Consider the following 72,089-nt stretch of genomic DNA (forward strand, 5'->3'; position numbering starts at 1 on the left):
AAAATATACATTTGAAATATTTTCTAGCCATTCAAAATAAACCTACATAAATAAGTATCAATATGTTATGAAGAATTAAAATTGAAAAATCAAAAATATGTATGCCAGGATGAAATGGTTGTTACTAAATGCTCCAATAACAAATCATTAGTTTGACTAAATAACTATGCAAAACAAATAGACCTTTCTTTCTCTTCGTCCCAGGTCAATGGATCTTCTCAATTGAAAGATATTAATATTGCATAGACTTCGTAATCTAGACATGGTTAAATCTCCGCCCCCAAACCCGTCAAATATGGCATTCGCCGAAGGGAACTCAGCTCTAGATGTCAAACAGCAGGAAACAACTAACAATAAGCTAGAAGTACAATGCTACCTGAGAAAATATAATAAAAAGTTGTAAACTAAATTATTCATGTACCGCGGAAGATATAAGGAAAGAACTTTAATTTAATTATTTAATTATCTTCCTGATTTTCTTTGTCTTTTTTTCCTATGTTATCTATGTTCGAGTGATTGGGATATACATATACTACAATGACTTAATTTCAAATCCGTGGTAGACTTGATTTTACCAAAGATGATGAGAATGTGAATTCCCGACCATTTATGTGTTAGAGAGACCATTTCTTATTTTATACTGAAACAATTTTCAAAACACCGGTTGAAACAGATGAAATCAAAAGGCATTACTTGAATGCTACTACAGGTACAAGCGAAGAAATGATCAAAAGAGCTGTGTTTGCCTGAGAATTGGGGCGTTTCTATCCTAATACATGACTACTTAACAGGGAGATTCATTGCAAATACTAGCTTGGCTCATTATTGCCGGGATAATGGTCTACTTCTTCATATCCACACAATGCATGCAGTTATCGATAGACAGAAGAATCATGGTATGCACTTACATGTACTAGCTGAAGCGTTATATTTGTCTAGTGGAGATCATATTCACACTGGTACCGTAGTAGGTAAACTTGAAGGGGAAAGAAAAATCACTTTAGGTTTTGTTGATTTACTACGTGATGATTTTGTTGAGAAAGATCGAAACCACAGTATTTATTTCACTCAACAACATCGATGGAATTCACTTCACCTCTAAAACCGCCGTGAAAAACTCATTTTAATTGCCGTTAAAAGCTTTTTTTTGTAGTAGTGATTGAAACATATTGGGAAAGTTTGACAATCCTTACAATTACTTAAAAAAAATGCTTTCACATAACTTGAGACAAAACTCCTCTTATACACCTATCTCTATTACTTTTAAAAAAAGTTAATTCAAACACCTAATAAAGGCATTACATCGAACTTTTTTTTATGCCCATATACCATGTGCCATACAGGTACCTGCTACTTTATATGCAAGTCAAGGAAACAGTTTGGCAAAGCTTTGAAGGACAAAAAAGCATATTTCTTTTCTTCTTTTTTTTTCCTCTGGATGTTTAAAGGAGAAATGACATTTAGATTCAAACCTCAAAAGAATAATTTAGTAATAATAATTAAATTTTAATAGTTTTGCACAAAGTAATTTATAAACATCCATCTAACACTCACAAATATCAAATATGAGTCTCAATTACAAATCACTGGAAGTGCTCTATGAAATTTAAATACCAAGATTTTAATGCCTAATTTACAAATAACGCTTACATTTCTAACCGTTTGAATTGATATTCAACTCATAATTTAAGTAAAATTTCTTAGAACTTAACGTTTATTATACAAATCTTGAGTCTTAATCCCATTTCCCCACGTTTATAAGCTAAATAAACAATAAAAATTAAGTTTCATGTCAACTTTTTCTTTTAAATTATGGTCAATCAAGAATTTTCAAACAACGGTATTTTGTTCCAAGCGAGTAGTACAAACGGAGAGTTAACAGTAATAGTAGTTCCTGCTGAGTAGTATCAAGCTTTGAGCATTCAAGCATGGAATAATCAACATATATAACTTGTCAAACAACAAATTTATACTTGGGCCCTACTATGCACAATAGTGACTAAAGAATTGCTTGCCATTTTCTTAAGACAATGAGTGCAGCCAACTGAATCAATTTACCATATCATATATCAAAACATTCCGAAGTTGAATCTCACTTCCAGGCTGCTTGATCATTCATATCTCGAACTGTTTCATCACATATTCATCTTTCCTCCGCGTTCACGATCAATGGAAGCTGAGAGAATTCCAAGATCCCGATTTAAGACTGTTAATGCAGATTCACATTCAGATATTATTCTTGTAACAGAAGAAGGCTCTCCGGTTGTCTCAGAAGATCCAACAGCAAGAGCAGCGTGAGAGTCTCTAAGATTCCTCAGGCTACCCAGAAACTGTGAAGAACAGAAAGTGAAAAAACATAAGACTCGACATCGTTTATGAGGAAAAGATAGCATCAGAAGTAGACGGTGAGAAAGATCGTTGGAATGGAAACCTTCAATAATTGGACCCTGCCAAAGTAGGTAGTATCTGTTCACGTGATACCAAGTATTCAAGAGGTCAATTCTTCCCTCACCTGGTAAACCTTCTTGGTTGGAAGCCAAGTCAGCAAGTGTAACCTACTGCCACTGTGTTGACTAGACCACCCAACATTGCCTATCTACGTTCATTATTTACGCCATATGGCAGCTATATCCAAAACTGCAACTTTTTCTTTTCTTTTGGGGAAAAAGAACATTTACAAATGGTTATGAGATATCTACTGGTGTTGTATAGTATACAACGCATACTCTTTCCCCACTTTGAAGTGTTGATGTTCCATACAATATTCTCAACATTTACAAGGAAGGAGGAGGAATACATATTATAATACTTAGCGCCCCCCCCCCCCCCCACCAAAGAAAAACAAAAATGTATACCCAATTCTTGACTTTGAAAATTCTTAATAAACTCTAAGGAATAAATAGCTTAATTAAAAGGTTCTCCTTTTTGTGGATATACAAGTAACTATCATTAAATAGATCATACAGGATTTTCTCAAGCATCACTTTGGATCCAATAAGAGCATTCCAGGATTTATTAGAACAAGCTTCTTAACCAAACTTTAGGAAGTTTGCTTCTTACCTTCAAAAGCATTTTATAGGCCTCCAGTAAACGATTGGCAGCTGGTCCAAACCCATGTAGTTGGGGTACCTCCATCATGTGTGTCCAGGGACGAATTTCCTTAATAAAAAAAACAAAGAAAGAATATTCTATCAGCTTAGGCAGCTCCAAATTTGATGCATTTAGAATTGCAATTATTAGACAATCATGAAGACATAAGTTTTGGGTGTTCTCATAGCAATAGATAATTAACTATTCAAGCTAACACCCAAGAACAATTTGCAATGAGCACAAGAGATGATAAGGGTTGACAATGATTCTAAAAGGACAGAAGTTGAATTTTGCCCATGATCAAAGATTTAATAGTTAAAGCTGGTATGGCAGATTCAAAGTCAGTGCAGAATCCTATGGCATCAAGGGTCTGATTAAGGAAGAATGGAGAACATTCTCTTGAAGATCCATCATTCTATCGATTGATTGTAGGGGGAGTACAATATGCTACTATCACAACCTAGTTAGCATTCCTCGCGAGTAAGTACGTCAGTTTATGCATAATCCTCAACAGGAGCATTGGGCAGCTGTTCAAAGGATTTTGAAATGCTTAAGTGGAGAACTTAAGCATGGGCTGGTAATCTGGATATTAGATATGAGAATCAGGCCATTAATGTGGATGACTGATGGGTACCTAAGTGGGATAAGGAACCCTACACCAAAAGCTAATTGTTGAGGTGAGAGAACCAACCCACTTGATTACCCCATTGAGTATCCCATTCTACTCAATGTGGGACTTGGGATCCCACATTACCAAGTCCCCATCAATGACAAAGACCATAAGTGACTATCCTGCATTTCTGGGTTATAATTTAGTCTCATGTTCCTCTCCAAAAAAAAAAAAAAATCACTGGTCTCTAATCTAGCACAGAAAGGGAATTACAAAGTTTAGCCAATTGTTTGTCAGAAGTTGTCTGGATAGATCCTCTATAGCATGAATTATGCATTAATGTGCCTTGCACGATACCTGTGGTTCATTGTGACAATCTTTGTACTGTGCCGTTATCTTCCAATCCAGTATTACACATGAGGAGCAAACATATTGAGTTAGTTTGGAACTTGTTTGGGAAAAGTCATTGACAAGGGAGTAGTGCATGAGCCAGCACAAGAATAGATTGCCGACAACAGCCAGACTAAAGCTGTTAACTATAGCAGCTTTGCTCGGTTCTGGACAAGGCTCAGTGTTTTAGAGTTACCTTAAGATCGTGTTTCAGAATGGGGCTCAAGTTGAAGGGGTGAATCAGTGAATTTAGCAGCAGTTTGTTGTGTCACCCTCAGTATATAATTGAGGGAAGATATTGGGAAATGTATTAAAGGAAGTCAGTAGTTAGCCATTATGTTATTGGTGGTCCGTTAGAGACGTTATGATTATATACTCTTGAGTTAGTTAGCCAAAGAGTCTACGAATATGAGACATATAGAGCATGATATCTTTGAGTTTCTCTCATAGTCATCACGTTCTTTCTTATTGTTATCTGACTAATATATATCTGAAATTCCAGCATCATAACTCCGGATATCTTGTCAAATAATGAACAAAAATTAATTACAGGATTTAACCAATATGACCAGATCGTGCTGCTAGGTTATCTCTTAGCCTCAATGATATATCATCCTTATGGATTCTATGATGGAGCTATTTTAGTATGGTACATAAGACACTCTGAGGGGCTAGATATAAGCATATTATCATCCCCTTGGCCAATTGGACCAAAACTTTATAATTCTTAAGTGATGACGGTTCACTACATTGCCACAACTGCTTTCTCAAATATAATGCACGATAAGATTATTTGGCTAGGTTTCAAAGAAAGCAGATAAAAAAAAAAAAATTTGTATGCATCACAAATAATAGACCGGCTGGCAAACCTTTGTGTAAATCATATTGAAAGTTCTCGCAGTTTCCAGGAAAGATTCCAAATGTGCCCGCAGTTTGGCTTCCACCTCAGTATACTCCTCGTCTGGATTGTAAGCATGCTGCACACATTGTAAACCGCAATTACATCAAAATAAGCAAACTGAGATCACAAGTTTCCTCATTTACTGTTTGACAAGTGGGAATGAAAAAAATTCGGCTTTAAAACTATTTCAAATGGAGAATTGGAGATGAATAACAAAATGCAACTAAGTAACATAGACTTCAGCAATAAAGAAACTACAGAGAACTTTGTCATTAATTCAACACAAAGTTGTTCTGTAATTTTAAATTTGTAATAGTTTTACTTTTTACCTTTAAAATCTCAGATAGAAATGTCAATTTTCATAGGACCAACAGCAGGGAAAGAAGAGGACGCAGTTCAATAGACATTTGATATTTAATAAAGTCTTGTTTCAGCCCTGGTCATTTACATTGGGAGGATAACCCTTTCCTGCTCACTTTTATCTTTCCTCTTCTTATTTTAATATATTTCTTAAACAAAGAAAATGACAAAGAAGACAGCATGGGGATTAATAACTTAGTAATAAACCTTTGATGCCAAATCATCAACTTTCTGCTGAAGATTCAACAGGATTTTCGATTGTTCAGAAAGCTTTGCCTCCAGCTCAGAAACATCTGGCCTGCAAATGAACTTCGATTAAAGAAGCAGAATTATTTACTAAATCCCATGAGACAAGATGTCGGACGACATATACAAGTTGAATTCTCTTCATCCAAGGAACATTCAATTTCAAGTGAATTTACATCAATTAATGAGTAGAAGTGTTAGAAGCACTTTTTATTTAAAAATAAATAAATATGACAAGGAGATAAAATGTTCTTTAAAAAAGGAAAAAGTGGACCAACTGAATCTCCATAAATGTTAACATCATTCTCAAGGGTTTTATCCATGTGATGCTTAAATTTATTAAGTTCACATGCGGCTTTAATAACTACAAGGATACAACGAACCTCAAAAAGGAAGAAAGTTTGATTTCCATGCAGCGGCTTCATTACAATTTTGTGCATCAAAATTTGAATTTTACAAATGAATTTTATGCCAAGTTTATTAATGAATTTCGTTCATGGTTGCATGGAATTTTAATCGTATGATCTGTTTGCTATATGTTTATACTAATGCAATTTCTGCTATTAAAAGCATCTCTTTATGGAACACAAGTCACTGAATAAATAATTCTAAACGTATGCAGAGTCATAAGAGCACTAGATGAACACCTCTAGATGGACATTTTCTTTTTTTTTTTTTTGGGGGGGGGGGGGTTTGGGGAGTATCATAGTAAAATTTAGGTGGTATGCGATACAGCATCTGTTGTTAGATTTAACCATCCTCCCAGTCCCAGAAAAACTGTGATGATGATAAAAGGAATCTACAGAAAATATAGAATTTGAAAGCTGGGGAGAAACAGAAGGGACTGAACCAAAATATAATGAAAAACTCAATGGTGATATCTATGAACTCAAGACTGCCAGTATAAAAAAGACTCTAAACCTCTATTTACACTAGTACTTATAAACCTTTCTCTAAGTGCACCACAGCCAACTATTTCCTCAACCTACAAAACTTCCCTCAGATCTGAATAGCTCCTAAGAAGAGTGACTCTTTATCCATAAGTCCCAAATTCTTAACACCTCTCGACAAAATTCGACAAAACAGAGCTTGTTTGTTTATAATTGCAACATATCAACAAATTATTTTAGCAGCACTTGTGACATTACAGGAACTTAAGATATATGCTTTAAACAAAGGAAAATATAAGAAGAACAGGTCAAGATATTTAAATATCTTATCTGATACAATCAGTGTAAAAATGATGCCACCAGTACTGTTGAAAATATGCAGAGAACATGTCAAGAATTTGTGTATATTGTGGTCTGCAACAGTATTATCTAATACTTCGTGTGGTCCTCCATATAGCAACAACTATTTATGCACCACAGCTCGTCCCAATTTAGCTTGTCAACAAGGAAGTAGGATTACTAGCACGCTAAACATTTTGGACACCACATCGAATGTTTGATAGAATCTAAAAATATGAATATAGTTGGCCTATCAGATAGAATTCCATACCCGTCATTACTATGACATAAAAGACATGTTGCTATGGGATAATCATAGAATGCAAAGGCGAGATCAATAGGAAGAAAAGGAGATAAAAATATTTACAATGGATAGATGGATTGAATCTGAACATCAGCAGGAAACAATTTGCATTCTTCAGAAAAAATCTGAGCTTGCTTTTCCGCAATGCAGTCTATCAATTGAATGTCCTTTGCCACTTGGTCATCCACACTACAAAATCAGAATGCAAAGAAATATTATATCAGTTCCATGTGGCCAAATGGCAGAAAAAGTAGGTAGCATTAACCAGTAACCGTAAGTAATAAGACAGCGCACAACCTCCATTCAGGAGTATCAGCATAAATGCTAGCCTCAACTAGATCAACAATAAGTCGAAGCATTTCAGTCCGGTCTTCATAACTTCCACGTCCCTGTTATACATATGCCAGCTTTCAGGATAGTCGCAACTCCCCAGAAATAAGTATTAGTATGATGCGTAGTTACATAGTGAATTAAACTTGACTTGAAATTGGAATTAGCCATGTTCACTATTTCATAGCATTAAAAAGAGTTGTACGAATGCATCTAAAGGCGCCATAAACCGCAAAATTTGCAGGAGGTGGCAATGCACAAAGTAAATTAACAATACAGTATAAGAAAATGACTAACTTGAATGGCTTCTGTATCTATGGTAGTCGTGATACCCAAAAACTTAGCAATCTCGGCCAAATACTGAATGCGAGCAGTCTCATCGTCACGAACCAGAACATCCCCTTGTAAGTTTTGCTGAGAGAAGGGCGACTTATCACCTAACAGCCGGAAGAAGAGCCACTCCAACAAGGCATAACGCTCCATCCCAGCAAAAAGGAGGGACTGAGCAGGGGCATTGGCTCTTGGATAATTCAGCATCGCCAATTTCTTCTGCACCTCTTCCATTTGCCTGGCGGCCATTTTCCCTCCTAATTCTTTAAATTTGTGTTTCAATTCACTCCTACCACTCCACTCCCGTTTGATGATTATCACTCGAAAGGAACAGGAATACAGAACTTACGCTCAGAATTCCCGCCACTCGCCATCGTCGCCCCTCATCTTCCCCCTTCGTGGCAGTCTAAGATAATGAGCTTCGTTTGCGATCAGATCGCGAGTCGTGAGCCTCGTCCTCCCCAACTTTCCGGCCGTTTGAGCGAGATCTTGTTGCTAATTGGTGACCGGATCTGTGTTATTGTCTGCTTTCTTTACATTTATTGAACGGGATGGAAGGGGACTGGGAGGGAAAGAAAGAGGACTGACGAGGGAGTACGATGATCCGTGGACTGCATTTCCGATGAAGATGAAACATCCAAATAAGAATGGTGAGGGCGTAAGAGGGCTTATAACATAACACCCTTCTTCTTGCGGTAATTTTGATTCTAAATATAAAACTTATTTATCATATTATCAATTTTTTTTAAATTTATCAATATAGATACTCCCTCAACTATAATCAAGTAGGAGAGAAAAGAAGAGGTATTAAGAAAAATGATTATGGCATTTTAAGAAAAACATGTCATATTTTTTATAATTAACTAACTTACCTAACTTTCTTAATCTGATCAAATTAGTTAAATGGGTTTTATATTAAGGATTGAAGGAATACCAAAGACTTACAAAATATGTCTTATATTTATACTTAGGACCTAAGTAATATTAGACTCCGATTTTAAATATAACATCATTATACTAATATGTATAAAAATAAGAGTCTTATATTTAAGATCGAAAGAGTAATATATTGCTATATTTTTTATTATAGGTTTTAAATAATTAATTCACAGATAATAAAAAATTAATTAAAATAAGTTAAAAATAATAAGTAAATCAGAAATATACTATTATTTTTAAATATGTCTTTATAATAAATGACAAAAAAAGATTAAAAAATACAAAAAAAAGTGATAAAAAAATAGTTAAATGCAACATTAAAAAATATACATTAAATATTAAGACAAGTTCAAATTAAAACTTATAAAATAAATCACATTTATTTTCAAATGTGAAGCTTATAGTAATTGGGATTGTAGGGAATATTATTTATTATTTATCCTACTAATGACATGATAGTTATTATAAATGTTGCAATTAGAAGATTATAATAATTTCTCTGTTTCTCTTTTTTAAAAATAATTCAGAGTATCTTCAAGTTATTTTAGGCTTGATCTAATCTTTACTAAGTTAAGAATGTTAAGGTTAAAACCATTCTAACAAATACACTTCTCGAAATTTGAACTTGTGTTCTTCTTCTTACAAAGTGAAACTGCTTACCATCTCAAACCAATAGCTTGTTGGTCAATTTATGTTTTTATAGGGAAAAAATAATTTCTTTGTTTCTATATTTTTCTAAGTTTTATTATTATAAGATAATTATACTAAACTATAATACTCCTCCAATTCCTAATATAAGACTTAATTATTAAATTGATTTTGGTCCTAAATATAAGACATATTTCTTATATTTATCAGTTTTTTTCTAAATTACCCCTATGAATACCCTATCAACCATAATCAAGTAGAAAAGTGAGGGAAGATATTAAGAAAGATAATTATGGTATTTTAGGAAAAACATATCATATTTTTTATAATTGACTAACCTCCTTAATCTAATCAAATTAGTTAAATAGGTTTTATATTAAGGATTAAAGGATTATTATTTTCAATTTTCAATATAAAAGTTAGTTGACTAATTTGGATAACTTAAAAAAATTAATAAAGTTGGTTATTTGTTATAAATATATATTATTTTTCTTAAAATACTTTTATTAATCATGTGTATTAGTTAAAACTATCATTTGATAAAATATTTAACATGTACAACTATTACAAATACTACCTTGAGGAAAATAGATAAAGACATGACGAAATATGTTGAGATCTTATATTCAAAACTAAATTGAATATCACACTAATTTTTATATTAAATACCAAAAATAGTATACAAGAATATGGATCAAAGTTATGACTATCTCACGGTCCCTTGTCTTTTCCTCTGTGGAGATCCTAGTGCCTCAATGTATGTGACGAACTGAAAATGACCTTTATACCTATGGTTATGACAATAAACAAAAAATAAACCGAACCAACCAATTCACAGTTCAACCGAAAAATCAGTGGTTTGGTTTAGGTATTGAATCGATATCAAACTGGTCACATTGGTAAAAACCAATGATGCATCGGTTTGAAAGATTATATTACTATCGGTTATATTTTTTTATTCAACTCCTAATATCTCATTCACTATATATTTGAATGAATTTAAGTGATAATTTTGGTATTAATGATTATAAATTTTAGTTATTGATGAATCGTAAAGATCAAAATTCCCAATATCGTTATGCTTTGTTATTGTTACAATCAAACTAATATTATATTGTCTTGTATTTTGTTATTAGTGATTGTTAATCTTATTGTATTCTGTTATTTTTAATTAAATTATATTATTTTAATATAACCGGTCTTGTTAATGGCAGTTTCACCCAAGAGGAGGATGAATTAAGTGATATATAAAAATTTAACTTAATAAAATAAATGATCAAATAGAACAGTGGAAATGAGTTAAGAAAGATTTCACCGAAGAAGAATCATACAAGAGTTTATATTGGTTCAATCTCAACCACTTGACCTACGTCCAGTCCTCAAAATGCCTATGAGATTTTCACTAAATCCTCAAGATTAAAGGGGTTCTTGGTGCCTCAGTATAATAACTGAGTCAATCTCAATCACTCTCCTTCACTACCCGCAAGGTTACAACCCCTCAAGAGTTCACATACTTGAGTGACTTGCAAAATTGAGTAAAAGGAATTACAAACTCTCTCACAGAGTATATATAATGAACATTGATGCTTAGGAACAAAAAATAGAGTATTGAATGCGAGAGTTAATTTTTATAAATGGTAACTTTGTGTATTCAATACTCCATTCAATACTCTTTGCGCCATTTATAGTTAGAGACTCGGTTTTCCATTAGACATAAGAGCTTGTAGCTGTTGGAAGATCATTTGCGTATGTTCCGCAATTATAATAGTTATTCGTAATAAATGCTTCTGACATAGTAGGTTAAACCTATAAGATAACTGTTGCGCTTCATAATCTGCAGAGGTTTCTTTACACAAGTATAAGTTTTCTTCTTCAATGGATATGAATAAATAACAGAACAAGTATTGATTCTAGGAAATAATATAGGATATGACAATCATAAGATTAAATGATCAATATTCAAAGAATCAAGAGAATCAATATGATTGATCTCTTGATCGATAAGGTCATCAATCAATAGAAAGAAATAGACTTAACAGATACAGTCATTTATTAAATTTATTATGGATCAGCCATTTATAGGATATGTGATCGATAAATGATGAAACATAACAAAGTAGTCAAGAAAATACTTCTGATTTCTATGCAAGGCTTATACTTTTAAAGTTGTATGTCTTCGTTACTTATCAAAAAAGAATAATTTGACTATTGAAGGCTAAGAAAAGTTTGAAGATAAAATGAAAAAATATATATTTTTTGAAAGAACATTGTGAAGAATTTTTGAAGAGATGAATGGGTGCATTAATCGAATAGATGATTGATAATCACTTGATCAAACAGCTCATCGACAATCTAAGTTATTGTGGAAAAGCATTTTTAAACACAATGATATGAAACTTGATCGATCAAGGTGTGATCGAACAGGTGATCCGAAAACAATTCTAAATGACTTGGACAAATATTGCAGAAGAACATGTTGATGATCAATGAAAAAATAATCGATTACGTGATCAATCATTGTCAATGAAAAGCTAGAATTAGAATAAATCAGAGAAGAGCTTGATTGAATAGATTATGGATTAATAAGATAAGTTTTGTAAAACAATGTTAGAGCAAGTCATCGATACAACATGTGAGTGAAAGAAACTTACCAATTATCTGAGTCATTATTGATTACCCCTTGATCAATAAGGTGATCGATTATCCTTATGTTATTAGTGAGGAAGTTAAATCTTTTTTTTCTGACAGCTTATTGATCATTCAATTATCCATCAGGTGATCGATAATTTCCTAAAAGACCTTATATTCAACCAGTTCTACCAATGATCGAATAGGTGATCGATTAACTTATTTATCTAGCAAGGTTTCTAGCACAGTGAATTATCTAACACGTGACGATAAAACTTAACAGTAGATGGACACATCATGCATTGACAATTATTTGATGCATGTTCAATTAACTAGTGATCGAACACTTGATCGATGAAAATATCAGTTTATGCAAACAAACTTAAATGCTCATTTTGTTATCATCAAAACCTTAAATCTAACAGGTTTGACCCCAATCTGATCAACTAATCCTTAAACTACTATCTCAACTAATTTAGTGTCTGATCCAGTTTTTGGTTTATTGGATTATGGTGTGGATTATAGCTAGTTAGCCTCATCACCATACCCAAGCCCATCATCTGAATAATGGCCGAGCAAGTTCCTCAAGCATCTATCCAAGTCAACTTTGTGATTTTAGGATTTAATCTTATTCAAAACTTGTGAATAATTTTCCCAAGCTAATCAATTTGTTTGCAATTTCAAGATTTAATATCTTTTTTTTTTTAGAAATCTGAATTGTGTTGTTGTTTGGATCAAAAATAAAAAAAGAGGTAATTCTTTTTTTACTAGAAAGAAAAAAGAGGCAAGTTGGTAGGCCAACTCGTCAACATGTCAGTTTATTTCTGATGAGTTTAGGCCGGTGAAATGTCAAATTGTTTCGAGGGAAGTTAGACTGCTCGCAACCTATGGGATGAAAGAAAATTAAAACAAGATAATAAGTACCTAAAGATTTTTGTAACATATATTATTATTTCTTTTAATAGAGTGAACTTTCATCACCAATTTTGCAAGGCCAGGCTCCACCATAGCCCCATATGAGCTACAATATAAACGCCACAGACTCCAGCAATAAACTTCCTAGCTAGCTAATAGCTATATCTCTTCTTCCTCCATCAATCAACTACACCATAGAAAATTCTTCATGGATCTATCGGTTGCAACAAATACACTTAATAACTCAGATCTTTTTTTTCCTTTTCTCTCAGCATCGAGCATTTGATAGCAAATATAGATGGATAGGGTTCGAATTAATATTATAAGCAACTTTCTGGTTGAACTGAACCCTGTGAGGTGCCTCCAGCATTCTGACATGAAGCTTGAGCGATTTGATTGTTGTAAGTGAGCTTCACATCCTCCAATCTAATTCCGCTGCATGGATTCTTGGAACTACAATCAAACTTCACAGCAACTTCTGTGGCTGATGTTCCATGAATGTCTTGGTATGTCACATCACTTATTTTCACCCCAGATGCCTGCTTTCATTTGTTTCATATGACCAAATTAATGCCATAATTAAAAGCATATTAACCATATAACTTTTAAGTACCAAGTCTTGTGTAAACAAAAATACTAAAGGGTTTGTTTCTTTTTCTGTAAGAAAAATATTAGTGTCATCTTTGTTAGATAGCTTGTGTGCGAGAAGTTCAACATGCATAATGGCACTAGATTTTAAAAAAAAAGAGGACGCAAAAAATTCTGTAATATTTTTAAAAAATACAAATGTGAGTATTTGTTATATTAAACTGAATACTCCCATTAACAATATTTTTTTTAATAATAAACGATAAAATATTTTAACTCCTGACAGTGCTTCGAATAGAATTACTTTCAATAAGAAGATACCTATGCCTACAAAAAAGATAAAATATTTTGTACTAAAATTTTCATTAAAATTTTTTAGTAATAATATTCCTCTTATTTGGAACTCTCTAGCAATTATCATAATAAAAGAAATATTCACGGTGCAGAAATAGATGGGCCTAATTTGAAAAGCATTATGATCAAAGGGCCCAAAAGCTCACCTGATGAGGGCAGCCGTGGTCATCTGGGCAGTAATGTTGGTCAATGACAATGGGGTTTTTCACGTCAACCATAACGGCATGTTGAAAAATGACGTTTCTCACAAAAGCTGAGCTTGGCTTTCCCCACGTCTTTATTCTCACGCCGTTTTGAGTACCCGCAAATTTAACCGTTTTCACCGTTACATTTTGCACGCCATCTTCATTCTCGTCCTTCCCTAAACTTCCAATGCTGCCAATTAAATAAATAAACAATTAATTAATGCCCTCAATTATTATCATCATCATTATCAAATTATTAATGCATGGGTGGAAAGTCATAATTGAAATTGAAATTTATAAAAAAAAGCAAATGATAAAATTTTATTATTTTTACTGAATTTTTTCCCAAAAAAAAAAAACTCATGGTGACCATCTCCTCCTATTTTTCTCTTGGTAAATGTGCTTGATTTTATTAGAGCTTTTCACAATAGCTTTCAGCCTTTTTTAAGATTTAATATTTATGAATTTCTTTGAAAAAAATGAATTAAAAGATCTTTTTATTAAGATTTCATATTTTTCTGGTGATGAAATTGAAAATACCTTATTCCATGGCCAGGGCCGCATGCAATGTTTTCAACCCATAAGTTAGTGGTGCCAGGGCCGATCGATATGCAATCGTCACCGGTTCGAATGTTGGAGTTGAGTATGGTGACATCATCTGACCCTCCTATGTGAATGCCATCAGTGTTAGGGCTGTCTTCAGGGGCAGTCACCTTCACACCTTGCATTTTGACGTGTTGGCATTGATGGATGACTATGTGAAACATTTGGCTATTGAGTGAGGTCAAACCGATGACCATGATATTCCTAGAGTTGGTAAATTTTAAGCTCTACATATATACAAACATAGCAAAAATTAAAACAAGCATAGTATAAAAAAAGAATTAAACATGAAAAAGCAATAAAAATGGCAAAAAAATTAATCGCTTTAGAGTTTTGTGATTTTTCAACATATTTACCATCACAGAATCTTGAGAAAATATAGATAATTATTGGTTTTAACTTTTCAGCCTTAATTAATATGTCAATCTCCTCCAATAGTGTATTGAATTAAGAGAAAGAGAGGTATTCAAGTCATAATGCTATTTTAGTATAATTTTATTAAATTTTACTATAATTTAGGTTATATAGCATTTCGAAATGACCATTTTTTTTTTTAAAGAAAGAAGCAATTGAATAAATATATTATTACTTTTATTCATGATAAATGAAGAATACTTAATTAGTGGAATGTGAAAGAACAAAAACGGATGTCCGAATTAATTAACCGACAAAGCAAGTTGTGAATTATTATTATTATTATATATACTGCATCCTACAATTAATATTATTATTAAGGTTTGACCATTGAGATTCTTACTTGTTTTAGTCTTAAAAGAAATCCCGCGATATGTGTTCTTCATAAATTAATAATTGACCATATGTCTTGGAAATGAAATAAATTCTGCCAAAGTCTACGTGGGCTCCTTGAGCCCCGGCGCAGCAGTTTCCAGTTTCCCAGAAAACCAACTTACCCGATTCAACTTTCTCGAGATTTTTTTTGTTTTGCCAACTCCTAAGAAAATTAATTGATGATTAGAGAAAATCTATAATAGTATAACCACACCACACTAATATCACTTCTAGCAGCTGCAAATTTTACTGCTATACTTCATATAGTAACATTTTTTGGGTGGCAAAAAACATATAGTAACATTTTTTTAATTTTATATATTAGAAATTATAATTTAATATTTTTGGATCCAAAATTTGATATTGTATCCCATATCATTAGTACCGATAATTAAGGGCCAAATATGTGCATGTCCTAATTCATTGTCAGTGAGTTCCCACCCAAAATTATTTTCAAAATTTTACAATTAATTTAATTAATCTGTCAAAATCTGGATTAGTTTTAAGCACATGCTATTAGCTTTTTATGTCAAATGTAGTAAAAACAAAGTCAGCTAATGGGCAATTCGTCATATATATCTGTAATTTAGAGAAATCTGGATTTCCACTTCTAAGAGAGAGTGCTGTCATTTAATTAGTTGAATTGAATTCAATATATTTAATTAATAAAATTAATAAGAATAAAAATAAACCTAAAAGATTCAAAGCTTTCTATAACCATACCGTGGCTCCGGAAGGGCAATTTCCGCCGGAGTTCTTGCAAGCCCACAAAGCAGTGCCTTGGCCATCAAGCAGGCCGCCGCGAACTGAAACTCCATCAACATTATCAAACACGATCCAGTTGTCGTCATTTCCGGTGACATGGTAGTGGGACGGAGCCACCAAGGTGCCGTCGATAGTTATAGAGATAGCCTTATTATTACATTCGCCACTGAAGGCAGTTTTTCCGAGCAAAAACCTCCCGGCTGGCACGTAAATGGTGGCCAATTCGGCCGAGTCGCAAGCTTTCTGCCATGCACTGAGGAACGCCTTGGTGCAATCGGTTTTGCCGTCGGGCTTGGCTCCGAAACTGAGCACATTGTAGTTGCCGACTTTAGAGGCGGCAGAGTTGAAGGAAGAAGACGAGAGGATGAAGAGGACTATGAGAATTGATTGAAGAAGAAGGGAATGGGAAAATGAGATCGTCATTTTCTGAAATTTCAGTTTCAGAACTGAAATTTGAGATAGAGAGAGAGAAGGAAGAAGGTGTGTGTTAGTGGAAAAGAAGGTGGTGATGGGGAAGTTAGAGCGGTTTGTGGGGTTATTTATATACTACGTCCACAGGTAATCATAGGGCAAAATTCAATTTGAAAAATATAAAATATAGAAATATCGTTCTACGAACATTAATTAGGACATAAACGAATATAAAATATACAGATTTAACAATGACTTTAGGTTTAGTGTTAACTCAGGTTGGTTAACCTGATTTGTACTCCCTTTGGTTCTATATTTATTTTTTGGCCACCTCTGGTTCTGTATATAAGTAAGTGAATTTTTAATTTGAAGGGATGTGACGTGTCGTTATTTATACGATACACTAGTAATTTGTTTAAAACATTTGGTATTATTTTTATTTTTATTAATTACTGATTATTCTTATTAATTATTCATACTCACTTACTTTATCTTTATAAATAAGATTTTCTTTAAAAAAAAAATAAGTTAGATTTTTTTACATATATATTTACTGTTTTTAACTAATTTTAATTAATTTTTTAACATATGATTAAGGTTGAATTTGTTCCTGAAGCTTTCACTTAGAAGTGCATGGCACTTATAAGTTTTTAGAAGCAAAATTGCTGTGAAAATTTAAAATCGTAACAATTTTGCTTCCTAATATTACAAAAACTAAAATTGTAATAATGACGGGTAATATTTTTAATGATAACAAGCATACTTGCAATGTATTTCAAAATTTTTGAAACAAATTTGTATATAAAAAAATTTTAGATATCTAGTATTTTTGAGTGAAAACTTTGGTAGCAAAATTGCAACTTAATCCTTATATCTTATAAAAATCAAATCTCCGTTGGAAAAGATATCCACATTTAGTGCCTGACAGTGCTTCAGAATTGCTTCTAATAATAAGAGGATAATCATAATTGTACCTAAAAAAAGATAAGAAAGTACTCCTCCGGTCCTTAATATAAGACTCATTTAACTAATTTGATTAGATTAAGGAAGTTAGGTAAATTAGTTAATCATAAAAAAAGTGACACATTTTTCCTAAAACACCATAATCATCTTTCTTAATACCTCATTCTCCCTCTTCTACTTGATTATGGTTGATAGAGTATCCATAGGGGTAATTTAGAGAAAATTAATAAATATGAGAAATGGGTCTTATATTTAGGACCAAAACCAACTCAAGAATTGGGTCCTATATTAAGTACATGAGGAGTATCTTCTTAAAGATTTTTCTATCCTTACTTTTTGAGATACTGCAATTTTTCTTTGAAGAGACTAATAATTTTCGGAACTAATTAAAAAATAAAACGTAGAGAAGAATGTAACGGAAGCGAAAAAGCTGCTCCGAACTGTGGAGTTGGAAGTGTCATCTAACTTCAAAATGAAGAGTGCGGCTTCCATGTGCTGCTCAAATATTTAATTATTTTCAAGGTCCGGGTAATTATACAAGTATTAAAGATTAAATCACAATTTTTTTTATTTCCAGTTATACAAAATAACATTTTAAACTAGGGGGTTGAGTTTAGTAAGAAGGGTTAATCTCTAATAACATGACAAATAAAAATTCAAATTTCTGCTAAAAAAATGTGTCATATCTAGTGTTTGAGAGTAACTCGAATACAATTGTTTTCATTATAGGGAGACACGTGCATAGAAAAAAAAAAACCTTTTAAATTGAACAATGCTGAATTTATTTTTTTAAAAAAATCTGTTTATTATTCTTTTTTGTGAGATACTCATATTATTATTTACCAATAGTCGAGACTAATTGTTTTCTTAATACTAAATCAAATGGCATACTCTTTTCAATCAAATTTGCTTCGATTGATCTATTATTATATTAAGGGAGAATCCTAATTAAATTCGGCTTTAAATGTCAAAATTAAATTAAGGCTTGCATTTTTAACAAATTTGAATTAGGCCAAAACGTCTTATTATGAGTTTTTGAATGTTGTTAAAAGACTAAAAATACTCTTTTACAATTTAAAATAATATTATTTTGAAAAGAAAAAAAATTAAGCCATCAAACTTGACATTATATAGTATTTATTTATTAAAAAAATTTTACATACAGAAAAAAATTTGAGAATACTAAGAGCAAAAAATTGACAATGTGTAATATAATATTTTATAGGGAAAATTACTGTAGAGTCCCAAAGAAGACAATTTACTACCAGAAGGTCCCATGAAATCAGAAAATGTATATGAGGTCCCAAGGGACCTTATAGCAAAAAATTTGAAACTTGCAATTACTTTCTTGCCCTTTTGATTAGAGAAAGTAACCGAAGCACACTCAAAATCGTTTCGGTTTTCATCTTCGAGAAATCGGCCGCGTGCTCACACTCCGTCGCCCGCTCACACTCCGCCGCCGTGTCGTTGGTGCTTTATCCTTGTGTGCTCCGACAGGTTCAATCTCCAGCGAGGTCTGTTAGTTTCTGGTTGGTACATTGTCGGTCGCTGCTCCGCATTCGGTCACTCTCTGGTCCGACGCCTTCAATCCCCTGCGCGGTCCATCGGTCTCGGGTCTGCACGCCGTCAGTCTGTCGTCTGCAGTCCGTCGGTCTCTCGTCCGCCCGCCGTCGCCGTCTTCTCCGACGCATTGAACGGTTTCAATCTCCAGCACGGTCCGGCCGACTCTGCTCAGCACTCCATCCCTCTCTGGTCCGCACTCGGTTGCCGTCTGCTCCGACGCCGTGAACTCTCTGGTACAGTCCGATGGTCTCTCTACTAACGCCTCAATCTCTAGACAACTAGTCTCTCTCGGTTAGAATATTTGACAATTTCAAGCTTCTTGGTCATATTTTGAAAAATGTTTGGTTTGGAATGTTTGAACATTTGAATTGTTGATTGTTCGTAAAAGCTGCTCGATGACCTGAAGTGGTTTGGAATGTTCGGTTGTTTCGTGTGTTTATATATGGAACCAGTGATAACCGTGACTTGTATTTTCACTGTGATATTAGAAATGTGAAGTATGTTGATATTACAATGATCTGACATGCGAATCAAAGTTAGGGGCAAAAGTTGGGGCTGGTTGGTACTAAGTTATATTAGAGATCAGTTTGAAGAACACTGGTTAAAATTGTCAAAAATTTGATTTGGTAGAGCTTTTTAAATGCAGCAATCAGTTATTGTTAATATTGCTGAATTAAAAGGGAGAACTTTATGTAATTGATTTGTTCGGCAATAAAATAATAAAGGTTTTGTTTGGCTTTTTATGGTGGGCTCCATGGTGGAATGTTAATTTGGCCATAAGGTCAGAAAGGGAATTGCTTGTTGGATATAGCACCTATTGGCTCTATACTATAACCAATGAAGGGAAATTCATTCTGGTGGATTGATTTGTGATCCATATTATTTACTGCCGTTCATTGCTTTCTGTCATCCAAAGGGATATATTTTGATTTTGTTGATTAGTGAATAATTTGGTGGTGTTGAAGATACTTACTATTTTAAAATATATGTTGATGACAGTATTTTTTTTCCTTTTTGCAGTCGAACAAAATGACTAAAAAGAGTAAGAGTAAAGATGGACAAAGGGCTAGGAATTTCTCCGGATACATATTATTCACTGAAGAGTTTTATGAGCAGAACAAGAAGAAGTTTAAGTCTTTTGAAGAGGGCACTAACTCTGTGAAAAAGGCTTGGGGGAACTTAACAGAAGAGGAGAAAGAACAATATGGTGAAAGGGCTAAAGAAATGAGAGTCCCACCAAAAGGGAAGAATTATATTGTTCCCTTTCACACACGCTGTGCTCCGGGACAATTTATGGAAGTCTGCAAGCAATTAAAGAAAAGTAAAGATAAGATGGAAAGACTGAAAAGAATTGGTTTTGATAAATTGGTTGACATATGCTGCTCACAGATCTATAGAGATTTTTGTGGTGAATTGATCCGTGTGTTTGACCCTGTAAGTAGGCAAATTTCAATTCGAGGGAAGACGCATTTAGTGGGGCCCGAAGATGTAAATGAATTGATGGGTCTACCATTTAAGGGGGAAGATATTAAAATAAATGTGGAGAATGAAGATGAAACGTTCAAGAAATTAAGGAGTGACTACGGGAAAGTGCCATACAAAACAATAGGAACATGGTTGATTGAAGGAAAAGAGGAAGAAAAGTTTGAATTCCTTTTTGTTATGTATGCACTAGGAGTCCTCTTGTGTCCTGGCTCTAGTGTATGGGTGAGTGATAAAGTGTTGAAAGTCATGGTGGTGACAAAGGATAGTTTAGGACACTATGATTGGAGCAGCTTAGTTTTGAAAGAATTCTGCAACTCAATTGCAGAGTTCAAGAAAGGAAAGAAGAAAGGAAAAGCTGATGGGACGAAAAATGTGGGAGGTTGCATGTACTTCCTAATGGTAAGTGTGGGTATGATTCATTTACTTTGATGTTAGTTTATTGTCAATGTGCTGTGTAGGTTGTGATTGGTTGCTCTGTATGTTGTTATTTACTACTCTGTTGTCAATTGGAGAAATGTACGCTGTCAACTGCTTATGTATAGGTTGTGATTTGCTGGTGTCAAGGTTGTTATAGTACTGTGTGCAGGTTGTTAATGGATTGTGTTGGTTTGTCACCTGGTTATGTATAGGTTGTAATTGCCTTCTGTTCGTGTTGTCATTCGGTTTATCGTGGGTTGTCAATGGCTGCTGTGCATGTTGTGAATGACACAAATGTAGGTTGTGATTAGCTGATGTGTAGGTTGTGACTGTATGGTGTGCATGTTGTCATTTGGTTTAGCGTGGGTTGTTAGTGGCTGCTACTCAGGTCAATGGCCTGTGTTGGTTTGTCACCTGGTTATGTATAGGTTGTAATTGCAGTCTGTTTGTGTTGTCATTCTGGTGAGTATGGGTTGTCACTGGATGCTGTACATGTTGTGAATGGCGCAAATGTATGTTGTGACAGGCTTATGTGTAGGTTGTGATTGGACACTGTGTATGTTGTTATTTACTACTCTATGTCGTCAGTTGGAGAAATGTACGCTGTGAACTGGTTATGTATATGTTGTGAGTGGATGGTGTGGAGGTTGTTATTGACCTGTGTGCAGGTTGTCATTGGGCTGTGTTGGTTTGTCACCTGGTTATGTATAGGTTGTAATTGCAGTCTGTTCGTGTTGTCATTCTGTTGAGTATGGGTTGTCACTGGATGCTGTACATGTTGTGAATGGCGCAAATGTATGTTGTGACAGGGTTATGTGTAGGTTGTGATTGGTCACTGTGTATGTTGTTATTTACTACTCTATGTCGTCAGTTGGAGAAATGTACGCTGTGAACTGGTTATGGATATGTTGTGACTGGCTGGTGTGGAGGTTGTTATTTCCTGTGTGCAGGTTGTCATTAGGATGTGTTGGTTTGTCACCTGGTTATGTATAGGTTGTAATTGCAGTCTGTTCGTGTTGTCATTCTGTTGAGTATGGGTTGTCACTGGATGCTGTACATGTTGTGAATGGCGCAAATGTATGTTGTGACAGGCTTATGTGTAGGTTGTGATTGGTCACTGTGTATGTTGTTATTTAAATGTACGCTATGAACTGGTTATGTATATGTTGTGAGTGGATGGTGTGGAGGTTGTTATTGACCTGTGTGCAGGTTGTCATTGGGCTGTGTTGGTTTGTCACCTGGTTATGTATAGGTTGTAATTGCAGTCTGTTGGTGTTGTCATTCTGTTGAGTATGGGTTGTCACTGGATGCTGTACATGTTGTGAATGGCGCAAATGTATGTTGTGACAGGGTTATGTGTAGGTTGTGATTGGTCACTGTGTATGTTGTTATTTACTACTCTATGTCGTCAGTTGGAGAAATGTACGCTGTGAACTGGTTATGGATATGTTGTGACTGGCTGGTGTGGAGGTTGTTATTTTCCTGTGTTCAGGTTGTCATTAGGATGTGTTGGTTTGTCACCTGGTTATGTATAGGTTGTAATTGCAGTCTGTTCGTGTTGTCATTCTGTTGAGTATGGGTTGTCACTGGATGCTGTACATGTTGTGAATGGCGCAAATGTATGTTGTGACAGGCTTATGTGTAGGTTGTGATTGGTCACTGTGTATGTTGTTATTTACTACTCTATGTCGTCAGTTGGAGAAATGTACGCTGTGAACTGGTTATGTATATGTTGTGACTGGATGGTGTGGAGGTTGTTATTGACCTGTGTGCAGGTTGTCATTGGGCTGTGTTGGTTTGTCACCTGGTTATGTATAGGTTGTAATTGCAGTCTGTTCGTGTTGTCATTCTGTTGAGTATGGGTTGTCACTGGATGCTGTACATGTTGTGAATGGCGCAAATGTATGTTGTGATAGGTTATGTGTAGGTTGTGATTGGTCACTGTGTATGTTGTTATTGGGCAGTGTGTAGGTTGTGATTGGTCACTGTGTATGTTGTTATTGGGCAGTGTGTAGGTTGTGATTTTCCGCTGTTTATGTTGTCAGTGGCCTGTTTGGATGATGTTGTTGTATATCTAAGTTATCATTAACTTCACATGCAGATTTATTGCCTACAACACTTTCCTCTCGGAAAAGAAAAGGCGGCAAAAAATGAAAATGCCATTACTTATTGGGATGAGGAAAAAGTGAAGGCAAGAGTGAAATCAGAAAAGAATAGCGACAGAGGCATACTGCATGGCGTTCCGAGTGTCGGTGGGGCTTCAACAAGTGCATCCAACACAGGAATAAAGCTAACCCACCCTGTAAGTAAATCATGTGAAGCTTATTTTGGTGCTGTGTAGAATTTGGAGTAATGATAACTTTCATTACTGTTGTTTTGCAGGAAATCAAGAGAACGTATGAAAGGTTGATGACCATGGTTGAAGGGTTGGTGTCGACAATTGGAGAAGAGTTGGTTTCCCTGCAGTTGAGGTTGACGGATGAGATTGACAAGGAAGATGTGGTGGAAGCAGTAAGTAGCGAAGATGACAAAGAGAAGGCAACTGAAGATGAAGAAACCGGTGAAGAAGGTAAAGGAAGCCCAAAAGATTCAATTCTGTCACAAGAGGAACAACAGAGTGAACCAGAAGGAGATGATAAAGAAGAGGGCAAAAGTGCTTCGCGTGAAGAAGAGAGTCAATCTCAACCTGAGGAGAAAGGAGAAGGGAGTCACTCTGGATCAGAGGATGATGGAGAAGAAAAAACACAAGACAAGTCTAGTGATGCAGCAGCAGAAGAGGATAAGGGTGTAGGCGATGAAATGGAGGAAAAGGATGAAATGGACCAGCAAGCACAAGGGCAAATGGATGTAAGAAGATCAACACGGGTGAGAAGCCGTGCAATCAAATCTCCCTGGTTAGAGGAGGTGAAAAAAGGCCGTGGCAAGAGAAAAGCTGACGAGAAAGAGGAATTATTCCAGATGTGCACGAGAAGATGTGATCAAGATGAAGGTGCCAAGTAAGTGTTGGGACTGATTGTAATTGGGACAACTGATTGACAACAATTTTACACATACAACCCTTGTGCTCATTGTTCCTTTTGCTGCAGGTACATTGTAGAGATGTATGGGTACTTCTTGACACGTGCTGAGCTTTGCTGCCTACAAGACAGGAAATGGATGAACGACAGGGTAAGACAGTTGTTTATATAGATAGAGAACTGCGAATGTCATTATGATCATGACTAACTGTTTGTATGTGTGATATAGTTCATGTCTATGGTGGCGAGAACCTTGGTGGGAGATGAAAAAGAGAACCACGGTCGTGTCAGTAGGCACATTTTTTCACCCGAGTTAATGCAAACAATGGCCGCTAATCCTCTTAGGTGGAGCCTGGAAAAACATGAACATGAAATCTTACCGGAGCACATAGGATATAACATTGGAGACTGTGACTTCATATTTGGCCCCACCCTTTTCAATTACCATTGGTTCTGTTACGTGATGGATGTAAGAACCATGCGTTTCTATGCCCTTGACTCGTTGGTGGACAATTTGACGATGTTGAGATTACAAAGAGAGGAAGAAGAAGCAATGAAAACAGGGAAGAAACCACAAAGGAAGCAAGGGAAGAAGAGAGGACAGATAGATCCTAAGCAATTCATGGCGAGAGGGATTGTATGCACAACTTTACATTCATTCTATAACTTGTTAATGCGTTATGGTTGCTTGTCTGCTTAACTGTCCTGGTTGTTAATGCCTGCTGATTACTTGTCATTGGCTACAGCGAAGGTTGTTAATGCTTCCTGATAACTTGTCATTCACAACTGTCAAACTTGTTTCTTCTGTTTGTCCCTTTTTTGCAGAGAGATTGTTTCTGCCAAGTGCTTCGTGTGCTGAAGCCATCACTGTTTGCGGAGGAGGACAAGATTGACGAGGAAGTCACATGGGCAAAAGTTCATGTGCAATCTGACACGTGAGTTATTTTTCAGCACAACAAGTACTTGTGTCTCAACTTTTGGGAGCTAATGTTCATTCACTAAAGTACTTGTTTTTCCTTTGTAGGGACTCTTGTGGGGTGCATGTGTTGAGCTGGTTACAAACATGGGACGGCACTGAGTATGGTGATGACGGCTACACAATGCCTAAGTACTCCCCTGAAGAAATCCATGACTTGAAGGTTGGATGCTTGTGGTGGCTCGTGACTCATCGGAACAACCTGCATGGCGATGAAGTGCTGTCTTTGCTGCGAGGAAACCCCCAAAGCAAGAGGAAGAAATAAATGACAAGCATATATTGTATTTACATTTATTTATTTGACAGCATAGTGACATCTGAACGTCAAGTTCACATTTTATTCTTTTCTTTGAGCATGTATGAATCCTGGATGTTAAGATATGTTAATGTGTTTTGATATCCTTTACTGGTTATCAAGTTTTTGTAAAGGCATTCATGTGTTTTCATCATGGCCACAAATGCAGACTGAATAAGACTGGATAAACAAATGGTAACCACGGTGACATGATAGGCATATATCAGAGTCCTCTCTGCCACATCTGTTTACAACCTCAACAGGGGTTGTTCACAACCTCAAAAGGGATTGTTGACAACCCGAACAGAATTGGTTAACAACTCACTCGGGGTATAACACAGCTGTTAACTTAATTATATTATGAGCACATATAACGACCTTAATAGCAAAAATTGGGAGCATTTTAAAGTCATTAACAGCTTTAAAAGAACCAAATCATATTACAGCAGATTTTTATTCCAGCAATTCATTTACAACCTCAACAGGGATTGTTGACAACCCGAACAGAATTGGTTAACAACCTTCGCATTGCCCCTGACAACTGACGCTGGGGATACCACAACCTCCACATGAGATCTAATTCTAACCAAATCATATCATATTATGACTTTAACACAGCTCGAATGTCTTAAGAAATCACTGAACACTGGAAGTAGGAGAAATTGTCACTTTATATCAGTAACATAATTGAGACTGCTAATGACAACCTGCATGGCGTCTGATAACAAGTCCATTACAACCTATTCACCAGTACATCAAAAATACAGAAATGATGTTATATCAGATTACAACCAGGTGTCATTTACCACTTGATATATATATGTACAACATAACTACACCAAATTTACAACCTATTCAAAAAAGCATACGTGTTGCATGTGTGGATAATGACGGACAACTTGAGGTGTAGGTTATGACATTTACAAAAAAAATGCTGTCACAAGCATTCACAAAACGAAATATCAACAAGCCACCAGCAAAGCTCAACTTGGATTGGGGTTCTGGCAAGTCTTCACAGTGTGGCCTGGCTCATGGCATCTTCCACAGTGGTAAAGTTTTTTACTTTGAAATTGAGATTCAATCCTTCTTTTCTTTGGCCTCCCTGAGGGTCTTTTAGTGATTGGTGGCTGTAAAAATGTTCCCGTCATCATCTGCGTAACGGTGAGAGCTTCGGGACGAGGACAATCATGTGTCGCAATTGGCCTCATACTACTTGCATATATCTTCTCTTGGGCTGACAGCTTATAGCAATCATCTACAAATTCATAAACACTACCATGAAGTAGCTTTATCGCTGCACAGGCATGAGCACAAGGTACTCCGCTCATTTGCCATGCTAAACAAGTGCATTTCTGAGCTGTGAGATCAACAGTGACACAAATTATTCCAGTAGGAGATGTAGTATCAACTTGAACTCGGTTATCTCCATAATATACAGTATGCATATTCTCCGCTCTTGCTACTTTTTCTTGCAACTTGGACTCAATATTTGGCCCAACGCCATTTGTCCAATTTTCCATTGCCATTTTGCTTGCAACCATCTTCTTGGCTAATTTCTCCATATGCTCATGTATGAGAACTGACACATTGTGCTTCCTCTCCTTCAAAATCCAGGCATTAAACGACTCCGCAACATTAGTGGTGATGTTATCCCATCGCTTAAACGGGAATTTGCTTAAAGCCCACCGATCTACATCTCCTTGAGTGTCAACCCAATCAGCCAATTGTGGACAGAATGATCTAAGTTTCCCCATTGCAGCAACATATTCATCCTCAATCCTTGCATAGGCGATTCCATCCAGCATTTTCAATGCAACGTCCTTTGAAGTACCTGAAACTCGTCCCCTGCCTCGGTTAATTTTTAAATAATGTGCACTAAAATTTTCTTTCACATGCCTATAACAAAAAGCATGTCTCTCGCCACCAAATATTGTTCGCACAGCACCTATAATGGCATTATTCCGATCTGAAACTATCGTTGTCTCCACTGATCTTGTGATGTCTTTGATGTTCTGGAGAAACCAAGCCCAATCATCATATGTCTCCCCACTAACTATAGCATATGCTAATGGAAATAGTTCATTGTCTGCATCATATGCATTAGCTGAAATCAATGTCCCCCTGTAAGGACCACTTAGATGACAGCCGTCTATATAAAGTATATGTCGACACCCTTCTAAAAATCCATTAATTGAGCATCCATAAGCAATGAACACCCTCTGAAATCTGTTACTATCCAACCCTTCCCATCGAGCACTTGTGTTTGGATCAGTTTCAATGAGCCTTTCACAAATCCAGGGAATCGCCATGTATGAATCCTGTGCACGACCATGTATTTCCCTCAATGCTCTTTCTCTACCCCTGTATGCTTGACTATAATTCAGTCGCACCCCATATTCTCTATACAGATCTCTTCTAAGTTCATTAGCATTCTTGTCTATATTACACCTCAAAGAATCTATCATGATTGATGATGTTAAGTTTGACCCTCTAGAGTGAGATACAACCAAGCTGTCCTGTGCATAATGCACATGCTCACTTCTTAAGGTTCTAATTATTAACAACTCAGAATCTTGTCTTTGTCCCATTGAGTATGCACCCATATACCACGGGCATCCCTCCGCCATACACTTCACAATGATCTTTTGTTGATTGTTCTTCACAAACTTGTATGAAAACTTCACAGCAATACTGTACCTATACAGTGCTTGCCTAAGAGCCACTGCATTAGGAAAAATCTGTCCTTCTCCGATAACCAAACCCTTCCACTTTGTTGAATTCATTTCCGGAATTGGGGTTGGCATCATTTCTGAACCACATGGCAACAATAGTGGGTCTTCACTAACCACATTAGGTGGAGACATGGACAATGTATCTGAACCTCCGAACAAGTCTTCCATCCTACATAACAGAACAGGTCAAGGGGTCGTTAATGACAACCTTCGATCACTATAATAACAACTTATGCACAACAGTTGACAATAGCTAATATTACTTCGAAATTTAAATAACACAACTTACACATGTTGCTCTTCTATTACAACATCCCTTGTTAGTTGTGAATTTTGATCTCCATTTTCTCCTATATATACATGACCACTGTCGCCATTGAAGTTAATCAAATGTTCTACTCCTTCATCATCTACAAGGTCCACAAATGTACACTCATCAAAGGTTACTGTGAATTTCATAACCATTCCATTACTTTCTTTTCCCACAATTGATGCCACCATTGTTCTAAATTCTCCATATGATGTCCCTTCTTTATCATTCTTGTTCTCACACCACCTCCAACATACTGCGTTTCACCTTCTACACCATTAATAAATTGTCCTCCTATATGGAGGTAGCAAAACAATTGCTTTGCACTGGAAGTTGCCATCCTGGATATCAACCTGCCACAATCACTTGTTAATAACAAGTCATACAGTTATGTTAACAACCTTCGATGTACCCATTAACAACACATTTAACCATCGCATTTGAGGGGTTACAATAATAAATATCTGTCATTTTCCACTCATTTCCATCAGCAACACAGCATCATTGCCCGAAAAACAGAGCATCATTCACCGAAAAACAGAGCATTGCTTTCTAACCATAGCCACACATAGTAAAACCACACCTAACATGATTAAAACCACATATGACTAAAATGAGCCTCCCTTGATATTTCTAGAGAGCTGAATCACATGCTTAATACCAACGTATAAACACCCAATCAACTTTTCAGACCAGCATTAAAGCTGCGACTGGTTGTTAATAACAAGTCATACAGTTATGTTAACAACCTTCGATGTACCCATTAACAACACATTTAACCATCGCATTTGAGGGGTTACAATAATAAATATCTGTTATTTTCCACTCATCTTCATCAGCAACACAGCATCAGTGACCGAAAAACAGAGCCTCATTCACCGAAAAACAGAGCATTGCTTTCTAACCCTAGCCACACATAGTAAAACCACACCTAACATGATTAAAACCACATATGACTAAAATGAGCCTCCCTTAATATTTCTAGTGAGTTGAATCACATCTTTAATACCCACATATCAACACACAATCAACTTTTCAGACCAACATTAAACTTGACACTGGTTGTGTACAGAAGAAGAGAAATGTTGTTAATGATGAGACGTACCAAGAAGATGAAGAAATAATGTCGCTTGCCTGCGATGGAGTACCAGTGCATAACTCCCTTCTTTCTTTCAGAAGCTTCTCTTCCTTGTGCATGCATGACAAACAACCGCACTAAATGAAGCCAATCAGCGTCTCTCCCTCTTTTCTTTCCTTTATCAATGATCGAGGGCAAGTACGTAATATCACAACTCAAATTATTTACCTAGAGGTCCCTGGGGACTTATGAGGAATTTGGGGATTTCATGGGACCTTCTGGTAGTAAATTGTCTTCTGTGGGACTCTACAGTAATTTTCCCTATTTTATACTAACTCTAATATATTGATAAAAAAATTTGTAGGAACATCAGCTTTCTTTTTCTTAGAATGGAAATGAGGACATTTTAATTACTTGATTCCAATACCATTAAATTAATAATTTTTTGAAGGAAATTTTTTTTTCTTACACTTAAAAACTCATAATCTTAATGTACTAGTGGATTTCAGCATCAAATTTGTCATTTCTTTTTTAAATGTTTTGCTATATCTGCCATATAGACATTTTTATTATGTTATATCTTATAGTTTCATTACTAAAATGAACTTGTATTAGAAATCTAAATGATTTTTCCAATGTTTGATAAGACTAATAGAGTAATATGAACTACTTAATATAAATTTATAAAAAAAAAAAAGATAGTTTTAGTCTTTTAACAACATATGGTGCGTGAAGCTAATGGATCATCTGGCATATCTCAAAAAAAAGAAGTTACGTCATAAATTAATTGGAACAATTACCAATTTGCTAACCTAAAGGGACATTTTAGTCTTTTAACAACATTAAAAAATCCCTAATAAAACTTCTTGGCCTAATTAGATGTTTGCTGAAAGTGCAGGTCTTAATTTGAATTTTGATATTTCAATAAGATTTAATTGGGATTCTTTCTTGTATTAATTATGTATGATATATATGCGACATCTGTGATTGCCAACATGAGTGAAATGGTTTGAAATTTAGAAAAATTATTTTCGCATAACCTCATTGATGAAAAATGAAAATTAAAGAGATCTAATTGTCATTAATGCGTCACGCGTGGGGACTAAAATAATTAAATTGCTCACCATACGACAGTACAAATGTAAAAAAGTTTTCACAGATTATTGTCAAGTTTTAAAAATATAGGAGGATTATCAACGTATGATCCGAAATCCATAGAATTTATGTGCAATTAACCTTATAATAATGAGCAAGGTTAAAAAAAACCTTATAATAATGATATGTTAATACAAATTTATGGAAATTGATTCTAAATAATAATGATTTTCTACATGTTAATGGTAGATCGTGAAAAAGGACATGGGTTCGTATATACACTAATCTGGATTTACAATGCTAATTTATGTCTTTCAGAAACTTAATACCAGAAATAAGTAAGGCATATTAGGCTTCTGGGTTTGTTTGAGGAATCATTATTTCACCAGAGGTCAGACAAATTAAACATTAATGCTTAAACTTTAGGGGAAAAGGGAAAAATAAAAGAAGGAAAATATATTGGAAAACTTAATTGCTTGTTATATATTTAATTTGAGGAGAAATTAATTATTAAGGAATAACATTCAATGCAGGGAGATAATTTTATAAATATAGTGAAGTAAATAAAAATTACTGGACATACTCACATATTTACCATGGTTCATTTGTAGGCAAAAAAAAAAAAGTGGATCATTTATTGTTTGGGAGAATACCAAAAAAATGCCGTTAAAATTTTAAAATCCCAAATTAGGAATGACTGTAAAAATATATTGTTATTTACTTTTCAAATGTTATCAATTACTACCTCCGGTTCCTAATATAAGAGCTAATTGATTAATTTGATAGATTAAGAAAATTAGTTAAGTTAGTTATTTGTAATAAATAGATGTTGTTTTTTCTAAAATATCCTTATTAATCAAGTGTATTGGCTAGAACTATTATTATCACAAGGCATACTTTGGAAAAAATAAATAAATGTGAGAGACAAAGTGGATTGGGGTCTTATATTTAGAACCAAAATAAAAGTTAAATGATGTCTTATATTAAGAACCGGATGTAGTATTATTGAAGTATAGTAATAAGACTGATTTAAAATTTTAAAATTCAAAAATATTTTTTAAGGATTCTCTTTTTATTCTTTGGCTTGTAATACCTCCGGTCCTTAATATAAGATCCTGTTTGATTTCTATTTTGATCCTAAATATAAGACCCCAATCCACTTTGTCTCTCATATTTATATAATTTTTTTCCAAAGTAGCCCTTCTAATAATAAGAGTTCTAGTTAATATACTTGATTAATAAGGATATTTTAGGAAAGACAACACCTATTTATGACAAATAACTAACTCAACTTACTTCCTTAATCTCCTCAAATTAGTCAACTGACTCTTATAATTAGGACCGAAGGTAGTACTTTTTTTTTGGGGTCATAATTCACATATCTATCTTGTAACACTAAAGGGAAGTGTTTTTTTAATAATAATTAAATTATATTGCCGGTATGAAGAATGCATGACATGGCACAAAATCTTATATGAAAAATTATAAATATATTTTATTATAAATTTTGACAAACAATTTTATCTTTCTTAATTTTTATTTTTAGATTTTTTTATTTTAAAAAGTATTTATAATAGAACAAACCCTTTTCATACTCGGTTTTTACTATAACCAATACACTAATTTTGATAATAATTATAAGATTTTATTTGTAGTCTACAAACAAGATCTTATAATTAGAACTGGAGGTAGTATAATTTTTTTCAAAGAAATTTATTTTATTTTATTTTATTAAAGACTGCCATGCAGTTAAAAACTAGGGGTAACAACAACAAAATTTAATCAATAACAAAATCAAAACAAATGTCGCTTTAAGCCAAAGCCATTCTCAAATCATAAAATTGTACACTATCTGAACTAATTAAACTAATCACACTGTATGCAAAATCTATCATCTAACTTTGGTAAACTATAACCTAAAGCTATAACTCCCTAGTTTTCACTCATATTGCTAATAATTTTTATTTGGTATTAGTAAAAGAACTATATATCTCTATATTATTTTTTTAAAATAAAGTGTACCGCAAAAAAGTATAAGAGTTGCTCCCTTTCAGTATTAATATCACTCGGAAAAAAGGAGAAGAACACAACTAAAAAAATTAACAGATGGAAAAACATAAGTACAAAAGATTGAGTTTGATGAGGTATATCACTTAACACTAATTTTGTAGTACTAATTTCGGTTCTTAATATAAAAACTTGTTTGACTTTTATTTTAGTCATAAATATAAGATCTCAATCCATTTTGTTTCTTATATTTATCTATTTTTTTAAGATAATTCTCATAATAATGATAGTTTTAGCTAATATACTTAATTAGCAAAGATATTTTGGGAAAAACAATACCTCTTCATTACAAATAATTAACTTAACTAATTTTTTCAATCTACTTAAATTAATCAATTAGTTATTATATTAAGGACCGGATATACTATTATATATCAATTAATTGCATCATGAAAGGAATTTACGAATAATGCATATGGTTGCTTATGGTATAAGGAATTTAAAAGCTTAATTTACTTATTGGACTTTGTTAATTGAAAAAAGACAGTCTAGATATAACGTGATGCACACAATTGTGTGTCAGCTTATCCGGACAAATTAGTCCTCAAATTAAGCCACTAATTCCTTGCTTAATTTTCGGAGCTTTTATATGTTTACATACGAACCCATTGGTTTCAATTTCATGCTGCTTTGAGCATAAGATAAATGCCCTTGGATTAATAGACGTCAATGATGTAAGATACTTGAGAATTCGTAAAATTTATATAAAACAATTTTATAGGTATTTGAAAAATTTAAATCTATAGGTCAAGATAACATAACGTATTATTTGTAATATATAAAAAGTGCCATGAACGTAACTTTCTTCACAAGTCTGGCTAAAATATTTTTAAAAAATTCCCACATGAGAGAAAGTGGCTATTATTTTCTTCTCTTTGTTTTTTTTAGCATTTTAAAATATTATAATTCAACTTCTATTTGAAAATCAGAGTATATATGTATGATTCAAAGATTTTAATTTTTTAAAAAAATTCTGCAATATTGATATAATATTGACGCATAATTGGGGGGTGTGCATGTATGGGTATATAATTTTAATCAAGATATGTGTGTGTGTATATAGATAACCTTTTCATTTTTCATTCTTATTACGTTTTCATATTGAAAAAGTAATAAGAATGAGAGGTGTTAAGCTTTTTATGTATAGCTCATTTATTAATTAACACATATGATGTGAATATAATTTCACATTAACTGGAAGACGAGATTAAATATATGATTAAATCATTAATCTTTAATTTCCTCTAGATCTAATCACCAAAAAATGTGATATTAACTTGAGCATTTTATTTTGGGAAAAATTTCTTTAAAAGATACTTAAATAACGTAAATTTTTATTTGAGTCATTAAATTTGTCAAGCTCTTGATCAAGTAACGTGACCCAAAGAGGAATCTTAGAATTTTGTAAAATGACTATGATATCCCTTTCATTAGAAAGAAAAAGAGAATTTTAAATTTAACATATTTTATTTCATGGCTAATACATTTTAATTTAATAACTTTCCGTCTCCATAACTTATCAGTGGTAAGTCATCAAATAAAACTTAATCATAATACAATCTTAAACATAAATAAGTTCAATTACGCGGTTAACGAATTTCAATTCTAAATTAACAGTTTTATGTCTTCACAACACACTATCATTAAGTCTTTGAATCAAATTTGATCACAATACAACCTTAAAAATTAACATGCTCCATTTCATAGGTAATATATTTCAATTCTAAATTCACAACTTTCTCTCTCCATAACACCTGTAATAAGTCATTGAATAAATCTTGATTACAATACAACCTTAAAAATTTAACATGTTCCATTTCATTTAACATTTCAATTATAAATTAACAGCTTTGTGTTCTTCATAATACATTTGCAGGATTAAGAGAAGAAGATTTAATATAAAAACTAACTCACTATTGCCTCATTGATTAGCTTTCCAACTTTGCAATAGTAGACACCAACTTTTCCTTATTAGGAGCTCTTACGCAATATAACAATGATAGAAAATCTCAATCTCTCTCGGTTCTAATAAAAAGGATATTAGGATCATCTTGTAAAATTTAAAAATCTCTCTTTAGGTCATGTGACCTAATTATGATTTTGAAAAATTCAATGACCTAAACAAAAAATTGGGTTGTTGGCAAAAAGAAAAAAAAACAAAGATTTGAATTATTTAAATGTCTTTTTAAATATTTTCCCTTTATTTTATTTATTTATTTTGCTTTAATGGCAGTTCAAAGTTCAAACCATGGCTAGTTTCCCTTAATCTCTCGGATAGCTGTAATTTACTAATTGAGGTGAAGTTTGCTGCCGTATGTGAAGCTTGCTCTTTAGGAATCATATTTCTAACGTGGTAAATGTTACTAATACTGGTTAAGTGATTATGAATCAGACTCTTTTAAATCAAATGGGTGTATTTAACTGCTGAAATTGACCAAAGTGTGGTACGCAAGTTTGCGCACATGGGGGCGTGTACTATAGTAATTATGATGAACATTGACTCAATGTTGTGCATCAGATTACCCTGATGACACGTTCAGTTTATTCAGGTATTTGATTGGCATAGTAAAGTATTCTAATATAATTCCTATTTAATATTACCTCCAGTACTTAATATAAGATTTATTTTCATAATACAAATTAAATGTTATATTAAAGATCGGATATATTTCAACAAACTAAAAGTAATCCCCATTGTATAACTCTAGCTATGTAATCCAAATTCAAGTTTATGTGAATCAATGTCTGCGGCCTCTACGAATCAACATTTAGACATTTATACCATCTATTTTAGTCATTGATAAAGTTTAAAAGATCATTTCAAATTTATTTTTTAGACAAATATGTTTTATTGGATTAAGGTGTAATTTGTTGTGAAAGTTTTTATCAAGAGTATTGAGTATCTGAAAATTTTAATTTTTAGGTTCAATATTGCCTTAGAAGCTTATAGTCATAGTAATTTTGTCCTTTATTGTTAAAAATATTAATAGTTAATGTCACTATTTGAATGTCAATGTTTTTTTTCCCAACTATAAGAGGCAAAATTATTACGATATTAAACTTCAGTAGTAATGTTGAAACCAAAAACGACTTCCAGGATGCCCATCACTCGAGTGAAAACTTTGGGACAAATTTGCATTCTAATCCTATTTCATTTCATGATTCCTTCCTTGATGACATACTAAACAAATACTCCTCCGGTCCTTATCATAGGATCTAATTGTTGAGTTGGTTTTAGTTCTAAATATAAGACCTATTTCTCATATTTATCAATTTTCTCTAAATTATTCTTATAGATACTCCATCAACTATAATCAAGTAAAAGAGGAAGATGGGGTATTAAGAAAGATGATTATGGTATTTTAAGAAAAATGTGTGACATTTCTTATAATTAACTAATTTACTTAACTTCCTTAATCTAATCAAATTAGTTAAATGAGTCTTATATTAAAGACCGGAGGAGTACTTTGTAATCATCATTACATCACATCACGTTTTCTACCATTGCATCTATGATTCGTTGAATAAACAGGCAATTAAGGTTAATTTAATTTGAAGGATCCTTACATATCAATGTGGTTCATCAAGTAACCTTTTTTCCCATTGGATTTTGTAAGAAATAATTAAATATACTCTTCTGGTTCTTAATATAAAACTTATTTAACTAATTTGATTAAATTAAGAAAGTTACGTAAGTTAGTTAATTATAAGAAATATGACATGTTTTTCCTAAAACACCATAATCATCTTTCTTATTATTCTCTCTCCTTCTTCTACTTGATTATGGTTGATGGAATATCTATACAGGTAATTTAAGAAAAATTGATAAATATGAAAAATAGGTCTTATAATTAGGACCAAAATCAACTCAACAATTAGATTCTATATTAAGGACTGGAGGAGTACAATGGTTTTAATAATCTCTAGCTTGATTCAAATATTAATTATTATCAAGTTATCACGTATACTTATTTTTCTTTTTTGGTATTAACTCAGAGTTTTTCCAAATCACTTTGACCTTGAGACTAATTAATTTTTATCAAGGTGGGAACATTAAAGGTTAAAGTCCTCCCCAACAAATATAATTATTTTTCTCATTAGGTGCAGTTATATTCAACAAGAGATTTCTTTCTTCCCCTTAATATCTTAATGCTCAAACTGGATGGAGATATATACTTAAATTGAGATTAAAACATTTCTGCGTGCTTAAAATAAAAAGAAGAAAACATCATTGAAGAAAGTCAAGGGACTTTTAGGTATCTTCAATTTTAACCATGCATATTGCAACTTTCAAGAATCATTCCCCAAAAAGTCAAATTAATTGATTGTTAAAAACAATCAAAACTTTTGAAAAAATTCTTAATTACGAAACGCATCTAAATATGATTCGAACAGTAGTATGAAAGCATCAAAGTGAAAAAAATAAAAAACAGAAGATTGATAAATTCAAATAAAACAAAGATTCTATGCGTCTATTGTTAATAATAGCTTGAGGTTCATGCACTTTGATTTTGACGTGTCAAAAAATGGATGTCAAATATACGTAGGATAAGTAGTAAATCGTGGGAAGCAATGTAATTCAATGGTTGAATTTCTTTGCGTCTTTAGAAACTTGATCAACAAATTGATATTGTTCTTTTTTGGTTTCGCCTAAAATGCTTCATGGCAATAATTTTTTAATATAAATTTGCAAATATTAAGAAAATTAGTTAAGTTAATTAATTATAATAAATGAATGTTATCTTCTTTAAAATATCCCTATTAATCATATACATTGAAATTATTCCTAGAAAAAATAGATAAATATCAGAAGCAAAGTAAATTAAAATTTTATATTTAAATCAAATTAAATTTCCAACAAATTCCTATATTAAGAACTGAAGGTAGTAAAAAGGCAATTTTATTACTAACTAAATAAAACAATATACTACCAATAAGCTGTTAGTTGAAATGGTAAGCGGTCTCATCTTCATAAGGAGGAGAATACAAGTTTGAGGTACTGTTAGGAACTAAACGTGAGTACCTCTCTTAACAGAGATTTAAACCTTAGTTCAGAACACTGTGAGAGACTAGTCCTTTTTGTTAAATCTAATCTTGTTAGTATTAAAAACCAAATTAAACCAACATAAGAACAATTTTGAGAAAATACTAAAACCATGAAGCATAAAGGCCCAAATGCAAGGACCAATGCTGCTAAGCTGCACATGAATGTACTAAGGAAGATAAAGGCCACCATGAGCATTATAAGCGATTTCAGAGAAGTACAACTCTAATCTTCCAATTATGCCACGATGGGTTAAACGCCTACGAATATGCATCCCTGAGATAGTGAAAAAGGAACTGAAATGCCTAGAAGCAGAGAAAACTATGGCTACAATCACTAATCGCCCATTTTGAAAATTAGCGAAACGCAGCACTTCAGGGGCCACGTTCCAACTACGAAAGACTGTCCATTGTCCTAAAGATCCGAAACAGCAAGAGGAAGTGACGGTTTCAACTGTGCTTTAAGCCAATATACTTCAATGCATTTTGATTTGATCTTATATTTAGAGAAACAAATAAGCGCATGTACTTGCTTATTGCTGATTAAGCTTGTACCGTACAAATTAAAAATTGCTAGTTGTTTGAGTTAATAATACCCCGCCCTTAAGGCATATATGTTGATATTTTGATTCTTGACTTGTCTCAATTTTGTTTTTCATTTACGTACGGTTCACTACTATGTCCTTGTATCAATTATATATATATATATATATATATCCATTTATAGCTTGAAAGATTATATTATTTTTATTCGACTAATTCAATTCTTTCATACTGTGAGTTGTGAATAAATAATTGAGATAGGCTTTAATCTTTTTTTTTTAAAAGGAAAAATCCCATATAAAGACCTTCAAAATACCAAAATTTCAAGTTACGGACTCCAATATCACTAATCCCAAATCAGCTCAAGGACCCCAAAATGGGATTTCAAAACTTGGCAATTTTACTTTGTTACCCCTATTTGAGCGCTCTTTTGATCATTATGCTCTTCTCTTCCTCCTCCTTATAAGCCTTTTTGTCGGTAATGCCAACCTAGTGTTTGCTCTCTGACCATGTGGCTTTAAGAGATCGATCAATGAGCGTGCTAGGAAAGAGTGTTTTCATTTTCCTTTCTTTTGTTGGGTTGACCTCAATATTTTTGGCCCTTTTTGTAGTTGCAATCAGATTTGCCTCCTCGAAAGAGGATTTTTCTCCTTTCTAGATGCCAATTCACTCCTTTCTAGATGCCAAACAAATAATCCTTGGCCATTCTTTTGTAAAATTTCCCCAGTATTAATGCATATTATAATTTTTCTCCTTAATCTGCGTGACTTTGGCTGCTTGGTGCTAACATGACAACACATTTAGCAACCATTTTATGGCAATCTTATTTTCCATACACTAGTGGCATTTGGTGAATAACGTAGACTCCTTAACATTTTCCAATTCCACTTACATGTGTTTGTCTAATCCCAAGTAACAAGTAACTCCTCACACCAAACACTTTTTTTAATGGCTTTTCTTAATCCCAATCATAATCGTTACCTCTCATTCTCAACATTCCATACCAAACGAAACCACATTCTCAATATTCTAGACCAAACGAAACCATTGCTCTGGGAAACCTGAAGATAATACTCAAGGTTGTGGTGAGGTTTGACACACTCATGAGCTTGAAAATCATTACTGTCGAATACCGTCCAAAATTGAACTCTCCATTGTCAAGGACAGATTTTACTTCAACTTAAGAATATGGAAGAAACTAGTGTCCACAATTGTATTGGTATGGAGTACATAATGAAAGGAGAAGAGGGAGATTTCATGGGAGGTGATGATTTTGGAATTTAGTATCCAAAGTTGAAGAGGATAAAACAGAAGTCCTTGCCCCTTTTGAAGAATATATACGATGGAACCATTCTCTGCGCTCCTTTGAGAAGTCTTGAAATAGCATCCTGTGAAGCTCTGAAGAGGCTTCCTCTTGATTTGTCAACAACACCTACTCTTGAAGAAATCAAAGCAATCATAACATGGCAGAACTCATTAGAGTAGGATCAACTTGATTCTAAAAATGAACCATTCTCTACCCTTCTTTGAGAAGTCTTGAAACAGCATCCTGGGAGGCTCTGAAGAGGCTTCCTCTTGATCTGTCAACAACACCTACTCTTGATGAAATCAAAGCAACCATAAAATGGTGGAACTCATGGGGGTAGGGTCAACTTGATTCTAAAATGTCCTGCAACCTTACCTTGCAGAAATAAGACTGATAAGTACGAGTGACAAATAATCTAGCTACTGGAGGAGTTCTTGAAACCTTTGATATGAGATAACTTTTTTTTCATTTTTATTCATTTTTCCTTGTCAATAGCATCACTCCATTCTTTCTTAAATATACACAACTCCATCAACTTCTAAACTTAAAATCACCTCAGAGAGAATCCTCACGGATACAGTAGCTACATACATTTTGCTATCTTGTACAGAATCAATTCATTATGGGATGCTTAATTGTTAAGAAACCATCATATAGCTACAAGTATTACAACTTCCTATGTGCACGGCACAAGTCACCTCAATCATTGACAGATAGAGGTCCGAATTCTAAAGGCTTGGGTCGGAATAGCTTGTGCAGGGTCATGGAGGAAGCAGAATCTTCCTAATACGTTTGCTGCTTTTCATGAGCTGATGAGCATCTGCTACTTCAGATAGAGGAAATGATTTGTATACCACAAGCTTAACCGTGCCTGCTTCAATTGCTGGCCATAACTGCTTCCCTACTTCACTAACAACCATGGCTTTATTTTCAGGACTTCTGTTTCGCAAACCAGCACCTGCATAGAAACTGACCGTGTGATATAATTTGGGTTCATCTTAAAACCCAGACAAAGTGCGTAGTTTAAAAAGAAGGGAAAACTACTTTGACGGTCCTTATAATTTTATCAGATTTTGAATCGGGTCTCTATAGTTTTTTCTCTTTTTGTTCAGTCCTTGTTTTTTACTCTGTTAATTATCTCAGCCCTTGTGTTAACAAACCCGTTAAATTAATTGATGGTGAATGACGTGGCAACTGAGCACACTGTTCTTCTCCTGCTTCCCTCGGCTTCTCTTTCTCCCTCTCTCCCCCCCTCTATACTCCTCTCTTTCAAAGTAAAATATAAAGACGTTAGCAGAGGGAGGTGCGACAGGAAAGGTGCAGCCAACTCATTTATTATTAATTTTTTAACAGATGATTTTGCCCTGAGAAGCTTTAGATGCTTTATCCTTGCTAGTTTCCCCATTCCTCATACACCCAAAAATTGGTTCATATTCATGGAACAATTTGCTGCTGTCATCCATTACGAAGGTTATAAATTCCTTCGTTTCCACATACTAGCCAATAAGTCAAATAAATTTTGATCCTTTTTTCTTCGTCTTCCTATCATTTTTTTGGACTGGTCTATGTGTTAGAATAGAACAATCCTTCCCTGTGAAATTTATTCTCAGAGGTTATCTAGGAAACAAGTGGATACATTGTAATACGTAAACTAGAAATATGTATTCTTTGCTGATTTCATCACACCTCCCCCTGTTAACGTTTTTTTCCTCCTCTGCTCTTTTTTTGCCCCCGGCTGATCCTTAAGTAATGTTGCAGAAGAAGAGACGTTGAAAAGTGATGGCCATACAAAGGAGAGCATGAACAATTTACTTCAAAGGAGACTGAGAGGAGTAGAGAGAGAGAGAGAGAGAAGCCGAGGGAGGTGGGGGAAGAACAGTGTGCTCAGTTGCCACGTCATTCACCATCAATTAATTTAACGGCTTTGTTAACAGAAGGGCTGAGATAGTTAACAGACTAAAAAAAAAGGACCCAATGAAAAGAAAAAAAACTATAGGGACCTGATTCAAAATTTGATGAAAACATGAGGACTGTCAAATTAATTTTCCCTAAAAAGAAAAAGCATAATGAAAGGAGAACAAATATGAGGTTGAAGTTATGTTGAGAAATGAATTAAATGAGCCAGGAGTCAGGTTCCCTTATAAAGAACAAGTCTTGACTTTTAAGAGGCACTCTGAAGTCAAATTATCACTATTGTTTTTGCAGTAGTGGAAGTTAGCTTTATCAGCTGTTGGAGTTACTTCTTTGTACTTCAACAGGCAATTATATGGATTGAAGTAAAGTGATCTTGAACCCAGTTAAAAAAGCAAATAAAGAATCTTTATCAGAACTGAACCGTCAAAATAATCAAAGAAAGAAAGCAATACCTTGAACAGTAAGATGCTTAGCAACTAAAGAAGCAAGATTTACTTCAGTCGATGTACCCCCCTCAAAGCCAATAATAAACAGCCTCCCACCAACCTTCAAGCTCTCAAGGTTCCGGCTATAATAGGATGGTCCCATATAATCAAGAATAACATTAACGCCTATCATTAAACAGCAATTACATTATGTAAACATTAGATTAATCAAGCATTAAGGGGTACTGAACAGCTTCATATCAACGCTTAAATGCTTTACCCTTGTAACAAAGTCCTCCGTTTTATAATTGATGCATGCAGCAGTACCAAGATCCTTGCAGAAAGCTAATTCTCTTTACTTCCTGCTAATCCACATCTAAAAGGACGAGTGCTTGGCATTCACCACTCAGAAATTTCAATCAAAGAGATACATAGTTAGCTCCACGAAATGTGCCAATTTTAATGGACCTATTGAAGATAGTTAATTTACAAGAAAAAAGTTGCATAAAAACTACTAGACCTGCTGTGACAAGTACTTTGACGCCATGGTACTCAGCTATTTGAATGGCAAATGTACCAATTCCACTAGAGCCACCGTGTACTTGAGAATTACTGGATTCAAGTTAACATAACTATTATTAAGTCACAACTAGAGACTCATGGAAGGTCAGCACAATAGAAGGGATTTACCTAGAGCATACAGTATCGATAATTTTGCAAAGGACTAAAGGTAGTTCGGGAAGTATAGATGCATTGATGGAAGTTATTTCAATATGAATGGATGTTATTCAATAAAATATTTACATCCTTGTGCGTCTTAAAACTAACTCAAACATGTTTTGAATTCCCTATAACCTCAGAGTTGTTAATTTCTATGCATGCATTCAATCCAAACTCTATGCATGCATTTAACCCAAACAAGAGTTAATTAAACAGAAGAATACAAAAAAAGTACTGGCATGCTACATAGCTTCATTTAGAGTGGTAAAAATTGACAAGATGGGAGTCACGAGATATGCTGCCTCTGCTGACTTGGTTCAAAACAATATAGGTATTGAACATTAACTAAAATAATTTTCTCTTCATAGATAAATTATTAGAATCAAAATTTGCCAAGAACATATCTCTTTTGGATAGCCAGCTCATCATAAAAACAGTAAAACACATTAGTACATGCAACCTTAGGAAATGCAGCTGCATCCTTCAGATAATCTGTAGGTGGAATCAGAAGAACTTGTCCAGTAGGAACGGCAACTTTCTCAGCATAACCCCCTCTACTAAGAAGAACACATACCTCTAAGCCCCACCTTATATATTAATGCAATTTTAATTCATTCACACACTACAAAACTAGTCGGTTTCGACCACTTGAGTAAAACAGAACCTTCAGGTTAATTCTGATCGATGGAACACAAAGGACCCCAATATCAGTGTATTCGATCATCACTGAGGTTAAACGCATTGTTTTATTCAATAACCTTCATAGTTCATTTGCAACAAGAAGGGAGAAGTAATTTCAACTATCAATCTGAGCATGCTAGAATATAAAAACACGCAAAACTTATTCCTTTGAAAGGCACATGTTCTGCATGTATCCAACTAAGAAAGGTCCACAATACACAGAAATCGTGAAATTATCACATGACGCAGTGGAAGAACTTTCTGTTTTTAAGAGACCCAACAACTAAGTACACGGAAGGCAATGTCCCCTTGATATCTTCCTCGTCGTTTCCTCAGAAACTTAGATTAACAATATACCACTGCCCTGCAAACCCAAAACTCAGAATAATAAATGTTGAGTACATGGTCACCAATTTTCCACCTGGAAGCATTTTTCCCACGGCTTCAACAGTTCCGAAACACTCCAATCCCAGGTAAGGGCTCGCACCTCTTGGGAGCGGGTATGAACCTTTCCTCTGAAGGGCATCAGCTCGATTCAGTGCGGTTGCTGCTATTTTGATGAGGACCTCATCGTCCTTCATTTTGGAAAAGCTGGATTTGCTTCGTCTCTCTGTCGCTGGAAGGTCACTCACAGAACTTGCTAGCAATGCTCCATGTATTCCTTGGCACCCCGCACCCATCACGGTGAAATAATGCAGTGTCACGTCCTGATGAATGATTGTGCCATCCCGATATTGAATTCGTGATATTATATTTTGCACAAATCAATCACATATTCGAGCAAATGATCACATATTAGCCCTGATTGTACTGAAGCTACTAATTTTTTGCATAGAGATTGTGATATTACACATTTCTTCAGAGGCCTTGTTGATGAAACTAAATTATTATTATTATTTTTTAATAAAGATGAAGCTAAATTATTATTATTTTTTTTATAAAGATTAGCACGTGACGGTTCTATGCCTGATTATCCTGACTTTGTTCTTTTGTGTTTACATTTGTTTGAATCAATGTCCACAATGTCCATGCTAGCTTTATTTTTTGTTTTTTGTTTTGCTAACCATACTAGCTTTATTAGACTTTTAGTGAATGTATATTTTGCACAAATTATTGTCAGTTTTAAGGGAAAAAATCAATTCAAAATTAAAAAGACTACATTAAATAGGCGATGATGCTATGACATGGGAGGGAAAAAAAAAACGCTCCCACATATTTTAACGTGACCGGCACGAAGTATAAGGAATTCCTCACTTTATAAGCCTATTTAACTTTATATTTTTCTACTCCTCTGACCTTTAATATAGGACCCAATTCTTGAGTTGGTTTTTGTTCTAAATATAAGACCCATTTATCATATTTATTAATTTTCTCTAAATTACCCCTATAGATACTCCCTCAACCATAATCAAGTAGAAGAGGGAGATGGGGTATTAAGAAAGATGATTATGGTGTTTTAAGAAAAATGTGTCACTTTTCTTATAATTAACTAACTTACCTAACTTTATTAATCTAATCCAATTAGTAAAATGGATCTTATATTTAGGACAAAAACCAACTGGGTTTTTCTCTAAATTACCCCTATAGATACTCCCTCAGCCATTCTTTTTTTTTTTAAAACCATGATTTAAGACCTCCCACTCCTCCCTCCCTCCCTCTCTCTCTCTATATATAACGTCTTGTGTCCAATTTTGTGAAGCAAGTTTCTTTATAACAAAAAGAATAAATCAAATTTATCATAAAATTAACTTTACCATAACAATTAATACCACATTCTAATAACGGAGTGATTCTCTCTACAATAGAGATGTCACAATTTATTACTGAAATAATTTAAGAATTTGTGAATAAATTTTGAATCATCTTGCGATGAGAATCATATTTCAATGATCAATATCTATAAAGTACCTGAAATAAATGTGTGTAATACATACTGGTTGATATATTCCACAGCAGCAAATAGATAATTATCATCATTGAATATATTTATAAAACATATTTATAAACTTATCATAACAATGCCTGTATTTTTGACAAAAATAAATACTAAAGAAAATAACCATAAACGAAACTTTAATAAAAGAATTTCTTTTCAATGATATGAAACAATTATGAAAACATTTTTTTCCTAAACGTACTTTTTCGGCAAAGGAACAAACACAAAACGAAAAACAAGTCCAACTCGACAGCAATGAATCATAACGAGTGCAGTAGGCGCAACTCATAGGCTATGAATAATAGGCGTAGCTTGAATGCTATGAATAACAGGCATAGCTTGACTACAAATAACTGTGATAAATATTTTCAAAAAATTATAAGAAACCATTCGTTTCAATTTAAGAAAATATTGCTCTTGTTCATTATGAAAAATGGATCTTGTGAAAGACTTTATACTTCCTGTTTAACTAATGTTTTCAATTAGAAAGATCAATTTTTAACTTTTATCGTAACTCTTTTTGTCTAGACTTTTGAGCACATTTAAAACTTAAACCAATCTTAATATTGCCCAACAATCATTTCATATACTCATAAAATCATGTAAGATGATCGTACAATCTTCAACAGTTCAAACAAATCTATGAATCCAACAAATAATATCGAGACAATACAATCAAATTACTTTATCACCATTTACAATCCTTTATATCTGGACCTTCAAGCTACACCCAGAGACATCTGAACATAATATAAGGGCTATCATACTTCTGTATGGCCATCCACAATACAAAAACCCAGATGCATCCTATGTTGATGTCATACTCACCAATTTAAATGTGGTTCATAAGCCAGAAATCCAAAACTGAGTATTAGCATTAAATTTCTTCTTCTTCTTTTCTTCTGTAACCCACTCTAATATCCTTATCTTCAATTTATAATCTCTAAATCCAACTGTTGTAAAATGATGTTTAACCAAAATTATGACAATTACCTATACATTCTCTTCTAGAAGCATGCTATATGTTCTCTTCTCGAGGCATTTTAACAAGCAGTGAATGTGCACTGCATGACCCATTTATTAGACACAAATGCACAAGTTCGTTTTGTTTTTCTCCTAGACCATTACCAATCACCCAGTTCAAGTTAATTGTTTATACGTTCAAAGACACTAAGAGCTAATAAAGAAATGGTCCTATCTCCTTGAATTTCGGCCAACAATCAGTCATTTTTCTCCAATGTTTTGAGTTTACAATCAGCAAAGAAAGCTTTTCAAATAGGTACAAATAATTGCAGCCTAGAGGAAGAGATTTTACAGAGAAGAGGGAGAGGAAGAGCTCAATTTGCACAAAGAACAAGACTGCTTACTCAAAAGTCGGGGGGTGTCAGCTATCCCTTGTTAACTGGGCCTCCACTTGCCCTTAATTTTGGCATTCGTTCCAAATGTTTTTTTAAGCTTCTTTTTATAATTAGATTTATATAAAATGAGTGACATTTTGATATCTTATTTGTAAAAAATAGTTTATTTTTTAATTTTTTAATGTTTTCTCAAAGATTTAATACTCTAAGTTAACAAGAAACCTAACCATTTAAAACATTTATCCTTATAATTCAATAAAAATTTGGACTATTTTACTTCTTAAAGAACTAAAATATGCCCTTACTCAACATATATCATTTAAAGACTCTCTTTGAAATGATCTGGGGATTTCTAGCTTGGCATAAAAAGCACTATTAATTGGGAATGAATTCTGTGATTGATAATAAAGGAGATCAATTAGAATCTTCAGCTATTCTTTTGACTTCTGAATTTCATTTTACTCTATTCTTTTCCATGATTGTATAATTATATTTTTTTTATGCTTTTACTTTTGTGTAATTATAAAAGCAAGAGATGCAAGATACTGTTTCATATGTCCCGGTCATTTTTCTTGATTTGTGGTAGTATTGCTATTAAAAACATGGTAATAGTGAAAGCAATGTCAGTGATCCTGTTATGCAAGTATTAATGCTTGTATACCGAGGAAAGTTGTATTGCCATGATCCAATATCTGAAACTTGTAATCTCCAGAGGCAATTTTTCTTTATGAACAATGATTATCTTACTTGCAGGTGTACTACCTATTATTCGAACTATTGTCCTTTGTCTTGGCCGAAACTCTGGCATTCTGGATTAGATCCATTTAGTAAGTCTCTATTTGCTCTGTAAAAATGTTGTTATTTAATTTCAAGGGAAATACAGTCTAGAACACGTTGTAAATGCGATGCACAATGGACATCAACATGAGAGTTGGTGCTTCCTTGTGAAACTTATAGTATTTTTGCCTAAATATTAATTGTTCTGTTATCTATATCTATGTTGTTGGAGATACAAATTAGGTTCTACGACCAAAACAGATGCTTCTCCAAGTACAATAACATTCATTTGTAGGGAAACATTGTCTAGAACCTGTTGTAAACACAATTCCCAATTCCCAATGGAAACCAAAGCTCACGCTAGAAAACTAACTCTTCTTTGAAATTTTTTAATATTTTTGTCTAAATTTTGTTCACTTTGTAAGTTGCAAGTGTTCTGTTATCCATATCCATGTTAGATATACTACTTCCAATCCTTAATTTAAGACATAGTTAATTAATTTAAGAAAATTAGAAAGTTATTAAATTATTTAATTATAATATATGTAACATGATCTCTCTAAAATACTCATGTGTATCATTAGATTATATGTCAATTGTAAGAGAAGCAAATTAGTTTGGATAAAAATAATAAATATAAATATTTTAAATTAAATTATTAACTTTATTAATCTTTTCAAATTAGTTAAATATGTCTTATATTAAGGACTAGATGTAGTATAACATGTATTAGATGCTACTAAATGTTTCTCTACGAGAAATGCTTCTCTAAGTACAATAACACTCATTGTTTAGGCCATGGATCCCATGGATGTCGCTGAAGTTCAAAAGAAGATGAGGAAACTGTTCAAAGAGTAAGTCATTTTTCCAGTCTTCCTATGAGGAACATTCGTTGGCATTTGGGACAGGTACAATAATGATGATGTGTGTAGTATTGAATCATTGTTTGTTGATAGCTCACTTCCCCCACATTATTATCGTACTTTTTTTTTATTTATCTTCTGTTCGTGATGATATCTTGTCTCACACAATAGGCTAAGAGCTTGGGAAAGATTCTCTTTGTGACTCTGCATAAGGTGAAAAATTAGCACAAGAAGAATTAAGTAGAGAAAAGGAAGTACATTCTGTTGTAAATATTGCACGTGAGTGTGTTAAAAAAAAAAAAAATCCCTTTGACATGTCTGTTCCTTCTTGTGGACAGACATCTTATTTAAGACGTGTCGATTCTGGAGCTGCACCTTTGGAAAATACTCAAATGCATATTGGTGAAGAAAGAAGAGGCAATTCGATCAAAGGCCAAATGCAAATAGATTATACCAAAAACCACATTTCCCTTGTGCAAGCTAAATTGATCAATTAAAAGGAAATAATCATATCAGGTATGCACTAATGTGAATGTTTTCTTCTTGGAAAATATAAGCCTCTTTATATATTTTATTTTATTAAACGCAATATGTAATTGTGATGTTATTTATAATTATAAAAATAATGAGAAGCTAATAAGTTAAATTGAAAGAATGAATTTTTAAAAGAAAAACCATACAAAAATTTATTTATAGGCATGTTTTATAATACCAATGAATGTAAATTTAACTTTAATGATTGCGAAATTTATGTTTCATATATTTCTAGACTAAACTTTCTCTCTCTCTCTCTCTCTCTCTCTCTCTCTATATATATATATATATTTATGTATAATCCCAATGCTTTACTACATTGGCTGCGCTCATATGTTCTCAGACGTACTTCGTTTTCTGCAAGTTAAAGACATTGAAAGAAAAATAAACAAGTTACATATATTTTATTTATGGGTTAATATAAATTTTAGCCCTTCAAATTTGTTCTCATTTTGATTTTGGTCTCTTAAGTTTTAAATCATAGGTTTTAATCTTTCAAATTTCTTATTGGTCCCCATAATCCAATAAAACTTGAACCATTTTGCCCCTAGAGGGATTAGAACTTATGATTTAAAACTTGAGAGATTAAAACCAAAATGAAAGCAAAATTCAAGGATCAAAGATTATATTAACTTTTTATTTATTTTGTCAAATTTATATAATTTTATAATTTTTAAACTTCTATACATTTTAGTTTGAAGACATTCAACCTTTATGAAAAACTATTTTAAATTTATGGAAAAAAAAACATAGATTCCTGTTTGAATTATAGCTTTAATTTCGGAATGATTATTATTCAAATTAAGTATTGTTAGTGCATGGTTTCAGAAGATCCCTGTTTTAGGCAAATGTAAAGATAGCCATGTGATTTTTCGTTGACCTACATTCCCTGCTCCCCTAATTTACGGGTATGGGAAAATTTATATTTTACAGTCTTCAAAATTTCTTCATTGTTTGCTTGATCTATAAGCGTGTGAATCATAATTCATGTTGTATTTGTGACTATTTGATCTACTTGGTTTTATTTTTATTGGATAAATTAATCTTTGATTGAATTTTGGAGTGCAATCCAAAAAGATATTTGATCTTTATGATATGGGTGTAAGGTAGGATTCAAATTAGTTAAGTTATTTAATTATTTATAATAAATGTATGTCGGTTTTTTTAAAATAACTTTTTTAGTCATGTGCGGGTATGCCTCCGGCCGTTTTATTCTCTTCTGGGGAGTTCAATTAGCCAAGGATACCACAATTCAACTTTGCTATAGGCGAGCTAATGAAACTTTGAAGTAGGATGATGGACGGAGAAGAACCTTTCTAAGTGCAATGCTCGGAAATCTTCAACGTCAAATGTCATTGATAAAAACTCATTTACCATGAATAATCAATAAGGATATTTTAAAGAAGAAAATATAAATTTATGAGACAAAGTGGATTGATATGTTTATTTCTTATATTTAGGATATTTAGGACTGAAGGTAGTGGGTTTTATTTGTAACAATTAGCAACTTATCCCATATCTTATAGGGTGAATGACATTAAAGGGCTAAAAGATTGAATTATTATTCTTAACTAGATACAGATTTGAAAAAAAAAAAAAAAGAATTAGAAATCTAACAGGTACTTAAGTATGAAGGGAAACCGTATACCAAAAGTTATAAATACTCTATTAAGCATCCCATTATACTCAATGTGGGACTTAGGATCTCATACTACCAAGTCTCTATCATTTAGCCCCTATGGATAGTTGAGGTCTTAATGGCTACACCCCATGGCATTTCATTAGGCATCGTACCAATTAGAACCCTCCATGGGTAGCCATCTCCTGAGTCGTCAATAGCTTGGCTCTGATACTAATTGATGGGTATCTAAGTGGGATGAGGAACCCTAGCCTAAAAACTAGCTGTTGAAGTTGGGGAATCAACCCACTTGAATACCCCATTATCAATTGGTCCTGATGGAAAGCGGACATCTCGACAGCTGCACTTCATGACACTTTACTCTATAACCTGCCAGTTAGAACCCTCCATGAGTAGCCTTCTTCGGAGCTATTAACAATTTGGCTTTGATGCCAATTAATGGATATATACCTAAGTAGGATGGGGAATCCTACCCCAAAAGCTAGTTGTTAAGGTGGGAGAACCAGCCCAGTTAAATATATCAAAAGCTTTGATAACAAATGATAGGAAGTAAGGTAGAACAATAGGAAAATAGAGTTGAAACTAATATTGACGCCAAACAACCACTTGTTACAATACAAGATATCACTTGTTCAACTCACACATAAGAACACTCAACTCACTAACATACTGAAATACATATAAGTATGATGAAGAAATACTCTCTGTTTCTATCCTTAACCTGGCTTTTAAGAGGCCAGTCCTCTCCATACCCCACTTGAATGCAAAACAAGTCCTCCCCATTCAAAGAAACTAAAGGCTAATATAAGCCAGAAAGTAACCAACACAGTCCCCAAAAGATCCTTTGACAAAAGATTGGTCTAAAGCACCTCTAGAGCCATTCTAACTTTTAGCTTCTTTCTCTAAAGTGGTGGAAGTCTTAAAGTATACTACTTGACCCCTGGAAAGTGTGCTTTTCCTTTTGCTTGCATCTTCCTATGCTTCTTTTGCTAGGTATGGCTAGCTAAGATGGTTCTACCATTACCCTCCCCTAAAAGCTACACCTTGTCCTCAAGATGAGAGGTAGAGTTTGCAACCAGAAAGGTCTTTTCAATAGAATCTGGTTTTGGCTTTAGAACAGTAGCTAAACCATGAGTTGCTCATTCAGTCATTTTCCAGTAGTCTCAAGACTTATGCGAATATGAAATCAAATTTGTCTGTGCTAAAAATTTTGCTCCCACCTGGAATATATGTGTGATGCCATCTGCTTGAATGATCGTACCATTCTTCATCAATTCTTTGGCCATCTTTTTTAACTTCTATGCCTAAGAATGTACTTCTATTTTCTTCTTTTTCTCTTGAAAAATTGAAGCTGACAATTACGTTCACCATAAGCTGTTCCTCTCGTATCAGTAGAATTGAAAACAAAATCTTGATCTTCTATATAAGCAAAGCTTTATGCAGTAGGTTCTCTTCCATTAATTGTTCCTTATGGCTTTTGTGTTGGCTACCCCCCGGAATATTTCCTACACTAACCCATACTTCAGCGTTGCCAGCAGAGAGTCATTTAGGACAATACTCAATTCAAGTTTTTTATATTCATTATATCAGTTTTTTTAATCATATATGATCATGTTTCCTATTTTTTAAATATTATCATCAAACAATAATTTCATATAAAAAATAAGACATATAACTATAAAAAATTTGACATAATAAATATAAGAAATTTGATACAAATATTTTATTTAATGGGCTTTCCTTTGCGTTTAATGGGCTTTCTTTTGCGCAAGGGGTTAAGGCCCTCTAATAAAGTTTTCTCAATTCGTTATTTTTGGGCCAAGTAATGTATTCCAAGAAACCATTGTTGTATGATCCATTGGGAATGAATAGTGCAAAAATATTAGGAAAAATTATACTAAATTCTTTAAAAAAAAAAAAATTCGGCAAAAAGGTTTCATGACGATTACAAGTTAATTAAGAGCTTACAAGGAACCTAAGTGTGAGGCATTTTACAAAATACTAATAATAATTTATATAAAGAATATTAATTATTTTTAGAATTTAATAAAATACCTCACATATTTGAAACGAGGGTAATATCCAACAATTTCCAGATTATCGTTTGATATGGTGACAGCTAAAATTTTCCTTGTCTAATCTTTTGTTTATTATAAAATTGATTGGAAACTAGTTATTGAATTTTGTTCGGTTGATTTATAAAATTAATTCTGTAAATTGATTAAAAGAAACGATTAAAAATTAGTGGGAGATGGTTATTGAATTTTGTTGGGTTTTTTTCCTTAAAATCTTATAGAACATATTTCATTTTGGTCATTGCATGCATCAATATAGATTAGAAGACTCCAGAGAAAAGCAAACTCACTATTTAAAAGATGAAAAATAAAAGTTCAGAAATATAAGAGTTGTGTGTTTCTGCTTTTATTTTTGTAAAATAGTTTAATAAAGTTATTGCCTAAAACAAGTTTTCAAAAAAAAATAATAGTTAAATTTTAAAAAGATAAATAGGTGATGCTGAGTATTCTTATAATAGTTTTAACTACTTCTAATATCAAAATTTATCAAAATAACTTATTTTTTATTTTAAAATTCTGAGATTCAACGAGTATTTTTTGTTATTTTTACCAAAAAAAAAATATTTACTAGTAAATATTTAGATAAAAAGGAGGAAAATATTACAACCGCGGGTGACACACCCACCAACATCATCCATCAATCTATAGGTTGAATAAAACCTTTGGTGTCCCGTGCCAGTAGTCGCACTCTTGCATCACTCGGTGAAAATGGCATTCGAAGCGTCTTCGTCCCTGGGCCTAACCAACAAGACAAGTGCAGCTGCTGATCCCAAAGTCGGTCTTTTGAAGGAACTGAAGACTCACGAAATCGCCATAGATGAGCTCAACCATCTTCCATCTTCTAGGGTATCTCCTTTTTTGCTGCTTTTTTCTTCGTTCAATTCCCGTTACTCGTCTCCTAAATCTTTGCTCCAAAGCAGGGAATTTAGTTGATTTAGCCAACGAAATTTACAAGCATTAGGCTGTTAGGCCTCGGTAAAGTTTGGAAGAGTTAACTTTTACAGTTTTGATACTTACGAGTCCAATGTAAGAACTGGCTGTTCAATCAATTTGTAAGCTGAATGGAAAGTTTGGGAGAATTAACTTGTAAGCCCTATTTGGACAGTTAATGGGATGTTAAATTTTACAATTTTTCCTTTCAGTTACACATAATTTGTGTATGATTCTTTTTGTTGGTTTAATCATGGGGCACTGAGTTGCAAACAGAAATTTTCACTTTAGAGAAAATGACTGCAAACAACTTAAATAGAGGTATCTAATTTATTCCCAATTTAATATCTTCTGGATTTTATGAGTTTGAATTGAGATCACCACTATATTCTTGCCTCTGCCTATTATTAATGCAAGGGATCTTGCCATGCCTTGATATAGCTAACCCAGTGACGATATTTACGGGTATGGTGAGAACTGTGAAACTTTCTTATTGCCCTGAATTTCCTATGTTGTCATATAACCCTCCGGCCCACGATATATGTCCTATTCTCCCTGCATTACTTGGTCCAAAATATAAATTCGCTTTGATAATATTTAGAGTATTTAATACCTTGTTCCTATTTTCCCTTTTTTCCAATTAAATATTATAAGTAATTACTTCTCTGATCCTAAATATAAGACCCTTATACACCTTTTCCTATTTTTCCTTTTTTCCAATTAAATATTATAAGCAATTACTCCTTTGATTCTAAATATAAGACCCTTGTACAAGTGTGTATAAGGGTCTTATATTTAGGACCGGAGGAGTAATTCATAATAATTGATATAGTCTTGACGGTAGATTTGGAAAGTTTTACAAATATTTGATGTCTTTAGTTATTTGACATCCATTCAACTATCAGTTTTTGTTTGTACGCCGTTGTTAAAATGAACCTGTATTGGGAACCAAAGAAGTATAATCCATGAACAATGTGACTTATTCCTCAAATTCCCTGAAGTATATGGGGAAAACATGTCTAGGTGGAAAAGAAAACTAATTTTCTTTATGCCATGTCTCAGTTTTCAAGTATTGTTCCCCCCCGCCCCCCACCCCCCTTTGTCCTAGATTTGAGTGTTCTTCATGTGATGGTGGAGAAATGATGGATGTCCTGTGGGTATGTGTTTAAGAAGGTTGAACATTGTAGCACTTATCATTGAAGCCCTATTGCTTAGTAAAAATAACCTATTTTAACCAGGACAAGATGATGACAAGCTATATAATATAGATAACCATGGTCGAAATGATAACCTGTAATCTTGTCAATTTAGTTCCCGTATCATAAAGACGGCTGGTCACTTTGTTTTGATCTGTTTGTCTGTTGGTCACTTCCTACCTGCTATGAATAATAATATTGTTCTGTTATACAACCTCTTTCTTTTTAGTTATTACTTTCTCTTCTACTTCTTGTTCTTTCTCTCCCTTGTGTCAGGGAAACATGCACTTCCTTGTAACTGGCTAGGCTTGAGAAGACACACAAAGAACTTTAGGATTTCATTTTTCCTAATGTAGGCTGTCTATCAGAGAAATGGGAACTTATTTTTCCGGACAACTATCCAAAAAGCAACAGCAATGGAGCAGAGTAAGAAATCATTACCATTTGACTTTGTTCTTTCCTTAAATAAAGCCAAATGCTTTTAAGTTGCCAAAAAAGAAGTCCTGATAATATTTTCTCTCCAAACTATTGCTGGGATGTAGAAGAACTTGATTCAGCCAAGGCAACACTGAAAGTTCTGGATTCTTCCTCATAGCTGTAGTGCTTACGTATTTTCTGAGCGTTGATGGTAAGTCGCTGGAGATTCACTCAAGATCTGATATTGTGATGTACTAGATTCTGTAAGTTGCATAAGATGCTTTGACTTCAGTGATTTAATTCTAGGCTGCATGATGAATGTGTTGTGAATATATTTCCTTTTTGGCTTTTCAACGTCTGTTACAAATTGAGTTCAATTTATTCTATATTTTTCTTTATTCATTTTTATTCTGTATTCTCAATAGAACTTCAATATTTGATCAAATCGTCTAATCTAATAAATTAATAATAGCTTTCATTAGAGCTTGAAAGTATCCTGTGCCTTTCGGTCCTGAATGCCCTTCAAAAAGGACTAGTACTTAGTACTTCTCATATAAGTGAGCCTAGCAAAATTTGTTTGGTGAATCTCACCCCATCTCTCCTTTCACTCTCTCTCTCCTGCACGAGAGAATCTGTACGTGTTTTCATCCCCATCTGGACTGGATGCTGGATTGATGGCTTGCACCGTTTTGCCTTGGCTGGTAAACGGTGTTTCCCTCTTCATGCATCGTTTTCATTTTAGGCCAATGGTCTTGTAGTCTAATGGCTTAAAAGCTCCCTCATAAGTAAGAAATTGTGGGTCTGATTCCGCTTATAACCTTAAACCCTTATACCCCTCTTAACAAGAGAAATGGAGCTGCCATTTTAGTCCACTCCTAACCAGCAAGATGATGTGAATAGATATTTTGTCAAAGAGGCCATTTATCCCCTTGCCCTTAGCCGCAACATGGCAACATCAACCACGTAATGTGATTCTGTTCTTCACTTCTTTTTGGCTTTTCATTTCTCATCTTGGTTCTCTTGCCTACCCTTTACTGTCACTACCTTGTGAGGTTGAGGATGCTATTATGGACTAGAGTGGGACCTTTGAACCAACAAGGGGAAGACACTTTTGCCTATTTGGAGACTGAAATGAGTTGAATTATTTATTGTTTATAAATTATATGTAATCTTGTGTTGGATAAGAACCAGATTGATGAAGGTTTAAATGCCTATTACGAGTAAAATCTCTTGCCCAATAATTGATATGTTCTATCTCGTTTCTTGTGTTTAATACTTGTTTTCCTCATCAAACGAAAATTTTCACATTAAAACTGAACTATTCAGATCATGCGGATGGTGGAAATTGGTTCACAATATCAAATATTTTTTTCATATATTTTTATATTTAAAGGGTGGTGAGATGATAGAAAATAATATGATATTAGAATTTAGTGTAGTTAATGAGAATAATATTAAAAATTACTTAAATTTTATAATAAATTTAATATTCTTTAACTATTTTTATTGATCCATGGGAAGAAAGTCCGAAGTAGAAGATACGGGTATCTCTTGTCACAAATTCGCCTTTTGATTACCTTGTTAGGTCGCTGCAAGTCCATCTCTATCTCCCTCTCTCGAAATAGTTGAAGCTTCTCGCCAGATTTGGCCTTTTCCCCTTCTATCGCAGGTGCGGCCTCGGTCTCCTATAAGTACATATGGAAGTGCGAATGTTGAGAAGATTTTCGCAGTGATGACCTATTGGCAAAGCTCCTGTTCTCTGTCTAAGGTGAGGTGTGAGGCAAGTGAAGCTGAATCTACGCAATCTTGCGTGATTGAAAGCCATTTAGAGACAGATCTCTCGCATGCAATTTGATTTACAAACCAAGTGATCTCACAGCCTTTTCAAAACAGTGTTCTAAGGGGGTGGCGTGTAGGACGCTAGAAATCACTCCGGCAACTGAATACTTGCGCGTTTCTTGAACCAATCAATGAAAGGTACTTCAGGACTTAAATGCTCTCAAACTGAAAACTCTAACCTGAGGATGCTCAAGTTAGAGCCAAGAGTTACCTTTACGTGGGTTTCTATAAATCAAATCAAATCCTGCTTTCTTATCCTTCTGATTAATTTCAGCAATTTTAAGACCAATAAAAGGAGCAACAGTGGCTAATGTTTGGTCTCCTCTGATAAAAAACGTCTGGTTATATCTTTTCTTTGAGATGTTAAATAATCTATTTCTTTTAGTGTTTTGTGGATCAAGATTTCTGCGGGTGTCAGACCTCTTTGGTTATGGGTCCTTATATTCGTGAAGTTAAATCTTTAGATCAAACTATCGGTTTTTCGTTATCAACTTGGACAATCACAAAGTCCATGTTAGTCTAACCAAGCATGCTTCTACTGCGTCTCATTGGATCCATTCTGACACTTCCAGGTATAGATCTTTTCTTGGTAATCTTGTGGTTGGTTTGGGCGTTTAGTGTTCCTTTTTTTTTTTTTTTGGGGGGGGGGGGAGAGGATATAAACTCCACACCCTAAAACTAAGAATTTACTCACTTTAAAACCTCTTTTAATCACTATTATGGTAGAAAAAGACAATGGTTGAAGTAGTTATCATTTAACTTGTTGCAAAGGAAATTCATGATAAAAAAGAAACAATCAATGACTTAGATAGTCTATTATAGATATTTAAAACTGTAGTAAAAGGAATATGGAAAATAATTTTCTTGTATATCATTGATCAGAATATACACACATATATATAAGTGAGGGGAGCCTTTGCATTAATGGCTCATTATGATAATATCATATCCTATCAAATCCTAATTATAATTACATAATATTTACATATCAAATCATATTATATTTCTACACTCCCCCTCAAGTTGGAGCATAAATGTTAATCATGCCCAACTTGTCACACATATAGTTAACATGAGTCCCATTCAGAGCTTTAGTCAGAAGATCGCCTAATTGATCACTAGAACGCACATATCTAGTGGAGATGAAGTTCTCTTTAAGCTTATCTCTGATAAAGTGACAATCAATCTCAATATGTTTGGTATGTTCATGGAACACAGAATTAGAGGCTATATATAGGGCAGCCTTATTGTCACACCACAGCTTTGCTAGCAAAGTGGTTTTGAGGCCAACTTCCTTTAATAGCTTATATATCTAGATTATCTCACATACAGATTGTGCCATAGCTCGGTATTCTGCCTCTGCGCTCGATCTGGACACCACATTTTGTTTCTTGCTTTTCCAGGATACTAGATTCCCGCCCACAAAGACACAGTATCCTATAGTAGACCGTCTCGTGGCCTTTCATCCACCATGATCTGCATCACAGAAGCACTCAATGTCTGTATGGCCATGATTTTTGTATAATATCCCACGACCTGGACATCCCTTCAAATAATGTAACACGTGCTCCAAGGCTTCCCATTGTATGACAGTTGGGGACGCCATGAACTGGCTCAGTACACTGACTGGATAAGTAATGTCCGGACGAGTTACAGTGAGATAGTTTAACTTGCCAATCATTCTCCTGTACCTCTCAGGATTCTCAAATGGTTTGCTCTTTTGAGCCTCAAGCATCCGTTTCTCAGCATCAAGAGAGTCATCGAGTGGTATGCTCCCATCAGCGTCAAGGAGTGGGTTGTGAACCATAGGAAAATTAGTCGGTGCTACTCCCAACTTTCCAGTTTCCTTTAGTAGATCAAGAACATATTTGCGCTGTGTCAGTAATATGCCCTTCTTGCTTCTCATAATTCAATACCTAGAAAGTATGTCAGAGAGCCCAGATCCTTCGTTTGAAAGTGGGAATTAAGAAAGGACTTGAGGGATGAGATGCCCGAACCATTACTGCCTGTGATCACAATGTCATCTACATACACCACCAAGAGAATCATGCCAGCCGTTGTTCTTTGATAAAACACAGAATGATCGCACTTGCTTTGGCTCATGCCAAATTTCTGTACAACAGTACTGAACCGGTCAAACCATGCACGAGGACTTTGCTTCAAACCATACAAGGACCTCTTAAGACGACATACTTTCCCACGCTCCCCTGAGCAACGAACCCAGGTGGTTGCTCCATATAGACCTTTTCATGGAGATTACCATGCAAGAAGGCATTTTTAATGTCTAATTGATGTAGATCCCAATCATAAGTAGCAGCCAGAGAGATGAATAGACGAACAGATGAGAGCTTAGCAACGAGAGAAAAGGTTTTGGAATAATCAATGCCATAGGTCTGTGCATAACCTTTAGCCATAAGGTGAGCCTTAAGGTGGTCAAGTGTGCCGTCAGCCTTAGTTTTCGGAGTTAACACCCATTCACAACCAATGGCCTTTTTGCCTGCCGGTAAATAGACCAGATCAAGGGTTGCCATCTCCTCTTCCATTGCAGCACGCCAACCTGAGTGGGCCAAGGCTTCACGAATAGTTCTGGGCACAGAGATAGTATCGAGGGAGGCAACAAAGGCACTGGACACAGGAGACAAGTGGTCATAGGAAACAAAAGAGGAAATAGGATAGGCACAAGTACATTTACTTTTGCGAAGGGCAATGGGTAGATTAAGAGAGGCATCCGGGTCTAGAACAGGAGGTGTCTCAGGATTAGGGTCAGAACGAGGTTCAGTGTTGCTCAACTCAAGATTTGATGGCGAAGCGGACAAGGGAGGAATAGAAGCTGGCGTGGCAGTAGTAATCTCTTGTGACCATCGTGTATACACACGATCAAATGGTTGAACAGGTGCGGGAGCGGATGCTTGCGACGATGGTGATGGTGAAGTGACAGAGTATATCAGAATATCATCCTCCTCCGCAGGTGGAGCAGGTGGGGAAGGACACGAGAAATATGGTGTGGATGAAGGGAATTGAAAGACGTGCAACGGAATAAACTTTAAAATTTTCAATCCCTTGCCCAGATCTACCGATCGTGTTTAAGTCAAGTAGTAAGAAGCATTACCTTCGATGTTCGTTCTCTTGGTGGCTCGGGGATTCCGCTGTTCAGGATGCCTCTGCTCGTCTCTTTTATCGCTCGAAGTCAACAACTCCAGTCGGCTTCCTCTACCGGTATCCACACGAATAGCTCTCAATCACGAACGACGTGCTAGCGCCTCTTGTCCTTCTAGGGTTTATTTTCGAAGAATCCGTCCTCCCTTCTCTATTTTTTGGTCGTCTCTTATCTGCTAGTGTTTTCACTCTCTCACCCAAAACCCTAGCTTCTAATATCAAATATATAGGATGCTATAGGTATTATGAATGATATTTAATTTCAAAATTAATCCTAAATTAATTTCGAAATTAATACAATATCAAATATTGCCTAATCAGATAAGAGAACAATTAAATAAATATGGTTTATATTAAATCCGTCTTACAGATTTAATTCACCTATTTATTTAATTCAAAATAAAGATATGACGGAATTAATTTATATAGATCTAATTTATCCTTATAAATTAAACCTAACAATTAATATCTCTTATATTTATATAATATGTATATATATACACGAATATATATATACACGTCCACCCTATATTATTCATTGAATCTGGACATATCTTAGATTCAATGAATCTGGACATCATAACTCATGTTGGGCTATTTTGTGTGCGACCCTGTAAGCCCATATGAAGTTGGCAGTGGGCCATTAACTATAATGACTCATAAGTTGTAAGCGGTCTCTAGCAAGACATCACGACTACCCAAATCATATGAGGATCATTGAACGATGTAACCTTTCATACAACCATATCACGTCCCTTTTGTCACACGACATTTTGGTCATGGATGAGGCATGGAGAACGTCATCCTCCTATTCATGACCGTTACTTTCTCGATCCCTGAGTAGTCTGAGTATAGAAACGGAACTACCTTTCATTATAGTATGGCCATACATTTCTCAGACTCACTCATCGAGGGGCCCAGTAATATCTCTCTACGAATGTGAGGGACAAATTCCATCTTGACCATTCACATTCCTCCGCATGAAAAACCACTAAGCCTGAACATAGTCTTTATGATCACTCGGTCAAAAGTGATTTTTGACTAGGTCAAAGCTGAGCGTTTCTCATGTAGGAATCCATGATGATCTCAGGTCAAAGGGCACAGTGACATGGTTTGTATATGAGAGAGGCTTATGACTTAACCCATGCAGCTCCCTCATAGCGGGTCGGTCCAACACCTTGTACTCTTACGTGTGCCTATGACTTTGATTTATATCTCTATATATCTTCAAAGTTATATTGGTCTTATTTCATCTCTGCTCCCACATAGATGACCGACCAGGGACATTTAGGATAAACCATGAGTTATCCAAGGATAGTCATCACAGTAAACATGCAAATAATATTATAACATAATTAATAAATTCATAAATCAACAATGTTCATAGCACAATGATTGGCCCCTAGGGCACAATTTCCAACATCGGACTCCTGAAAGGTGACATCTACAGATACTAAATAATGATTGAGAGTAGGTGAGAAACAACGGTAACCTTTTTGGACCCGGGAGTATCCAAGGAAGACACATTTAAGAGACTTGGGGTCTAACTTTGAAATAGATGGACGTACATCCCGCACAAAACAAACACACCCAAATATCTTAGGATCAATAGGGAACAAAGGCTTAGAAGGAAAGAGGGTAGAAAAAGGAGAGTTACCATCAAGAATAGAGGAAGGCATTCGATTAATAAGAAAGCATGTAGTGGAGACCGCATCAGCCCAAAATGGTTTAGGAACCTGCATTTGAAACAAAAGTGCACGTGTTACTTCAAGGAGGTGGCGATTTTTTCTTTCTGTAACACCATTTTGAGCTGGTGTATCAACACAAGACGATTGATGAAGTATACCATTTTGAAGCATGTAAGATTGGAACAAAGTAGAGAGATATTCCTTAGCATTATCACTTTGTAAGATGCGAATAGAAACATTAAACTGAGTTTTAATCTTAGCACAAAAGGCACAAAAATGGGAAAACAATTCAGAACGATGTTTCATTAAATATAACCAAGTTGTTCGGGAATAATCATCAACAAATGTAACAAAGTATTTAAAACCTGCTTTAGACTCTATAGGACAAGGACCCCAAACATCAGAATGGACTAACTCAAAAGGGGATGAAACCCGTTTATTGACACGAGACACTAAGGGAAGACGATGATGCTTGGCAAACTGACATGACTCACAATCTAAAGACGACAAATGCTGAAATTGAGGATAAACTCTCTTAAGAGAAGATAAAGACAAATGACCCAATTGACAATGAACTTCAAAGGGAATATGACTGCTAGTGCAAGCTACTGCATGAGACACCCGATCATCTAGTATATAGTGCCCGCCAGATTCATAACCTCTACCAATAGTCCGCCTCGTCAAAAGATCCTGTATCAAGCAATGAGAAGGAAAAAGTGAGACCCAACAGTTTAGTTGACGAGTGAGTTTACTGGGAGATAGGAGATTAAAAGCAAGTTTAGGGACATTTAGCACAGATGACAAACGGATAGAGGGTGTGGGATTAACAGTGCTAGAACCGAGAACTTGAGACTGGGAACCATCAGCAATAGAAAGACTTGACAGATTAGCAAAAGCATTATAAGAGGAGAAGAGATGACGGTTACCTGTCATATGATCAGTAGCCCCGGAATCTATGATCTACTTTGAGGAAGAAGAAGCAAGGGCAGTAGTAGCATTATTACCTGTTGTAGCTGCGGCACTCATAGACGGCGTGGCAGATTTTAACTGAGTATACTTAGCGGCAGAAATCGTGACTGTGTCACTGGCTTGTGTAGCCACATTGGCAGAGTTATTTCGTTGCTGTTTATTCTGAAGTTTACGACATGTGCGTTTTGTATGCCCTGGTTCTTTGCAGTAATAACACACTATTCCGCTGGAGTCAGAAGGGGCTCCCTCTTGCTTCGAACCACCACGGGTAGAACCCCCGCGGTTATCATTGGGACTACGAGTCTCAAAGGTGCCCTTACTGAGCAAGGCACTTGTAAGAGCATTAGCAGCTGGTGGCAAGAGATTCTCAGCTCTCATTACTCTGGAGAACACATCTTGAAGGTAAGAAATCTCGGATCCGGATAAGATTTGAGAGTGAACTGTGTCGTACTCAGGTGGGAGACCAGTAAGAAAGCTCATAATAGCTATTTGCTCCCGTTGTTTAATATGAACCTTCAAATCAGCAGTGAGAGGCATCAATACATTCAGCTCTTCATACATCCTCTTAAAGTCCATAAAGTAGGCTTTGAGAGGGCGATTCTGTTTCTCAGAATAATAGAAAGCTTTGCAAACCTCGTAAACACGAGAGATATTTCCTTTTCCTGAATACAAAAAATCTAAATAATCCATTAATTCCTTAACCAATTCACAGTGATTAATAGAAGGAATAATCTCACTGTCAATAGAGTTACGGATCTGGAAAAATAGCCACGCATCATCCCTCAACTAGGCCTTCTTTGAATCAGTTGTTAGGGGATCATCAGTCAGATGGTCTTCCTTCTCAATACTTCTCAAATAGAGATGAATGGTTTTACTCCAATCCAAATAGTTTACCCAAGTCAACTTGTGATCAGTAATTTTAGTAACAGTTGAGACAAGCTCCGAGACAGATTTAGTTTCAGCCATAGATGAAGTGCACTAACAAAAGAAATGCGGAAGATTGTCACACAAGGACACAAAGCACAATACCTGGATCACCTAACGAATACCAAAGAAGTGAAACAGGCCAACACTACACAGGGAGCTGCAAACAGAGCCAAATGACACAAACAGAGTGCCGGAAGGCCAATGAACAGTGCAGATAGTCAGAAAATCAATGAATAGTGCATCATCGCCGTACCCATACCAAGGAGATACCACAATCTCGCCAGAAAACAGGAGTCGCCGTCAGTCATTGAAGTCGCTGGTGAAACAGACCTGCCACCACCCTCACGCGCCGGCGCGTGAATCTCCGTTGAATCTGCAGGTGGTGCGTGACGATCATACGCTGGTCAGATGGCCATCGGACGTTGGGGTTTGGCCGATCTGGAGGAGGGGAGACGTTTGGTCAGGGCGGTGTCACTCAAAACAGCTCTGTGGAAGGGTCACACACTCACACGTTTATTTTTGGTACTGTAGCAACCGAAAATAAACAGCAAGAGAAAAAAAGGGTCGTACGCTCTGATACCATGTAGTAAAAGGAATATGGAAAATAATTTTCTTGTATATCATTGAATAGAATATACACATATATTTACAAGTGAGGGGAGCCTCTGCATTAATAGCTCATTATGATAATATCATATCCTATCAAATCCTAATCATAATTACATAATATTTACATATCAAATCATATTATATCTCTACAAAAACTATGTTAATATTTATATAAATTAATATTTAGAAGAAGGAATAAATCTATTTTTAAAAGTATACATGAATACAGAAATTTCACATTACCGAGACATCCAAAATCATGTTAGAAAGGGTTTAGCTCCACTAACATGGTAACAGAAAAAGAGCCATTGTTTAATGTAACAACTCCCATAATTCTTGTATTTATTTATTTCCAAAACCACAATTAAATATTTAATGACTATTATCTTAGAAAAGAGTTAACTCAAAACATTTATGTAAAAACTATGATATAAAGAATCAATCGTATAATTGAAAACTACCGTAGATTTAAAAGACTTTGTTAATCATTTCGAAGAGTCAACCATCGTAGAAAAAAGCAAAACCAATAAAGTAGGAGCCTACCATATTTATTAAAATTTCATATCCATAATAATGCACTAATCACTTTTCCATAATAGCAAAATAGTTACCTTTTCAAGAAATAACCGTGACACTTGTTTTTCGTATATGTCAAATCCATCATAAAAACTCTAGGATCCTCGAATTACATGTAAAAATAGTCATAAATGGGCTAGGGCATTTGAAGCCCTCAAAATAACAACCACTACCAATCATAACAATCACAACTAAAATAAAAGTCTTATATATCTAAAAAAACCTACGCCGAATAACACAAGTTTAGAATGCAGCGAAAAAAATTCAAAATATGTTAAAGATAATAAAAAAGCCTTAAAGTTTGGTAATACGCATCAATCAAAGCACATAAAACAAAATAAAAGCTATACAATGCATAAAGAGAAACTTAAGTCTCAACGACTTTTTCTTGGAACCAACACTTGAACCCTGGCTTGAAAAATAATAAATAATCACGGGGGGAGTTAAACTAGCCTAGTAATCACAATTCCAATTCAACAAGTATAAAGGGAGTGATTACAAAATAGTTAAACAGGCAAAATATAAATTCAAATAACATATAGTATAAACATTTCGCCAGAAAACAACATATAATAATTCAAAATGTAACTTGCATGCACATAACTCCTTCAATCATCCTTATAACCTCCTTGTAATCTCTGATAGAACCTATAGGCTATCCACACATAACAGGATTTGTCTCTTTAACAAGATTGTACCAAGTTCTCTAATAATAAGGTATAACTTGGTCAAAAGTTATAGAGCTCACATCGGATCATAGGTTCCCTTTTCTTGATATGCGGAAAGGTGTCATGTTTCTCGAGCTGACTCTTGACCCAACCAAAAGAAAGGTGATATTGAGGGCCCTAAGAATGTTGAAACCAACAAGTGGGTGCCAAGTGGTGGCTATACTATGTGCTATGAAACAATCCAACCTCTCACAATCACATCTCAACACAATCCAATATAGCTTCATATACATTTAAACAGTTCAATATCATACAATTCAATATCCAAAAATGATTCTCATATTCAATACTGAATAATGTTTAGCATCAATAATAAAATCTCAAGATAAACAATTCATGCCCATTTAACTAACAGTTTTATCAAAACATAAATTTCATGTTTTTATTTCACATTTTTCATACATAAAATTCTACAACATATATTGATAGTATTTAATAATATTAACGTTTGCTTATAATCACATCAACAAGTATACAAGATAAATTAGAAATTGGTTGCCTCAAGTTCTTGACATAAGAACTAATTTGAGAGGATTCAAGACCCAAGAGACCAAACTAAGTTCACTCTACCGTTATAAATTTATAAACATATATTAATAAAAATGCTAGCTAATATAATCATAAATAGTTAGTGGTTAAATTTTCATAATTGGCTCACTTAAAATTCTTTAGGAAAAATAATAACAATTTCTCTATTGTTTCAATCATCCTTCCAAATCAAAATTCCTAGAACTTCCCAACTCAATTTCACTCATTAAAATTATTAACAAGGATAATTCCTTTAAATCCTCCAAAAATCCCCATCTTACTTTGATTCTTATAGAAAATAACCATACATCAACTATGGCTCAAATCATTATTACAATCATATTCCATTCTTCCATTATTCATCTCATCTCTCATTCATTGGAATCATTAAATTATAACCATCTCCGCAATTTATTCAGCACACCTAACTTCTACTAATTAAGTTTCCGCATAAATTCATAATATTCACCTTCCATAATAAACCTCAAATCCAGCCTATTCCATCACTAATATAAACTCCAATAAACTAGAATAGTTTTTAAATTTCAAATTTGAGACTCCCAACATCATAAATCAAAATTTTCAATCAAACCATAACTTAAAATTTCCTCAAATCAACTATTTACCAAAAAATTATATCACAGGACTCGTACTCTAAACTCATTGGCTCCATTAATATCATAATAATGAACTAAAAGCCTCAATGATTCAAAAATCTATCGACCCTGTCACATCCCGAAAAACTTCACATGGATATAGGGAATCAAAAATTGGGATGAGGGCTAATGTAGAAACTAGATGGAGAGATAAAACAACTTTTAATGTGAAATCTTGATAAGGTTTGGGCTGGCATTTTTGTAATTATCGGAAAATTTGAGAAAAATTCTAGAAAATTCCTAAAAAATAGAAAAAATACAAATTAGAGTTTTAAAAACTCGATTGAGGCCCGAAAGGTGGGATTATTATGAAAATAAATTGTTATGGAATTTCCTGTAAACGGAGGTTTTTCAAGAAAATAGTGAAAAATCAGAGAAAAATAATTATTTTAATTAGTGAGAGGCCTCAATAATTTCAGAAAAATATGAATAAATTGTCTGAATATTTGTTTAAATTTATAAAATTGATTTTAGGCCTTGAAAAATCAGGAATTAATTTTAGAAAATTTATTTTCCCACAGTTACATTGATAGAGGCCTAATTGGAGAAAATTCAAAATAAATACGTAGAGGTGGAAAAAAAAATTCTAAAAATTTCTAGATCATATTCTTATATTAAAAGGTGAATTATCTGGAGAGAAATGAATTTTTGGAGGCCTAAAAAAATTATAGAATCTTCCAAGTGAATGGTAACCGATAAAGTTGCAAAATGGTTTGAGATTTTGATTTGGGTTATGAGCCATCTTTTTGGTCCAGCCTAGGCCATTTGTGAGGCCCACATTGAACCCAATTAAGGTCCAATTTCATGTGATTTCTGGAGGCTTCAAATTAATTGAAGAAAAACCCAAAATTAGTGGATAATTGTTGGAAAAATCTAGAATTGGGACACATGGATAAATCTGAACCTTTCTTGCTGTTGATGGCTGCCAAGTACCCCCCATTATGTGTCATTTGGTCGTCCAATAAGGGGGGAGAAGGGGCAGATTGGTTTGCCTATAAATAATTCCCTAAAATATAAGGAAAAATGTTAGAAAATTGGGAAAAATAGGGGGAGGTGCTGCCATTTTATTTCCAAACTTCTTTACTGAATTTTGTAAGGATTTGGGCAAGGAATCATTCAGTTTTCTTCAAGGAATCATCAAGGTATGTTCAAGCCTTGCTATCCCTAAGTATTAAGCTAGTTTAGTTAGGGTTTTTGGCATGGAATTCCAAGGTGATATGTTGCCCCATTTCAGTTTGAACATGTGATGTGTAGGGAAGGATAGAAACCTTAAATATCAAGTGGAATAAGGATGTTTAAGTGATGTATGGAGTGGTTTTTGAAAGAAAATCAACCTAGGGTCCCTTATGTTCATTTTGGCCAAGCACATTACTTTGGGGAGGAGTTTGTTTTGCATTGATTTGATGATTTTAATGGGTTTAAAATGTATTTTTATGTAGGGATATTCTAAAAGAAAGTGTATAAAATCATTGGAATCAAAAATGAAATTTTTGGAAGTTATATACCCCTATTCGGCCAAATCAGTTCGATAGGAAGGAGTTTGATTTTTGTAAAACTGATTGGGTATTTGAATTTCTCATGAAAAATTGTGTAGTATTGCACCAAGAGATTATGAAATGTAAAGGAGGAATAATATTGTTTAAAATCAAAGAAAAAGGGGGGAATTATGTAGGTTAAGGTTAAAGTGTTGTAATTTAGTTGTATGATTGTTAATGTGGGTTGCAATTATACTTGAATTGATAAGTTTTGTGAGGTGAATACAAGGAAAAACTAATTGTCCCCGGGAGGCTGAAACCTATCAAGTGTCAAAGGTAGCATTGAACTTATAATTTGATTGTTTATCTAGCTTGCTTAATGTGTTATGTGGATTGCCTTGATTTAATGGATTTATATTGTGGAAGCTGTTGATTTTATGACATTTGATATGTTTTGGCCAAATGCATGACAATATGTTAATATGAAAGTGTGTTTGATTCCTCTCTTGATTTGATGAAAAATGTGATTTTGTGTGACTTGAGGATGTCTTGAAGTTTTATGACATATCACATTATGCATTGTTTGATTAACATGATGATTATAATTCATTGCTACTGAGATTTCTATGAAATCTCATCCCCTCCTATGTTAAATTATGCATCAATAGGGAGTGGACCAAGTATGGATAATGGCAAAGAATTGGCGTGGGTTAGGGAGGCCATGGAGATTTTGTGACAATGTATTATGTTGTATTTTGTTGAACTTCGTTATAAGTTTGTAATGAATTATGGATATGGAATACTTTGATATTATGTAAAGTTTATTACTGTATGATGGTTTATAATCATGGTATGATGTGTTGGAATGGATGGTAATTGAAAAAGAGGAAGAAAAATTGAAGAAAATATGGTTTAGGGGATAAAAATACCCTAAAAAGAGGTGTTCTTGTGCCACATAAATAATGGGCAAATGGTGGAATTTGGATCTGAAATTTGGGAGCTTATAGATCTTATTTTTAGCTTTAAACCTAGTGGCAAACCATTAAATTTGGAATTTTGTGCTAAGAGTTATGCCCTTCTAAAGTTGGGTTAAAATACTGAAAATTTGAAAATTGATAATATGAATAGTGCAGTTTATCGAATTTTTTCTGGTGTTGTTTTGGATGGAATTGAGGCTAACAAATATTTTTCATTTAAAGAAATCTTAGCAAGCTTCACGTGAAAATTGGAACCACCTTATTTTGATTTCTTTAGAATTAGTTATGAATTTTCAAAATTAGCCCAGAAAATTGTAAATAGTGTATGGACAACACACAAAAGGAAATTTTAAATTTTGAAATTTCTTGTTCTTGAGCTATGGGAAATGAATTGTAGTGGTTCCAATTGATGTATAATATGATAATAAAGGAGGTGTGACAAACCCTAATTTGTCCTCTGACATTAAACTAAAAAAAAAGGTATGGAAAATAAAAAAAAAGGAAGTGATTAACTTACCAAGTCTACTAGATAAGACTAAGCAAAACCTCTTTTCTTAGTCTCAATCCCTAACCTCATGCACAGTGGAAGAAGCAAGAAGAAAAGAGATAGAGAAGAAGAAAAAGAAAAGGAATAGAGGGGTATTTTGCGGAGAAAGACGGTAAAGGGAGACGGAACGCGTTTCCTTGCTCAGCAGGAGATAAGCACCGATGGCTCATCTCCCAATACACACCGTTTTATTAAGCAAAGAACATAACCCATGTATTCCCAAACCAAGCCACTTCTGTTCAGCCCAAATTGCACTGATAATTTAGAAACCTCTCAAATAATATTGTGTTGCTACCTTAGAAATTTTACTCTGGATGTATTCTTTGCTTCTATTCTTTAATCTCATTGAATATTATTTCAGTTGATAAAGGCTTATGGCTATTGGTGTATAATTTTTTGTATCGATGTGGTGCTAGACTAGACTTCATGTCAACTCTGTCATAGTTAATTGCAAGAATTAGTTGTTTTAGAAAATAAAGCATTATAAAAATGTAAAAACTTTACATGGGTAACTACAAATTCTTTTTGGTTCATTGCTGCAAATTCTTTGTTGTGATACCATATTGCTATAAATTGAAAATACTATAGTACATAATAAATACTACCTCCGGTCCTTAATATAAGAATTAACTAATTTGAGTAGATTAACAAAGTTCGTTGAGTTAGTTATTTATAATAAATGGGTGTTGTCATTTAACATTTGATAAAATTTTTGACATGTGCAACTACTACAAGGACTACTTCAAAAAAAGAAAGAATAAATACTTGTTACATATTATAAGGAATGATATATATATTCCATGTGAATTTTACATTCCACATCTTTACGAGACATTATGATTTACAACAAATTGTTATAGATTGACAAAAAAGACTGTATAATGAAGGATGGAAATTGATGCGCATATATTTCAAATTGAGGATTGAAGCAAAGCAAACACCATCCTACAGAACTTTGTCCTCTAAGTTTTGCAAAAAGCCAAAAAGAGCTCATTGAAGCAAAGTAGCCAGAACAAGCAAAGCAAACTATCTCCAAAAGTTAGAACTTGTTATGATAAGCAATGCTAAGCTGTAAAGTAGCAAGATGAAAGCTATAAAACAGTCTCCAAAAGCCATAAAAAGTCCTAAGCGTGTTTTACTCTCCTATATGAAAAAAACATGTAACGTGTTAAGTCTGTAAAGAGGCTAAAATGTACAAAAATTGGTTATATGTTGAAAGCAAATTGTATATGATATTGTTGAACTGAATAAAATGTTATTTTTGTGCAAATAGTGTGCATATATTTTTATATTCATTACCTTGCATATAGTTTGGCATGAGATCTATGGCTTCAAGTAATGGAATTGCAATACTTTGCGCTTTTATTTGCAAATGTCAATGGCAGTGACATTAAAGTATAAAAGCTATACATAACATTTAGTGATGATCAATTTATTAATTCATACCATCAACAAGCTTGTATATGACAATTGTTGTGACCTAGAGGGTGGAAAACTATGTTGTGTTGGTGAAACTGAAACTGAAAATGTTGAATCTTGTGTTTGTGAAAGTTGTATTAAAGCTTTTAAATATGAGATTGTTGAAGCTTGAGTTTGGATATCCGTCATTATGATCAAGCTTTTTGTTTTCTCTTAGATAGCTTCTTAGATGATGAAGTCTCTTGAGAGTCTTGCAACACATAAATATAAATATAAATATAAAGTAAGTATTAGTTTTTTCCTTATATCTAAATTACGTTTTAATACCTTTGGTGCAACTTTTCTTCTTTTTTGTTGACTCTTCTCTTCCCAACCTTTGTGATGTCTCTTTTTAAACTTCCCATCTCTTTTCTTGAATTTCTTTGGCATATTTTCTGGCTCCATGGTTGGTTCAAAAATATCATTTTCATTACATTGAGGAAACTCTTTTTGTAAGTCAATAATACATTTATGAATACGAGCGAATCCCTCAGGCGTAATAGTAGCATGTGTTGCCAATCTTACTATACTAATCACCAGTTGTCTATATCTTCGTGTTGTGTCAAGTCGAGGATATGCTTGTATCTTATTTCCTTTGACATCATGGACAATCCTATTCCTTGCTTGCTTGGTCCACTGCTTGAGAATATATTATTCAGGAATAACTCTTATATCTTTGGACTTATGTACTTCCAATGGATGGCAACACAATATGCCTGCGGTCTCAAATTTTTGACAATTGCAACAAATTTCATGAGTCTTGTGACAACCATTCTTTCAAAACCATTTTAGCTTAAATCCAACAATTTATTTGAATGATTAACCATGATAGAAAAGAAGAAACCTTAAAATTTTAAAATCGCTATCATGGTTAAAAAAAAAAAACTTATATTACAAGCCACATCAATTATTAACTTGGGCCTTGGACTTTCAAAGTCCAAAAATATCATTCAACCGTTAGCCCAAACCAAACTTATACTTTCAAA

General features: G+C 34.1%; 5 protein-coding genes, 1 long non-coding RNA gene and 1 pseudogene across 6 annotated transcripts; 3 read left to right on the forward strand and 4 right to left on the reverse strand.

The window, feature by feature from the left end:
- Positions 1-1,785: 1,785 nt before the first annotated feature.
- LOC114758309 (AUGMIN subunit 7) lies at positions 1,786-8,377 on the reverse strand. The gene is made up of 7 exons (XM_028947352.1): positions 7,758-8,377; positions 7,428-7,519; positions 7,194-7,319; positions 5,559-5,649; positions 4,960-5,067; positions 3,061-3,159; positions 1,786-2,330 (listed from the first exon to the last, which is right to left on the reverse strand). Exons 1-7 carry the CDS (start codon positions 8,037-8,039, stop codon positions 2,136-2,138), a joined length of 993 nt encoding a protein of 330 aa, XP_028803185.1. The 5' UTR covers positions 8,040-8,377; the 3' UTR covers positions 1,786-2,135.
- A 4,863-nt stretch (positions 8,378-13,240) lies between these two features.
- Positions 13,241-16,627, reverse strand: LOC114758311 (polygalacturonase-like). The gene is made up of 4 exons (XM_028947353.1): positions 16,163-16,627; positions 14,588-14,877; positions 14,009-14,237; positions 13,241-13,459 (listed from the first exon to the last, which is right to left on the reverse strand). The coding sequence occupies exons 1-4, from the start codon at positions 16,625-16,627 to the stop codon at positions 13,241-13,243; spliced, it is 1,203 nt and encodes a 400-aa protein (XP_028803186.1).
- Positions 16,628-20,158: 3,531 nt separating this feature from the next.
- LOC114758312 (uncharacterized) lies at positions 20,159-24,524 on the forward strand. The gene is made up of 6 exons (XM_028947354.1): positions 20,159-21,025; positions 23,145-23,345; positions 23,426-24,039; positions 24,130-24,211; positions 24,290-24,346; positions 24,453-24,524. Exons 1-6 carry the CDS (start codon positions 20,171-20,173, stop codon positions 24,522-24,524), a joined length of 1,881 nt encoding a protein of 626 aa, XP_028803187.1. The 5' UTR covers positions 20,159-20,170.
- LOC114758320 (uncharacterized) lies at positions 24,420-25,356 on the forward strand. The gene is made up of 3 exons (XM_028947359.1): positions 24,420-24,697; positions 24,886-24,995; positions 25,085-25,356. Exons 1-3 carry the CDS (start codon positions 24,524-24,526, stop codon positions 25,299-25,301), a joined length of 501 nt encoding a protein of 166 aa, XP_028803192.1. The 5' UTR covers positions 24,420-24,523; the 3' UTR covers positions 25,302-25,356.
- Positions 25,357-26,314: 958 nt separating this feature from the next.
- Positions 26,315-28,592, reverse strand: LOC114758314 (uncharacterized). Its single transcript, XM_028947355.1, has 2 exons — positions 28,353-28,592; positions 26,315-28,232 (listed from the first exon to the last, which is right to left on the reverse strand). The coding sequence occupies exons 1-2, from the start codon at positions 28,562-28,564 to the stop codon at positions 26,315-26,317; spliced, it is 2,130 nt and encodes a 709-aa protein (XP_028803188.1). The 5' UTR covers positions 28,565-28,592.
- Positions 28,593-40,071: 11,479 nt separating this feature from the next.
- On the reverse strand, positions 40,072-43,829 carry LOC114758317 (quinone oxidoreductase PIG3-like; annotated as a pseudogene).
- Positions 43,830-53,239: 9,410 nt separating this feature from the next.
- LOC114758318 (uncharacterized) lies at positions 53,240-55,126 on the forward strand. Its single transcript, XR_003741777.1, has 3 exons — positions 53,240-53,273; positions 54,830-54,979; positions 55,096-55,126. It is a non-coding gene; the product is annotated as an uncharacterized LOC114758318 (long non-coding RNA).
- Positions 55,127-72,089: the final 16,963 nt, after the last annotated feature.

The sequence above is a fragment of the Neltuma alba genome, unplaced genomic scaffold (assembly GCF_004799145.2).
Source record: "Neltuma alba isolate B1F8T4 unplaced genomic scaffold, ASM479914v2 tig00010685_pilon, whole genome shotgun sequence".
Classification (NCBI taxonomy): Eukaryota; Viridiplantae; Streptophyta; class Magnoliopsida; order Fabales; family Fabaceae; genus Neltuma; species Neltuma alba.

Excerpts from the sequence above, each read along its gene's own strand:
- LOC114758309 (XM_028947352.1), bottom strand. The coding sequence starts at position 8,039 with ATGGCCGCCAGGCAAATGGAAGAGGTGCAGAAGAAATTGGCGATGCTG. Across the intron at positions 7,520-7,757 it reads TAGATACAGAAGCCATTCAA|GGACGTGGAAGTTATGAAGA; the intron begins GTTAGTCATTTT and ends TATGTATAACAG. Across the intron at positions 2,331-3,060 it reads CCTATAAAATGCTTTTGAAG|TTTCTGGGTAGCCTGAGGAA; the intron begins GTAAGAAGCAAA and ends TGTTCTTCACAG.
- LOC114758311 (XM_028947353.1), bottom strand. The coding sequence starts at position 16,627 with ATGACGATCTCATTTTCCCATTCCCTTCTTCTTCAATCAATTCTCATA. Across the intron at positions 14,878-16,162 it reads ATTGCCCTTCCGGAGCCACG|AGCTTAAAATTTACCAACTC; the intron begins GTATGGTTATAG and ends GTATATATGTAG. Across the intron at positions 13,460-14,008 it reads ACCACGGCTGCCCTCATCAG|GCATCTGGGGTGAAAATAAG; the intron begins GTGAGCTTTTGG and ends AAATGAAAGCAG.
- LOC114758312 (XM_028947354.1), top strand. The coding sequence starts at position 20,171 with ATGACTAAAAAGAGTAAGAGTAAAGATGGACAAAGGGCTAGGAATTTC. Across the intron at positions 23,346-23,425 it reads GAATAAAGCTAACCCACCCT|GAAATCAAGAGAACGTATGA; the intron begins GTAAGTAAATCA and ends GTTGTTTTGCAG. Across the intron at positions 24,212-24,289 it reads GGAAATGGATGAACGACAGG|TTCATGTCTATGGTGGCGAG; the intron begins GTAAGACAGTTG and ends TGTGTGATATAG.
- LOC114758320 (XM_028947359.1), top strand. The coding sequence starts at position 24,524 with ATGGATGTAAGAACCATGCGTTTCTATGCCCTTGACTCGTTGGTGGAC. Across the intron at positions 24,698-24,885 it reads AATTCATGGCGAGAGGGATT|AGAGATTGTTTCTGCCAAGT; the intron begins GTATGCACAACT and ends CCTTTTTTGCAG. Across the intron at positions 24,996-25,084 it reads GTTCATGTGCAATCTGACAC|GGACTCTTGTGGGGTGCATG; the intron begins GTGAGTTATTTT and ends TTTCCTTTGTAG.
- LOC114758314 (XM_028947355.1), bottom strand. The coding sequence starts at position 28,564 with ATGGTGGCATCAATTGTGGGAAAAGAAAGTAATGGAATGGTTATGAAA. Across the intron at positions 28,233-28,352 it reads GTAATAGAAGAGCAACATGT|GATGGAAGACTTGTTCGGAG; the intron begins GTAAGTTGTGTT and ends TCTGTTATGTAG.